This window comes from Leptopilina heterotoma, unplaced genomic scaffold, assembly GCF_015476425.1.
Source record: "Leptopilina heterotoma isolate Lh14 unplaced genomic scaffold, ASM1547642v1 Lhet_430, whole genome shotgun sequence".
Taxonomy (NCBI): Eukaryota; Metazoa; Arthropoda; class Insecta; order Hymenoptera; family Figitidae; genus Leptopilina; species Leptopilina heterotoma.
In genome coordinates, this window is record NW_025111082.1 from 1,209,696 (window position 1) to 1,281,784 (window position 72,089).

At 28.7% G+C, this 72,089-nt stretch overlaps 3 protein-coding genes across 3 annotated transcripts; all 3 read right to left on the reverse strand.

Moving 5' to 3' along the window:
* Nucleotides 1–20,919: 20,919 nt before the first annotated feature.
* LOC122506782 lies at nucleotides 20,920–22,955 on the reverse strand. Its single transcript, XM_043619097.1, has 7 exons — nucleotides 22,784–22,955; nucleotides 22,555–22,677; nucleotides 22,374–22,484; nucleotides 21,981–22,196; nucleotides 21,660–21,870; nucleotides 21,420–21,580; nucleotides 20,920–21,052 (listed from the first exon to the last, which is right to left on the reverse strand). Exons 2-7 carry the CDS (start codon nucleotides 22,611–22,613, stop codon nucleotides 20,920–20,922), a joined length of 891 nt encoding a protein of 296 aa, XP_043475032.1. The 5' UTR covers nucleotides 22,614–22,677; nucleotides 22,784–22,955.
* Nucleotides 22,780–25,845, reverse strand: LOC122506783. Its single transcript, XM_043619098.1, has 3 exons — nucleotides 25,625–25,845; nucleotides 25,164–25,289; nucleotides 22,780–22,909 (listed from the first exon to the last, which is right to left on the reverse strand). Exons 1-3 carry the CDS (start codon nucleotides 25,843–25,845, stop codon nucleotides 22,780–22,782), a joined length of 477 nt encoding a protein of 158 aa, XP_043475033.1.
* A 9,956-nt stretch (nucleotides 25,846–35,801) lies between these two features.
* Nucleotides 35,802–36,764, reverse strand: LOC122506784. Its single transcript, XM_043619100.1, has one exon. The coding sequence runs from the start codon at nucleotides 36,762–36,764 to the stop codon at nucleotides 35,802–35,804; it is 963 nt and encodes a 320-aa protein (XP_043475035.1).
* Nucleotides 36,765–72,089: the final 35,325 nt, after the last annotated feature.

Consider the following 72,089-nt stretch of genomic DNA (forward strand, 5'->3'; position numbering starts at 1 on the left):
GGGACAAGGTTCCTGTGCAGGTTCCGATCCCTATATTAAAGAACCAGTAGAACCGGGTAGAATCAGGAGCCTACTTGCTTTAAGTTGGTTATTGTCACGTAAGTTCCAATTTCAAACCAGTAGATAAGTATTTTTAGCTGGTTTGAATTTGGAATGTCAAGTTCAAAATGAACTGGTCTCAGTTTGAACATTACAGTCAACCGGAAATTCCAAATAGGTTACATTGCACAACATGAACTTGTTTCAATTTGGATATCGATTCACAATTGGAAATCCAAGGTGGTTACAATTGAACAGATAGTTTTGAAAAAAAATATTTGTGGAAAAAATAATAAAAAATTCTTATGACCATTAATAACTTTATATTCTTAGCACGCTCCAAACATACAAACATTTTAATTAAACTGGAAGAATTAAATTAAAACTTGAACCCTATGGGAATCGAACCCCGTACCTATGACCTATCTATCTAAACGCTTAACGACCGCGGCTACCGAATCGACGTGAGAAATATTTTTCGACCTGTCTATATAGACTGCAACTTTAAAAAACGAAAGTTTATGTAAAATATTATAATTTTTGTAAGTACCTATAAAAGTACAAGCAGAAATTAAATTATTTATAGAGATTTGCAAATATATGCTATTATGTAAAAAATATTAAATATTTAATACATTTTTGCTCAAATGTCATTTGACCGCTTTGTAATTTTTTGCAAAAAAATAACATTAAGCGAAATAAAAAACTGAAAATTCGTAAAAATTAAAATTCCCAAAATGACTATACCAGACCAGCTCAACTGTGTTAAAAAAATTTCATTGATTTTCTAAAATGTTAAAACTTTTATGAATACCAAAATTTTTTTTGGGGGGTTTCAAGAAGAGACTACTGAGTATACTTCCTATGAGTTTCATTGCAACAGGAGCGGTCGAACACATAAATAATTAAAATTGTTTATAAAATTCTTATTAAAAATACGGAATTTTTAAATTTACCCTACTAAAAAAATAATGACAAAACATCAGAAAAATAATCAGAATTTCTGGTGTTTTTGAGCAGTTTTTCTTACAATTGCAGCTCAAAAACATAAAAAAGAAATAGAACCCTTCAAAATACTGCCAAGAATCATGAAAACTTTTATGACTGCCACCGAATTTTTTTATAGCACAGCAAAAAATCTTTTTTGGGGATGTATTCTTGTTCCTTTATGTAAAAGGGTCGTCACGCCTTTTAAAACTTAGGTATACCATCGAGAAACCATTATACATTTTTTAATGTTTAAAATCATTTTTGTTTATTTCAACATTATATTTAATGTTTATAAACTCAGATTATTTTGAAGACTGTTTTACGTATACCTTATACTGTCTTGGATTAAATTTCAAAAATGATATCAGTTTTTACATATCAGTTATAGTTCACGAGATAGCTTATAATTTCTTCAAAATGAAGGTTTTGAGAATAAATTTTAGATATTTGGAAACATGAATTATCACAGATTCTAAATTAACTATATTAATCTTCGTATTCCAAAATTCATTCTGTCTGTCAGAGTATGAGAGAGAAAGCACGATACAGAGTAAGAGAGGGAAGTATCGTCTCTTGTTTCAGTTTAGAGTAGGAGCGAGAGAGAGGCGAATAGTTAAGAAAGTAACGCCTACTTTTTTTCGTTTACAGAAGAGCATAATGTTTTCTGCATTTTCCGTGTTAGGTAGAAAGAGAGGAACAGAAATTGGGAGGGGAAGGAAAAGTGGGAAATTTCACTTTCAAGTCATAATACAAAAAGGGCGTCTTATTTCCTTATTGGCTAATTATTTTTCTTTTCTCACTCACAGATAGATTAAGGAGTGAAGGAGAGGAAGATCGAAAACGAGGTAAGAGTGAGGGGTATAACTTTTATCGGTATTCCATATACTAAATGGACATTTTTCACCAATTTCTAGACCCCCCCCCGCCTCTGGTTGTGGACAATCGTGAACATTTGGCAAACACTCTCCCCTTTACACTTATCCACGTGGAAAATGCACATTTGAAAAGTATGTAAGTATTTTTTTTAATATTTACTCCTGCATTTTAAAAAGTAATAAAGCTAATAGTTTATTTAAATTATACAAAAAATCTATTAAGAAATTTGAATTCCTTATAGATTTTTTGTATAATTGTATTTTTTCTATTTTTTAAAAATCCTATTTTTCAAAAATTGCATTAAATTTTTTTTAAAACTAAGTCGTATAATTATTTTATAATGATTATTTAAAACCGACAGATTAGCTCAGTCGGATAGATGCCTCGCTTGACGGTCGTTTAAGGGCCAAGGGTATAAGTACCCTTGGTTCGCGCCCATTTGGCTTGGTATTTTTCCAGCACGTGAGATAATCTGAGCGGGAAGTTTGACGTCGAGGTATAATGATGTGCACTGTCGATTATTGTCCGGTACACACCATTAGAACTCGACTGTCGATAAACGAGTTGTACTCAGGAGAGGTTTTCTACAGTTTCCCACTTCTCTGGCGAGAAAACCCATTGACGGGTGGTCCAGGCGAATGCGAGTACTCCTAATAAAGTCGTCTGTAGACGCAAAATTAGGTTAATATATAGATAAAATTTTCAAAGGTAGAATGGTTATTCTTAAGGAGGAATGGGACAAAGAATGTGACAAAAAGTTAATGACGTTTAGAGAAAATCTCTATTTTGAAATTAACGCTATGTAGAAAAGTTTAAATATTAAGAAACAAAGATGGTAACTAATTATGACTGAAAAACATTAATTACATTAAAATGATATTGTTTTTTAAAAGATATTAACATTTTTTATCAGTACGAAACAAAACTTTTAGAAGTGGTTGTACTAAGATGTAACCTAAGAAAATGAAAAATATTGAAAAATAAGTTCGAATCAATTAGTAAATGTAATGCACATACACTTGAAAAATATTTCATTTGTAAAATTATAGCACATAATGAGGTAGTACATTTTTTTATTAATGTAATTATTTATTTATAAATGGTTTTAATGAGCTAAAAAACGTGACAACGTTGTAAACTAATATCTTTGTTTTTCAAACGTTGGTAGCACTGTCATGACGGAAATAGTTATGGGAGTGAGTGAGAGAGATATATTAAACTGCGTATCTATGAATGGATAAATAGTTATCTTCTTTACCAGCAATAATTTTTTCTTTACAACGTTGCCATGTTTTTATGTGCAAATGTCAAAAATCTTGTGTTTTTCTACTTTTTAAATTATTTTCTTTGTTATTTAGTCTGTAAGTATATAAAAGTTTAATTATTTATTAAAGCTGAGATATTGAACTTCAATATATATTTAAGACAAAAAAAGTTGACTTCTGGAAATATCATTTTTATGTTTGATAAGAACCGAGTATTTGAATTTTCCATAAGAGACAATGTTAAATTAATAAATTTATAACTTTTAAACTATTCAGACAAAAATTTTCAAACTCTGTAAGCTGTTTTATAATATTATTAGAAACTCATCCTCAAAATTTGAAAAGTTTCTGACTTTTTTTAATATGTGTCCCATTCCTCCTTAATCCATTAATAGTATTTCTCGGGGACTCTTGTCGAAGTGCGTAAGGACAATAGGGAAGGAGTATAAACAATGAAAAAAAATAAAAAAAAATAATAATAATGATTATTTAAGATTTAATTATCTTCGAACAATGTAAATAAAAATTTTTGAATACTTACTTTTTGGACTTATTGAAATTTTTAACAAATTATGGTCCTGTTAATAATTAAAATTCTCAAAGAATTTGATCATTTTTATTAATATTTTTTACTAATTCTATTATTGAATTTTGAAAAATTAGAAGCCAATTTTCATTAATTTTTAAATTTAATTTAAACAATTTTCAAAAATTGTAACAAAATACTTAAAATAAATTAATTATTTTTCAATTAAATTTTACAAAATTTGAACTATTCAAAAAGATTTTTATTATAGATATATTTCAAAAATTAAATTATGTCTTAAAAAATGATTCAAAAATAATTTTTGAATGATTTGTTTATAGTTACTTTTCGCATTATCAAAATAACTTGCACGTTTTTACTAAAAATTGTGGTTTTTTATGTATTGTCTCAATTTTCTTAATTTCCATGAAAAAAAATTCTTCCCGACATTTCTCTGACTATGGTGTTAATATAATATTATAATAATTTTAAAAAAATAAAGATTTTAACCAAATTATTGTGTTCATTTATTATGTTAGTGATTAACTCATTAACGCCTGAAAAAAGAAAATTCTTATCAAATTTTATTTTATTTGGAAACTTTTTTCTCTAGCTCGATTCCTAAGAAGACACTCCCAATTACATTCAACAGTCATAGTTCTAATATTAGTCCACCTTACTGACGGAAATTTACTTAAACGATTGTTTTTGAACATTAACATTAAATGATTTCTCATGTTATAATAATAGTAATTGACAGAGTGGGGCATAATATTAAAAAATATCGATGTTGCGAATGCTATTGCATATATTCCACAAGCAAGACTATTGTTTGGTTGTTGATCAACAGTTGTGAAAACTACTGGAGGTTTAAAAGGATATAATCTACTTAAATATTTCCTTTGATCTTCATTTAAACATCCTTCATTAAGACTATCATAAATATAAAGTCTCATTACATCATAATAAGTGCAAATCCAATGACCTTTCTTGATAGGTCCACTAAAAAGTATTTGAATATGCTTTTTCCCTTTTTCAATCGGACTAATAAATTCAAGCGTATAAAAATACAAAGTGCTTTGCATGCTAAAAGCAGAATTTGATTCCCTTCTCAATAATTTTTCGAATTCATCAATATGAGTATCCTTTAACATTCCTCCTTCAGTAAGTATAATATTAAAATCTGTAACACTTAAATTAACAGTTCCTTCTTTGTTCGACATGATTTCTTTCAATTTATTGAAAAGATATCGCTTCTAAAAAATAGTTTTTCAAATTAATTAATTCAGAACACATGTAAATAATAATGTTACTATTGTCACATTTAACAGTAACTGGAATTTTTATCTTATCCTTTCTTATTGAAGATTATTAAGAATGTAAAGAATGTATCTTCATCTATTAATATTATTAATATTATTAAATATAAGTATATTTTTGGTAAATTTTTCTGTTTTGTATCTGTTTTGTATCTGTTAATCTAGTATCTGTTAATTGAGTATCTGTTAATCTAGTACCTCTTGACTAAATCTCTGTTTATCAAGTATCTGGTATCTCGTAATCACATGTTATTTTTAGTACATCTTTAATATTCATAAAGTTTTTTCCAAAATAATAACTAACTACCAAAATGTTAAAAAACAAAATGTTAAAAAATCAATAATTAAGATTTAAAAAAACAAATATTAATCAATATTAAATAATAATTATTACCACTATAATATAATTATGTAGAGGAGAGTCTCCAGTTGTGAGACAGTCAATTTTTTTTAACATGCAATATTAAAAAGCCGATTGGTTTATATAAAAACATTTCTTTTTATATGAGCCAACTTTTTCGTGTACGCCGAAGCGGATATATAAACTGTTTTTGATAAATACCAACACTGTGTGTGATAATCGACTAAAAAGCGTTTTTTCAATAAATGCAAAGTAATTTTTTTCCAAGTTAATTAATTGGAAAAGGTAAATGTAATGCATTTTCTTTTAGTGTTTTCCTTATATTTTGTCATGCAATATTGCATTGTTCCAATCTACGGTTGAAAATAATTTAATTTTCCTTTTTCAAAATAGCGCCAATTTCTGGGTGTGAGACACAGCATATCACCAGTTGTGAGACAGTGTCAACACCCATCTGGGCAGTATAAAAAATACGACTTTGCAGGCATACTATTTAAATGTTGTTTTGATTTCTTTTTCTAGTATTTTTGGGCATGTCAAGTGGAAAAAAGTCAATTGATTCAGAAGAAATCAATTTTAATACTCTTGTTGAAGCTATTAAATTGTGTTTATTTGGTAGTCATATTTTGGCGAATAAATATTATTATTCAGTATATAGTAATATATATTATTAATATATTTATTTATTTCTACTAAACATAACGTTTTATGTCAAACTTATTAAATTTTAGCAATTTTTAATGAGTGTCTCACAACTGGAGACATTTTTTTTTTTGAAAAAAGCGATGTGCTCGGAAAATGTATCGTAAAATTCTTTGAGTTCATCGAAACACTATACTTTCTTTTAATAAAAGTTGCGTATTTCTGTTACCTTTCGAACGGTGTATTTTATTTACAATTTCGTTTACCCGCTTACAATTTACGGGTCAAAAATAAAACCCCGTCTCACAACTGGAGACTCTCCCCTACAAACATCAGAATTTAAAAAAATCAATATTCTACATTTAGAAATCAAAATAACAGGCAAATGTCCTTTATTCCTTTAAACTTTAACTTTAATTAAATTAATGTATCCTTTAAACTTTAACTTTAAAACTTTAACTTTAATTAAATTAATGTATTTAACTTTAACCTTTAACTTTAATTAATAAAATTAATTAAATCCTTTAAATTAATAAATCAAATAATTCACACATTATATTTACAAACTCTTCCTAATAAATTATATATACAAATAATATTAACAAAAAATTTAATTTGTATTTACATGTATTTTAATTTTAATACTTACGTACGTAACGTAGGCAATGTACTTTAACTTTTTTCAAATGTACAAAAAAATTGCAACTTTTTTCAAATGTACAAAAAAACAAAACCACAAAATTCACAATCAACACTTTCAGAAAAAAATCACTCAGCAAATAACAGCCAGTACTTCTTATTGAAACGATACACTTGTCACACTTTGCAAATGGCTGACAGTTGCTGACACTTGTAATATTTTGTAATTTTTCATACCAACCAAAAAAAACTATGCGTTTCACACTGATGTGAGGTTACGTAGCGAACAAACAATTGTTTGGAAAAAAAGATGCGCGCGCAACAATTTTGAAGCGTCTAAAATGAATCATAAAATTAAATATATTTTATTATTAAAAAACTTTTCATTTATTACAAACCAAATCATAAATAAAAATTATTTTTATCTTAAACTACTTTTGGTTAACTTTTAGTTAATAAATAAATTTTAATTAATTTATTTTAATTTTAAAAAAGAGAAAAACGAAAATTTAAAAGTGTGAGGTCACCATCATTATAAAATTCAGCCAATGAGGAACACTCATTATAAAATCAGCCAAAAATCAGCCAATGAGAAAGAAGTTCTACACTTGAAGTTAGCTGCTTTGACATCAGTAAGTAATGTCGTCTCGATTATATCCAATCAAAATAAAGGATTTTGAATTTTATCCAATCAAAATAAAGGAATAAAGGATTTTGAAAAAATAGCCAATCAAGAAAAAGTTCTACACTTGAAGTTAGTCGATCTTACGCACCTCGTTTTTAAGAAAGGATCCAATCAAAATAAAGGATTTTGAATTTTATCCAATCAAAATAAAGGAATAAAGGATTTTGAAAAAATAGCCAATCAAGAAAAAGTTCTACACTTGAAGTTAGTCGATCTTACGCACCTCGTTTTTAAGAAAGGATAATCTTCACTATCAGTTGTAGAATCAAAACTGGTGGAATTTTCTATAGTATTATCAGTATCATTATTCCGATAACGCATTCTACGCAAACGCTTTCTTTTTTGGCTTTCACTAAGGTCAAGAAATCGCTTATTTTTCGTTTTTTCCATAATTTCCTTTATATTGTGTTGTGCAATCTATATTCAGAAAAAAATTTCTGTTAATGTATTTTGAATGATAAAAAATGAGAATGGAAATGGTAAATAGATACTCATAGCACTTAGATATATCCAGTTTCTTAAAAAATTACTCATTTATTTCTAGGTTAATATAATTTGAGGGATTGTAAATAAGAAATTTTAAGGTTGATACATTTATTAAGGTTGAAAAGAGACACAACTACCCAAATATTTGGTACTCTCTTAATTTGAATCAGTTAAAAATCGTGGTTTCAACTGACAATCAGTGACTGACTTTTTGCTTCTGAATTAGTTGAAAATAACTGATTTTCAGTGAAAAAATCAGTCAAACAGTAAAGGATTAAATAAAGTTTTCATAAGAAAAATTTTGCTTCTTATTTTATGCTTATAAATCAACGTTGTTCACACCCCCCATTCCGTAGTTAGTTTATTTTTACTATATAGGGTGAGTTGGAATTTGTTTTTCATCAATAAGAAAATTCTCTAACGTATGATAAAATAATTTTCTTAACAGGGTGGACACTTTTTTCATAAAAAAAAATTCACGGTCATGAATTATTCTTCTGTGTTATAAAGAATATTTTATTTTTCTATGATTTCAAGACAAAACTTTTACTTTGTCCAATACCTTACAAATATTTTACTTTACTCCAAAAATGATTCAAATTTGTAAAAAGTTTTTCAATATCCTTATCTAATTGTGAAATCATTTGGAACTTAAATAGATTTTTTATTTAATATTTAATTATTATCTATCATTTTTCCTCAGGTATTAAAATTCCAATAAATTTCAAAATCCATTAAAATTGAATAATTTGTAAGAATTGATGCTAAAACTTAATAATAATTATTTTCAAGATTTTAATTAAATTATTTTTTTTAGAGATTTTAACTACAATATTTCAAAAAACTATATTATTTATATAATTTTTTATTGTTAAAAAAAGAAGCAAAGGACATCATGGAATTTTCTAGAAAAATTATTTTCTCAAAATTTGAACCTTCCTTAATAAGTGGTTAAATTTTTAAAGAAGTGATTTTTGATGTTTTTGAGAAAAAAATTTTTTGAAGTTTGCGCTACGAGTTTTTGTGCGTTGCGCTAACTAAGCAGCGCCTATATCAGTATATCTTAAAAGATGATGTGACCTTTACTGCTTGCCCCTAATACATTTATTAATTATTAACGTATATATTATTATTACAAACAGTTTAACAATATATTTTTAACTTTCTTATAAACATTATTTTCATTTTTTAACCCATTAATGCCGATGGGCACAAGAACGCAGATATAAAAAGTAACTATTGGGATGCTGGCATATGGGGTCTAATTATAATTTTTGACGTTAAAAATTAAAAAAAAGTTTTTTTTAACAATTTGTTATAAAGAAATAAATAAAATTAGCCTGCATTTATACTGTATGAGGTAGAAGGATTGTTTTTGAAGTTAAAAATTTTTTTAAACAAAATTAGTTTAATTAGGAGAGTTTTCGACGTTAAAAATTTTTTAAACAAAATTTTTACCTCAAAAACTATCTTTAAACCTCATACAGTATAAATGAAGGCTAATTGTTTATAACATTTTTATAAAAATATGTCTTTTTTAAAAATTATGTAATATACGTTCTCGTAGTAGTTTTTTGCGTCGAATCAAATGGCGCTATCAATTTTTTATGAAAATTAATTTTTCTTAATTTGTTTATTACAAATTGTCAAAAAAAAAATTTTTTTTCTAATTTTTAACGTCAAAAATTATCATTAGACCCCATGCCAGCTGCTTAGTTAGCGCAACGCACAAAAACTCGTAGCGCTAACTTCAAAAATTTTGTTCTTAAAAACATCAAAAATCACATCTTTAAAAATTTAACCACTTATTAAAAGGAATGTTCAAATTTTGAGAAAATAATTTTTCTAGAAAATTCTACGATGTCATTTGCTTCTTTTTTTAACAATAAAAAATTATTGTTTAAACAAATTATTGAAAAATTTATTTTTCTTAACTTTTTTTAAATATTATAAAAAATTGAAATTTTCTCTACAATTTTGAATAAATGACTTTTTTTTGTAGAATCAATAGTTTTCTAAATAAAAATTCTTAAAAAAAGTCATTTTTTTCAGTTTCCAATTTTTCAAACCTATATATCTCGCAAACAAAATTTTTTTTGCAAAACTGTTTGACACAATTATTTAGTATCCCAAGTACTACAAAATTACAAACTTTAAGAAAATTCGGTCATCCACCATTTCCTTTTCTTATGGAACTGCCCACTTAAAAATTAATTTTCAGACAATTCGTATCACTTTTGTTCTAATTAGTTAAAAATTTTACTAATTCAAATTTGTTTTGTGTTAATATTATTGTAAAAAAAATTCATTTCATTGATCTTCCACTATTTTATAGGATGAGAACAGGGCTGCAATGATTTAAATCAAAATATGAAATGCATTAGGAATTAAAAGGCAGCAAAATTAGTATTTCTGTTTAAAGTTTTGAATTTAAAAAAAAATCAAAATTATATATTTTATAGAGATAACATAATGAATATCAGAATATAATAATTCTTAGTTTTTGTTTAATTGACAAAACAAAAATGACTTCTTTGATTCAATAGCGATGCTATAAAATAAACTACGTTTCGAATTAAGTTAATGACATCTACTTTTGAACGAATGTGAATATGCGTGCTATAGATTCAATAGCATTTTTTTCTCAGTGTATGTTAGGAAAAAATGGAAATCAAAGAATTTTTTTAGTCAGTAGAAAGTCAGGGAATTTTAATTGAAAACAACTACAAATTAAAAAACTTTGACATTATTTAAAAAAGGGGCATTGGCAAAAAACGTGTATACAACTCCTTGCGGTCGCGTCGTCTTTTTTTAGGTTAGGAAATGGCGTGAAATGGCGCATGCAGCAATTTCTATGCGCAGAATGTGGCATATTTGAATTTGCATTGTATGTGACGTGCCAGGCACGTTTGTTATCTGGGGTAATTGCTTGAATTCGCTTAAAATGGTTACTCGGGATTTTGGGGTCACTGATTACGAATCCGATATTAGTTTTCAAAAATTGAAAATGTCGGAACCAAAATGGCAGATGTAAAAATTAATAATTAGTTGGATTTGCTTGATAATGGTTACTCCGGGGTTTTTGGGGTCGCTGATTACGAATCCGCCATTTTCAATTTTTGAAAACTAATATCGGATTCGTAATCAGCGATCCCAAAATCCCAAGTAACCATTTTAAGCGAATCCAAGCAATTGCAAGAAGTCTATTAAAGCAATCCAAAAACACACATTTTTGGTGTCTTCAATCGCATTTTTTGAAAAAAATGTGAATTTATTTTATTTTATGGATATGGGTCATGTAATGCACATTACAAGCTTTAATTTAAGACCTTGTGGAAGTCTCTAACACGTCAGGTTAAAGAGAAAAAAAATGTTGAAAAACGTTTTTGGGGTCTTTACCCCTTTATTTTCTCAAAATCGGAAACCTTCGTTACATCCGTTAACAAAAATATTTTCCTTAATTATGATATGCATTCAATAAATTCTTTTTTTTACATTCAAACTTTAAAATTTGGTACATTATTATCACAAATGATTTGAGTACGAATATTGAGTGAAGGACGGTGTAAGACATGACATAAGTATATTCTGATTAGATGCTTACACAGTCTTTATCTTAATCGACAAATATCACGTTCGACTTTACGGCTTTTATTGAAGCATTGACGCATGGTATCGAGTATAGTGAACTCTCTATCAATCCGCAATTCATTATAAAATTATATATATAAATATATCATGTAAAATTTAAACCTAAATTCAAAAAAGAAAAAGAAACATATTTCCTTGTTTTATAATATTAAATAGCATGGTTAAAAATACAATTCTATCACATTAATTATTAATTATTATTATTAAATAACACTATTATAAAATTTATATTGATGATTATCATGATAATAAAAGAATTGTATTACAATCCATGTCATTTAATAAAATCTTGTAAGAATGTCAAAATTTCTAAAATTAGTCCAAATATTAGAATTAAATTTTATATTAGGTGAAATGAGAGGCATTGCTAGATGTAAACATTTGTTTTACGTGATCCAAGGGATGCTTCCATCTCCCTATACAAAGATCTTATTGTCCAAGAGGATGCATTTCCGATGAATCTATATGAAGTCTAGGAATTTGTCTTCCTGGCTCTAAAATTATAACTCGGGACAGGACGTGATAATTGATCATTTTATTGCATTTTGGTACTATATAAACCCCGGATCTCTTCAGGGTAGCGTCAGTCAGTCATTTCTTCTCTTGTACGATATTGTGATCACTGTTCACGTCAGTTCAGAATAATCGGAACTTTGCAAAATCTTTGACAAAAAATTATAAGTCTTGCGCGGTTTCTAACAGTACAAGTAAATTCGCGTTCTTAAAGAATAAATTCTCTTGATCGCCTGAATTGTGAGCCAATTTTGAGTAAAAGATAGACGTTTTGTGAATGAGTTAAGTAAATGATTTAATTTCTTATTTGATACCATAAGACTTGCAGTTTCTAACAGTACAAGTAAATTCGTGTTCTTAAAGAATAAATTCTCTTGATCGCCTGAATTGTGAGCGGGATATTTAAAATTTGTTCAAAACCGTCGTATTAGTGTAATTCTAAAACGAATACTAACTTGACGAATTAGTTTTTGAGAATTACGAACTAAAAAACAGTGAATGTGAAACATCGTTTTCTTTAAGGAATTGTATGAGCATAACTGTGTCAATCTACATTTTGTTTCTGCCCTCATCAGAGGTAATTGTGAGTACATTAAAATGTTATTGTAAACATTACACAACATTTCAAATTCCAAAATTTTATAAAATAATAAAAACTGTATTCTCTCATTTCATTTTAAAATAAAGTAAAAAATTAAATTAAAGTTCAAATTATTATTTTATTTCTAAACCCATCAAATAATAATTCAATGTTATTGGAGTAATATTTCTTTAATAATTTAAATAGTAAAAGACAATCCCCATAGGATTGATAGATAACAACGATCTCACATATAAATAAATAATCAGGATTTACCAACCTGATTGTAATCAGCCTACCTTGCCTCTCCTTATAATTCTTTTATTCTATAACAATTACTTAAAATTAAATTAACCTCGCCTTCTGCTCGGTATGTAACACCTTCTTAAAAAAGCATCTTATTAAAATGTCCGTAACTCCGCCATTTTGTATTTTTGTTGTTGTTGAAAATTTATATTTTTTTAGTTCAATATAAAACTAATAACATACTACTACCCTTTTCTAACATCAAAAAAAAAATTCTTGAAAACTGGTGTTTTTTTGGCGTTTACAGTGGCCTTACCCCTTAATAAATCTTAATCAACTACAATTTTTAGTTACTGTGATTATTATTTGCACATTTCAAATATTGAGCTTAGCGACTTTTAATACATTTTTCTAATTGTATGAAACGTCTTTGGCAGCATGTAAACTGCCTAGGCACTTTACTTATTGCCTGTTTTTATAGATTCAAATTTAGGCATTTTATACATACTAACTGCCAGCGATTTACAAACTGCCTAGGTAGTTTGCATACTACCGGATTCTGCTATCTGCTTACGACATATATAATTTGTATTTAAAAAAATATTATTTGTTAATATTATAAACATGAACTGTCGATAGTACTTTCCAACAATTCAAGAATAAAAATAATAAATCTGAAAAATGTTAAATCTTCTGACAAAGAACGAACCCGTATTTAATACATGTTATATTTAACCTTGCACCTTTAGTTGCGGATGAGCCGAGAAGTTTTCGTACGGGAGGGAATTTATGAAACTAATAACGCGATATGATCCGGATAATACAGCCTCGCTAATGTCGTCACGTATTGCGATATTGATGCAGACCGTAAAGTTCAACTATAGAATATCGATATCATATTGAAGCTGATCGTTTCAGATAGCAACATATCGTTCTTTAAAATAACCATTGGATATTATATGTATATATCCCTGGCGGGTTTGGTAAACCGAACTCTGACCAAATTTGGTCGGAGTTTGGTCAAGTTTGGTTTGAGGCAAAATAATGCAAATATTTAGTGAAATATGATGTAAAAATAATAAATAATGTTAAAATAGGCATTATTTAGTTGATTAGGGTGAAAATTATGTTTAATGAAACATTAACTATGGAATAATTAATATTTAAAATATGTGGTGTTAATCTGTCAGTTGAAATAGTGTGCAAAATTCAAAAATTGTCGATCAAGATTAGTTTAAAACGTTAAGAAAAAGAGCGAATATATATTCTTTAATATTTAAAGTAATTGATTTATTATATAGTTTTGTTAATTATTGCATATTAACAAGAAAAACGTAAATTAAAGTAATAATTTTGTATTCTATTATAAAGTGAACGTGTACAGTGTCGATAACAGAGGTGTGTAGAAAAAAAGCCGCGCTCAAAACACGGTAGGTGACACGAGTAACAATTTCTTTGTCTCAATACTTAGAGTAGTTGTAATTTAATTAAATTTCATTAATTAATTAATTAATCAATTATTGATTATTACTTGCCGAGAACATTTAAAAGGTAAGATTCTTTTTTATTTAATATATATTAATATATGTTTATTTAAATTATTTATTAAAGTCATCCTGTAAAGTTGTTTTTTCAGTTTGTCGATTTTTATTTGTTTTGATTTATAGTTTAAAATAATTTATCAATTAGGTACCTATAAGTAATTTTTTTTATACTTTTAAAATCAATAACATTATCATAACAATTAGTTATGATTATTTTTTATAAATTCTAAAATAAAATAATGAGAAATGTGATTAATAATTTTGAGGTTACCCTGCCAGATTTGGATTTACTATATGTCCACTTTTAAAGTGGACAAATGGTAGACATACACTACCGTCGGGAATTATCGGTACGGCTGCACACGCACGGCCCAAAAACATACCAATCTTTAAATTACGATTTTTTTGTAAATACAAATGTCAGAAAATTAACAAATATACCATTCGAAAGATTATTAAATTCTACGATTAATGGTACATAACTGAAAATTTTAATAATTTATACAAAGATTGCAGCAATCGACAAATTTGACAAAAAAATTTTAAAAATACAATTTTTTTGGAAATTTTTTCAACTCCTGCATATTTTTTAAAAATTGTAGAAAAAATTTGAAACTTACATAAGTGTGATCATTTAAATTTCATCTTTAATTTAAGACCAAAAGAGTTTAAAAATCTTATTCGGTTCGTGAGATATCATTATATACCTCCGAGCATGTTTTTTGACAAATGCATTGAATTAGTCGATTTTAAACGGTTTTTGGCTGAAAATGCTCGTCCGTTTATACACTGAAAAAAATACATGAGACATTTTCAACTACATCCCCTTAGTAGAGTAAAAAGTAATAAAACGAACTACTTTTTTAGTTAGTCTGGCTACTTTTGATACTTATTTTAACTGTTTTATGTAGTTAAAAATTATTAATTAAATTAATGTAATTTTACAGTTAACTTTGTTATAGAAATGACTATAGAAAGTAGTAGATTCTACTACTTAAAGTAGTTCGATAGACTAATTTTGTAGTAGTTTTTACTTCTTCTAGGAGTTGAATTATTTTCCATGTAATTTATGTTATAGATTTTTATAGAAGATTATCAACTGTGAAAAGTTGTAAATGCAACTACTTTAAGTAGTAAAATTAACTACAGTTATCAGTTGAACTGTGTCTGGAATGCCTATAAGTATTAAGCAACTCATCGAAGCGGGCGAGCGTGGTTAGGTGGTTAGGTTATCGGTTTACGAATGTTAGGGTCGAGCGTTCAACTCCCGACGTTTAGAGATTTTTCTCCGTTAGGTATATAGACATTAAATAAATAAGGTATAGGTAAACAAAAGTGGGTAGGGGGAAATATAAAAAAATACAACTCGATAATATTTATAATAAATTATAAATAATTTTATTTTACCATTTTCAGTAGTTACTTTATTACTGAGTTATCTTAGTAACTTTAACTACATATCAGCAGTTAATTCTACTGCAAAACTGTCATTGGTTCCTATTTAACTAAGAAAAGTAGTTAATGCAACTGTATTATCACTTCATTCAACTACATATCTGATAATTAATGTAAGTTCAAAATTATCTTTGGGGACTTATTGAACTAAGGAAAGTAGTTAAAAAGTAGTCAAATCTACTAAGAATTTTTTTCAGTGTAATGATATCTCGCTAACCGATTAAGATTTTTGAATTCTTTTGGTCTTAAATTAAAGATGAGACTTAAATGATCACACCTATATAAGTTTCAAATTTTTTCTGCAATTTTAAAAAAATGTGCAGGGGTTGAAAAAATTTCCAAAAAAATTTTATTTTTTAAATTTTTTTGTCAAATTTGTCAATTGCTGCAATCTTTGTATAAATTATTAAAATTTTCAGTTATGTACCATTAATTGTAGAATTTAATAATCTTTCAAATGGTATATTTGTTAATTTTCTGACATTTGTATTTACAAAATAATCGTGATTTAAAGATTGGTATGTTTTTGGGCCGTGCGCGTGCAGCCGTACCGATAATTCCCGACGGTAGTGTATAGACATACGGTAAAAGTGGAAATAAACTATTTAGAAGGTGTTTGATAGCAAAAGGAAGTGTTAAATATGTAAAATTGATGTTTAGAGAATATAGATTTTAGCAAATGTTGCAATAAATAAATCTCTAAATAATTAATAATTACTTGAAATTCCTGACAGATTCGATAAACATAAATGTACATAGGTGGTTAGACTTTAAATACTGGGAAAAAGTTCATAAAAAAAACTAAAAATGTTAGAAAAAGCTCTTATAATTAATAAATTAACTATTCTACAGTCGATTTATCCATTATTTAAGTTGAATTAAATCGTAAATTGTTCAATTATTAATGATAAATATGCGAACTGTGAGACCTGTCAATGTATTGGTAACATGCGTGATACTTGTAGCAGACTACGATTCACTATACGATCATATTCTGAACGGCGGAACGAAAGGAACTGATTTGGATAAACGCGCGAAGTTTCAAAATGATGTGTAAATATAGTAAACATTGAAAAAAATTGCTTTCTTTGATTTAAGAGATATTACTAATAAAACATATCTTTTACCTTTAGAAAACGTTTTTTGTACAACAATGTGATCAAAAATTAGAAATTTCGCAAAACTTTTTCGATTATTAAAATAAATGAATTTATTTAAATAAATATTATTCAAAGCTAAAAATAAGTATTTTACTTAGAAAATTAATTTGAATAAAAATTTTTTAAACAAATTCATGTAAAAAATAAATATCATGAACAATTAATTTTGATTGAAAATTAATTATTATTATATTTAGTAGAATATAAAAAATAAAAAAGCAGAAAACAAATAGAATTAATGCTACAATCAATTATACTAAGAATGATAAAATAGACAATATTTTCCGTTTTTCTAAAATAATTAGAAAATTTACTTTTCAAACCAATTAAAATAAGATTCTAACTCCTTCTACTTTAAGAAAGCAATTTTTTTATTCGTTGGTTCAACAGTACAAAAAGGGAAAAAATATTTAATTTTTAAAAAGTTACATTTAGTCTTAACTCATTAAGAAAAAAAAGACTCCTGCACGGAGAGAAATCTGTTGCGAATAATGCATAGAGTAGAGGTTATGAATATAGCATAAGCACTTACTAGCGAAAAGTATAAGAGGTCCGCCTAATATTCAGGCGGACTCGAGCAATAAATAGGCTCTCTGTTAGGATTTTAGCATTAAAGAATCTATGGAAAAAGTATATGAAAAGTTTCGAGCATTAATCCTAACAGATTTCTCTCCGTGTGGCCAATAAAAACAAGCTCCTCCTATTTTCAAAGTGCAATTTTTTATTTGTTGGTTGAGTTACCAAAGTAATTAATATTTGAAAAATAACCTTATATATTACCAACCCCAAAAGAAAAAAGGGATGATTTAGACCAATAAAAATAATAAACAAACTCCTCCCACTTTCAAAATCAATTTGTTTATTTGTTTTGAGTTAAACAAAATGGAGAAAAAATTAATATTTAAAAATAAATCATATAATTCCAACCCCCGCCCCCCCATAAAAAAGTGCATGATTTAGACCAATTAAAATAAAATTTAAACTCCTCCTTCAAAAAGAAAAATATTTTTTATTTGTGACTTCAATAGAACAAAATGAAGAAAATATTAATATTTAAAAAATTCGTTCTTTTGAACCTACGAAAAAAAAATAGTTTGTATTAAAAGGGAGGAGTTTAAATTTTAATTTAATTGGTCTTAAACATCCATTTTATCTTTTGGGGGTTAAGACTAAATTTTATATTTTTTAAAGTTTAATGTTTTCTCCATTTTGTTCTAATGAACCAACAAATAGAAAAAAGGTTTCTTTAAGAAGGAGGAGTTTAAATTTTATTTTACTTGGTCTAGAACATCCATTTTTTCTTTTGGGGGTTGGAATTATATGTTTTATTTCTTAAATAACAAATTTTTCTTCATTTTGTTTAACTGAACCAATGAATAAAAATATAGGAGGAGTTTAATTTTTTTATTGGCTAATAGCAGTTTTTTTTGTCAGGGGTTGAGACTTATATTTTTTAAAGTTTAATATTTTTTCCATTTCGTTTTTTTGAACCCACGAATGAAAAATAGTTTTTATTAAAAGGGAGGAGTTTAAATTTTAATTCAATTTGTCTCTAACATCCATTTTATCTTCTGGGGGTTAGGACAAAATTTTATATTTTTTAAATATTAATATTTTCTCTATTTTGTTCTATTGAAGCCACAAATAAAGAATTTTTTTCTTTATAAGAAGGAGGAGTTAAAATTTTATTTTAATTGGTCTAAATCATCCACTTTTTTTAGGGGGTTGGAATTATATGTTTTATTTTTTAAATATTAATTTTTTCTCCATTTTGTTTAACTCAAAAGAAATAGAAAAATTGATTTTGAAAATGGGAGGAGTTTGTTTATTATTTTTATTGGTCTAAAGCATCCATTTTTTCTTTGGGGGTTAATAATATATGTTATTTTTCAAATATTAATTACTTTCTCTATTTTCTTTAACTCAACCAGCAAATAAAAAATTGTACTTTGAAAATAGGAGGTGCTTATTTTTATTGGCCAGAAGCCTTTTTTTTAATGAGTTAAGACTAAATGTAACTTTTTAAAAATTAAATATTCACTCCCTTTTTGTACTGTTGAACCAACGAATAAAAAAATTGCTTTCTTAAAGTAGGAGGAGTTATTTTTTATATTCTACTAAAGATAATAATAATAATAATTAATTTTCAATCAAAATTAATTGTTAATGTTATTTATTTTTTACATGAAATTGTTTAAAAAATTGTTATTCAAATTTATTTTTCTAAGTAAAAGACTGATTTTTAGCTTTGAATAATATTTATTTAAAAAAATTTATTTATTTTAATAATTGAAAAAGTTTTGCTAAATTTGTAATTTTTGATCACATTGTTGTAAAAAAACTTTTTTTAAATGTAAAAGATATGATTTATTAGTAATATCTCTTAAATCAAAGAAAGCAATATTTTTCAATGTTTACTATATTACACATCATTTTGAAACTTCTCACGTTTATCCAAATCAGTTCCTTTCGTTCCGCCGTTCAGAATATGATCGTAGTGAATCATAGTCCGCTACAAGTATCACGCATGTTACCAATACATTGACAGGTCTCACAGTTCGCATATTTATCATTAATAATTGAACAATTTACGATTTAACTCAACTTAAATAATGGATAAATCGACTGTAGAATAGTTAATTTATTAATTATAAGAGCTTTTTCTAACATTTTTAGTTTTTTTGATGAACTTTTTTCCACTATTTAAAGTCTAACCACCTACGTACATTTATGTTTATCGATTCTGTCAGGAATTTCAAGTAATTATTAATTATTTAGAGATTTATTTATTGCAATTTTTGATTAAATCGAATCTCTAAATATCCATTTTACATTATCAATACTTCCTTTTGCTATCAAACACCTTCTAAATAGTTTATTTCCACTTTTACCGTATGTCTACCATTTGTCTACCATTTGTCCACTTTAAAAGTGGACATATAGTCAATCCAAATCTGGCCGGATAGTTTTAATATTTATAAATATTTAAATTTTTTAAAATATTTTTCTTGTAACTTTAAAATAGAAAGATGTGAATATTAATTTTGAGGTTAGTTTTAATTTTCTTATTTAAAAATCAAAGTAAATAATTGTTATTTATTTTAATAATTTTTCTCTTTTAATATTTTGAATTTTAAAAAGAATGTTTGGAAATCATTTAATTCTTGTAAAGAATTTATCAACATTTTTCAAAGCAATTAAATGCTTTCAATAAAATATATAAATATTATAAAGTAATTGAATTAAAATAAAAAAATAATTTCCTTAGCATTATATTGTGAAAATAATTGAATTCTTCCAAACATCTTTATTAGTTATAAAAATATTTTACTTCTTCGGAAGAAGAATAAATAAATACCAATAAAATAAAATAAACAATAATGATTATTTATGTACTTAATAGGTTAATTTCTTAAATACTAAATCTGAAATTATTCAATAATAAAATTTCAATTTTAAAATTAAGAATGTTGTAATTTTCATAATTAATTAATAATTTTTTGTTTTAGCTGCCCGTACCCAGATAACAAAATGCCTGCATATAGGCTGGCTATGTTGTGGACCGTGGGCCGATTGATCGGACCATTGTGCCAGCTAGAAAGCAGCTCAATGTGCGTGCTATTGCTGGCTATAATGCCGGACCGTGTGTCCGATACACACGTGCCGGCAAAATGCAGGATAAAAATGCCGAATATTATTGTGGGGTATTAAAATAACTAGAATTTAAAGTTTATAATTAGTGAAATAAGAAGAATAATATTTACAAAGTATAAAAAGATAATTTATTAGTAATGGTTTCTATATATTACTAAAATAAAATACAAAAGAAGCGAAGCAACATTATAAACGAAAATGAATAATTTTCTTGATATTTTATATAACAAACAAATATTTAAATCACGAATTTGACAACATTAATATTAAAAAAGTTCCAATGATTAATCAAAAATTCTCGTCTTCTTCATAATCGAATGAATCCATTTCTTCATCTTCATCTTCCACATCTGCTTCTGAACCATCATTGCTTGCTTCTGGTTCTAATAAAGCACTTATATTCTCTATTGCTTTTTCTACTCTTTTCTCAAGGTCGTGGTTAGGAATTTTTTTTAATTTGTTACGACACCTTTGTTTTGCACTTTTCAGTACTCCTAACATAGCTTCTTTATATGCTGCCTTACTATCCGGTCCAGTAAATAAGGGGCAGTTCACAGCAGCTTCTGTAAAATATTCATTAAATAAAAAATGAGAATTCCGCTAAGATAAAAGGAAGTTTTAAAACTTTGCACATTGATGTTTTTTCACTGACATCTTAATTAAAACTTTATCCAGAATATTAACAAATCTTGTGTAGTATTACAATATAAAGAACTAATTTCAATGAGAAAAAATTTCAGCCAAATAAAAAGAAAATATTGTGTTGAATAAAAAATATAAAAACTTACGAAAAAAAAATATTAGAAATCCTTGTGTCCCCAAACTTTTCAGTGTCTTTCTGCTTCTGCCACGTGAAATTTAAGACCAATTCATCGGTCATTACTTGACGGAGTGCACAACTCAAGAATTCTTTTAAACTTGTACCACCTAATTGTATTAAATGGTCATGCTAAAAATTGTATAAGACAAATCAGCAAATGAAACTTTTAATTTTCGATAAATGGAAGTTTCTGTATTTATTGACTTACCACTTTTTGTCGTTCGGGTTTACTTGTTATTTCCTCTAAATTAGAGAACTGCTCTACAGTGCTAAGAGGAAAACCGTCTAAGTGCTGATATAATTTATTAGCCAGCTGTTCAGTACTAAAGCGTGACCTCAATAGTTGAAGGATTTCTTTATTTTGATTAAAAATCTCATCGCTCTTTTGACGAATTTCATCTACACTCGATTGCAGGACCCTTTTAAAAAATATTTTAATACAAAACAGTTAAAAATCAATAAAAATGTAAGGAAATTAAATGTTTACAAAATTTTATGTTTTAAAACAAGTTATAAAATTTATACTAACTGCAAATGTCTGGAAATTTCACCAAAACCTTCAAATGTTCCTGACGGAATGCTTAAAATAGGCAAATCCACGAAAGTTTCAGTTCTATTGCTGGTTTCAGAGAAGTTGGAAGCAAACATTAAAGGTTTCCTCAAATTATTATTAAACGATTCTTCAGACCCTTCCGAATTTGTTGTTCCATTCGGTGGAAACTGTGGTGCCTTAGAAGAACCAGCTCTAAGTTTTGAATCAAAAATTTCAGAATTCTTTACTTGCGACCTTATAATATTAAATTTATTGATAGCCTTAGGAAAAGAAAGTTCCAAAAACTATTTTATTTGTAGTTTATTTCAAAATAAAATATCAGTTCTTTCGGATTTAAAATAATTTAAAAAGATTTAAAGATTAACTTACATATTATGGGAATTTTTCTTATTCAATTTGTCAGGTATTTTACCAGAGTTGGAATTAACAGAATTGGGTATTATTAATTCAGCATTAGCAGAAGAATTCTCACCGGAAGTCCTAAAAAATATCGAATTGTAATTAGTTTAAATTAACTATTTACGAAAATGAAAAAAGTAAATTCACTCACAAATTATCAGTCTTTGTCTCATTTAATTTTGATATTTCATTTCCTGAGTAGCCAACCATTTGTGAATTATCTGAACTTGTAGCTGTTAAGTCATCAACAATACCAAAATCTTTTCCTTGAGACCTTACAAATAAATAATATTGAGTTATATAATTATAGTTCACTTTATAAGAGTTTATAGTAAATTATAACGTAAAATGCAAAAATGAAATAAGATAAGTCCACTTACAAATTATCAATTTCTTTTTGGTTTGACTGATTTGATTTTCCTTTAGAGACATGAAGCAATGATGAATTGTTGGAACCAGTTGTAATTACAGGATTAACAAGAGCAGGAGAATTTTTTTCACCAGATCTGGAAAAAGAATCAACATATATTTTGAAATCTACAGTTTAATGTATCTAAAACAATTCTGAGTATACATTTTGGGGTATACATATAAATATTCTTCTTTTTGGTTGATAAAAATTTTTCAATAATAAAGCAGAAAGTATAAAAAAGAAATAAAAGGTAAATTGAGGAAACTCAGAATAATATTTTGAAAAGATCAATTATTTTTTCACGGTTTAACAGCTAAGGAAAGCAAAAAAAACATTTCTTTGAATCTGCAGATCAATAATTATATAAAACATTTTGTATTATATACCTAACACTACAAGTAATATTGAGTTATATAATTATACATCACTTTCAGCGTGGTTACAAGATTGAGTTTATAAAGGGCTTATCGGGTTAAGTGTGCAAAAACTGCCCCTGCATCTATTTTTCTCAAATTTGGCCCATATATTACTATCCATATGACTATAACTTTCTGTAATTTTGAACTTGAAATTCGCTTTTTTGGGGGAGTTATGGAGGGGGAACGAAAAAACAAAAAACTTATATTTCTCGAAAACTACTGAATCGATTTTAATGAAATTTAAATATGTTTTAAATGTGGACAAGATAATTCTAGAAAAAAAAATCAAAATTTTTCTTTCAAAAAAAATTTTTTGAGGGTTAGTTTTGAAGTTATCACTGTAATTTTTATAGAAAATAGTACCGTATAATGTCCCCTTTGACACATATGTACCCTACCCGGTACATTTTTATGTTTTATGTAAATGGTTAATTAATTATTCATTTATTTAATTACAAATTAATACTCAGTGATTTGCTGAATACAAGTCTGAAATCGATGTAAAAAAAAATTATTTCCAAAAAGAAAACCAAAAATTTTTATTTTTGCATTTAAAATTTTTTTCTTTTTGGATCATTGAAGCGGTGCATCAAACTTTTTTTATTTAACTTGTTTAACAGTCTTACTTTTTAAAAAATAATGGCCTAGATGATTTTAGAGTGCGACACGGTATGATAACTAAAAAAATCCTAAAATTTGATTTTAAAATTTTTTTATTTGTCTGAAAAATATTGTTTTATATCAACTTCAGATTTGTATTTAGCAACCTCAATAACCCCACTATTAATAAGTTGCAAAAAACTTTGAAGGATTTTTTAAAATTAACCATTTACATACCACATAAAAATGTACCGGGTAGGGTTTTTGAGTTATTTATCGTGACACACTTTGAAATCATGTCGGGAAAAATTTTTTATTAAGTAGATCACATAAGAGAATGAAATGAGAAAATACATAACAAATATCACATATTTAAATTTCATTAAAATCGATTTAGTAGTTTTCGAGAAAAATAAGTTTTTTGTTTTTTTGTTCCCCCTTCATAACTGCCCCAAAAAAGCGAATTTCGAGTTCCAAATTGCAGAAAGTTATAGTCATATGGATAGTAATATATGGGCCAAATTTGAGAAAAATAGATGCAGGGGCAGTTTTTGCACAATTAACCCCCTAAGCTCTATCCCTAACAATTTACTGACATTAAAATTATTTTCTCTGACAAAATTCTGACTAATGAAACTTAATAATTTCTAAAAATTACAAATATTACCCTTCCTGGATTCAATTATTTCGAATTTAAATTTAATTTAATCTAAATTTCATCTCCAAATAAATTATTTTAAATAATTTTAATTTCATAATTCAATTAATTTTTAAAGTTTCCAATTAAAATTCTTGAAAAGTTGATTTTTAAAAATTCTACCAAAATACTTTAAGTTATTAAGATGATGAAAAAAATCGATCACTTCGAGTCAGGATCGAGTCAGAATTTTTTTCATCATCTTAATAATTTGTAGACCGAGTGATAGAATCATTACTATATATAAAATACTTTAAAAAAAATAATTCTTTTCAATTAAATTTTACAAAATCGTTTCAATTGTATATTTCGAAAAATTTAAGTAGAAATATGATTCAAAAATAATGTTTGAGATATTTCTTTAGTTATTTTTCGCACTATAAAAATCGAAATGAGTTGTAACTCATTTAGTACTAAAAATATGATATTTTGTTGCAATATTTGGAGGAAAGATCAAGAAAGTCACAATTTTTAATAGTAAGTCGAAAAAATCTCAATTTTCTAAATTTCCCAGCAAAAAATTTTGTTGTATTAACATTTTTCGGATTTTACTGACATGTGGTTACTCTGACTTTTTAAGGGTTTATAGCAAATAGTGTAGCATAAAAATAAAATAAGTTCAGTCCACTTACGAATGATCAATTTTTTTTTGTTTCGACTGGTTTGATTTTCCTTTAGAAACATGAAGCAATGATGAATTGTTGGAACCAGTTGTAATTCCAGGATTAACAAGAGCAGGAGAATTTTTTTCACCGGATCTGGAAAAAGAATCAACATATATTTTGAAATCTACAGTTTAATGTATCTAAAATAATTCTGGGTATACATTATGGGGTATACATATAAATATTCTTCTTTTTGGTTGATAAAAATTTTTCAATAATAAAGCAGAAAGCATAAAAAAGAAATAAAAGGTAAATTGAGGAAACTCAGAATAATATTTTGAAAAGATCAATTATTTTTTCACGGTTTAACAGCTAAGGAAAACAAAGCATAACCCAAAGAAGAGAAATAGATAAGTTAGGAAGGAATTTTTAATATTAACTTATTTTGCTTTGTGAGATATAATAAAATGAATGTCAAAATAACTTACATATTTGTAGTATCTCTTAACTGAAATTGTACTGCAAGATTCTTTAAAACCTTCATTTTTTCATCTAATGAAGATGATTTCTTAGACTTTTTTATGGTTAATTTATCCTCGGAAGTGCTCAAAATATTTTTTGGAGTTGTTATGTTTCTTCCTTTACTTGATACTCTCGATTGATTTTTTGAAAACATTTTACGCTTCTTCGCTTCCTTGGCATTTTCCATGATCTGTACAATTATAAAAACTTAAATAAAATGGATTATTTTTTAATAAAATCGTAATTGCAGAACAAAAATTCCAACACTTTAATGTTAAATGCTAGCGAAAATATAAATATTAAAACTAAAAATAGAAAACCATGTACAGGGCTCGAACCAGTGAAAGTATTTAAAAATACGGACTTTACGGACCAAAAATGACAAAATTACGGACCATTTACGGAACAATTACTGACAAAAATATATAAGAGAACATTTAACTTAAAACTATAAATTAGATTTTTTCATAATTAAAAAACATGAAGATATCGAAAACTCCGAGTCTTCAACTCGGAGCGATCGATTACTTCATGTTTTATAATACTTAAACAGCATGTGCCTGTTACAGAAATCAATGTTAATTTTTTCGACCACTTTTCTCTTAAAATATTAAATAAATTAAGCTAGTTTTTTGTGAATAACTCTGAAATATAATAAAGAAGAGCAGCGATGTGCAAAAGTTTTAATAATTCTAAAATAAATTATAAAAAAATACTTTGAAATCGGAAAAGACGAGAAATTGATTAAAAGTGATTTTGAGAACTGATAATTTTAAAGTTATTTTTTAATAAATAATTTTAAAAATATTAAAACTTTTTCACATCACTGCCCTTCTTTATGATATTTTAGAGTTATTCACAAAAAACTAGCTTAATTTATTTAATATTTTAAGAGAAAAGTGGTCGAAAAAATTAACATTGAATTCTGTAACAATCACATGCTGTTAAACATAGTGATAAAATCATTATCAAATTCAATTATTATTTTCAAGAATTTTTAACTAAAATTTTTCTTAAAATCGATTATTTTTAATAATTTTCGAAGAAGTTCTTTGACAATTTTTAAATTCATTTCTTTACAATATTCAATTTTACGAAATTTAAATTCTTTGTAAATTCTTCAATTAAAAATATGTATTAGAAAATAAATACTAATACTTTTAATATTCAATTCTAATCTACAATTTTAACTGAAATGCATTTTTAAATCAATTTTTATGAGAAAATTCTACAAGAATTTCATTATTTAAATACAAAAAAAACAATTTCTTGAAAATTTATTGAATAATTACATATGTTTCTTAAAATTGAATTCTTTTAAAGAATTGTATCAATCAATTTTCAAATAATTTGAATTCTTTTGCAAAATTTTATTAAAATAGTAGATATTAAAAATAATAAAATTAGGGAAAATTTTTGAAAATAATTGCAATTTTGCCAAGAAATTTATTAAATTTTTTGAAAATAATTCAATTTTAGAGAAGAATTTTATTATTTATAAAGATAATTGATAATTTTCGCAAAGAATTGCATTAAAAGTTTTGAATGGAATAATTTTATTCTTTAAAGAAATTTAATTGAAAATTTATTAAAAATAATATTTAAATTCTAATAAATAAATTGTAGCAAATGTTATTAGAATAATTAAATTTCTTTGATAAATTTTAATACAATTTTTAAGAATAATTACATTTTTCGAGGAATTCGATTAAAATTGTATTAAAAATAATTGAAATTCTGCATTTAGCTTTATTATTTATAATTGAATTCCTAATAAGAATTTTATTATTTGACAAAAAAATTAAATAATTGTAAAAATTTTATTATTTATGAAAATAATTGAATATTGAATATTTATTGAAGAAATTTGTAAATAATGAAATTCCTGTAAAATTTTTATTATTTTTTGAAAATAATTCAAGGTTTGTGTAGAATTTTATTAGATTTTTTTTTAAATAATTGAATTATTTTAGAAAAATTTATTAGAATAGTATAGATACCTATTAAAAATCATTGAATTGATGAAAAATGTTGAAAATAATTAAAATTTTCCCAAGAATTTTATTAAATTTTTTGAAAATAATTGATATTTCGGAGAAGAATTTAATTATTTCTAAAGATAATTGAAATTTTGACGAGAATTTTTCAAAATTTTTGAACATAATTGAATTTTTGCGAAGAATTTTATTACTTTTTAAAATAATTGAATTCCTTCAATCATTTGTAATTTCTCTAAAATTATCCAAATTATATCGTATAATTTACGTACTTTACGGACCTTTTTTCAAAAAAACAGACTTTTACTAACTTCAAGCAAAGTTACGGACTTTTACGGGATTTACGGACTTAGTTCGAGCCCTGCATGTAATAAAGTACATGAATTGTTAAGGTTTAACATATTTTTTCAAATTATTTAATTAAAAATATTTGATATTAGAATTAAAATGTAAATTGTGTTATTAAATGCGGTTGTTGCTTAAAATCAATCGTATGACTATTACTCAACTGCTAAATACTAATTTAAATCGTTTTTTGAATACTATGATTTTAAAAAAACAAAGCTACACAAGCCCGAAATTAATTTTTAATCAAAAACTTACATGTGACTTATAAAATATCCATCTTTAAAAGATAAATTTTGATGAATTTAATTTCGGTTTAACAATGAGCAACATATCCATTCATTTTCAAGTGCTTGCTCTTCCTGACCTTCAACCTCGCTCCAATAAGGCATTCTATAACACTTGTCTTTGACGTTGTTTAAGGATACACATTCAACTATATTTGATAAAAACGAACAATGGTAAACCCCTACAACATCTGAAGTGACTCCAACATCGTATAATGAATTTTTTCTACGAAATGCTTCAAACATTAAGAAAAATTCTTCATCTACTTTTAAAATGTTTCTTATCATTCCTACTCTTGTGTCTTGAAGAATGCAGCAACTATCACGTTCGTTTGTGGCAAATGTGAGTTCTCCAATTTCCAACTTTTGAAATTGTTGACATCCATTGGCAGGAATGTTTTCAGGAATTGGGCCTTCTGCATGAGGCAATGATGGTCTTACGTGGATATTAATAACCGGAGCAGTTAAATTTAAATCGTTTAATTCTTTCGATCTTTTATAGTACTGTTCAAGTGGAAGACCTGGTTTTCGAATTAGCTTACGAAACTCAGGCATACTATTTTCGTACGCGAATGCACTGAACGACTCTAAATCCCCAAGATTTTCCACGTCAGAGACAAGATGAAGTAAACAATGTATATTATAGGATAAGAATTGTAATCCATAGATTTCTTCACACAATGTGACGTAAGTTTCCAATGCCTTCTGACAAAACGATAGCTTCTCAGGGGACGTTGCCTTAGAAACTAGTAGGCGTGAGACGACGTGAAGCAACAGGAAATGTTGATAAGGATCATCCTCGAAAACATTCTTGAATATAGATGGAGCAATATAAAGAGCTATTTGTCTAAATTCTGTTGCTTTAAAAGCAGAAAAAGCACTCATTTTTTGAGGTCTGCGGTTGAAGTCAGAAGGACAAAACATTGCAAGGTTCAACATTCTGGAATTAACAATTTCCATCTTCCTAACACTCATTCTTCGGAGTTTGAATTTTCCATATATATTCGCTGATATCGCTTTCTTTACATTTCCAAGCCAAAGGGAATGCATTGCTTCGAACGGTACTCGTGTTACTAAGTCTAATAATTCATGCAGAGGACTTCTTCCTACATGATGATCTTCGTCTATCATATTTCTGTATTCATCGTTGCTCCGTAATTGATGCGTTGTTCCTTCAAAAATTTCCCTGTCCATATAACGTCGACCTTCAACTTTGCATTTAGAACAAGGTTTGCTTGAATTATGTCCAGCATGACTCAAAGCAAACGCTCTAGCAGGGGCATCGGCAATGAAACAATGAATCGTCAAAAAAATTCTTCTGCCTTCAATAAGAATACCATTATTTCGCACTTCAGAAACTTCACGAACAAACTGTTCAAAAAATTCAAACACGTTAGATGGCTTATGATCACCAAGAAAAATTCCTGCTATCATAGGTCTTTTATCTTCAATATTCAGAACTCTGTACTGAATGGGCCAAAACTGCTTCGAACCTTTATTAACTTTAGCACCATCAGTACTAAAATCAATTATTATGCTATCTGGTAACATATTTGCAGGAATTTGTTTTAGTTTTTTCATTAGAGTCAATTTGAATCCAACGTGTAAATATTCTCCACCTGATATGTTCTGAATAACTCCATTAGCAATAGTTGTAGGAGTCCCTAAGATGGTTCTTGCATCTTGAGGAAGACAATTTAAATGAAAAGGGAATTCTCTTAAAGTTCTTAGAATTGTTTTAATTTGAGTATGTTTCAAATTAGTAACTAAAAAAGCATTCTTAAGAGCCTTTTTTTTAATCTCATCTATATGAATAGGGGGAGGAAGAGGTGGTTGATCTGCGTCATCGTTATCTTCGGAATTTGTTTCGAAGTCCAAATTTTCTTCCATTTGTTCTGCAGGTTCCAGCAAAAATGCCTCTTCTTCTTCTTCTCCTTCAGCAGCACTACTTCCTTCGCTAGATGAAATCATCTCTACATCGGACACTTCTATGTCATCAGAATCAGTATAATGAGTTTCGATGTCTTCGTGTGGAATATTCGCTTGGTCATGAAATGCTTCGTTTTCTGAAGACGAATTAGATTGATCTGCATTCTGCTGAGAGTCCAAATCATTTATACAGGATCGAGCCATGTTTAAACGCCTTCTCTTTTGACTCTGGCTTAGAGCCACAAATAGTTTGTGTTTCCCTTTGTCCATGGTCTCTATTATCCTGCAGTTATATGATTACAAAGTTATTTTTGTGAATAAAATAAGACAAAAAAAATTTTTTTGCAACACTAACCTGTAAAATTGAATTTTACACACAGAAAACTGTGTGTAAAGTACTTCTTTTTATAGCGGTGTGTAAAGTGTTACTTTACACACCGCTAGCAGTGTGTAAAGTGAATTCCAGTGTGTAAAGTGATTTTCAGTGCGTAAAAAGGTTACTTTACGCATTCTTGTGACTGTTTGATGAGAAACAATGAAATAATGCTTTTAATTAACAATTTACAATCACATTTTTTTATTTTAGCTTCTAGAATACTTCATTTAACAGTTCCCCACTACACCTAAAGTTACAGTAATATTAGCAATATTGCTGCAAGTATAGTTGTTTTAGTGTTGCAAAAAATTTTGTATGGCACTCGTGCGTAAATCAGATTATACTTGTGTGACTTGCAGCACTCGCCTTCGGCTCGAGCTGCAAACGTCACACTCATATAATCAACGATTTTACGCACTTGTATCATAAATAACTATTTTTAAATACTCAGACAATGATATAAACGAAAAATCAGTAAGGAAACTATAAAATAAAATTTAGGTGGTAGTTAAACACAATCGAACTTGACATGCACAATTTTTTCCACAAGACTAAACTTCGTCAAAAAAGAGAAAGATAAATAGAAGCCTCATAACATCCTTTTGATAGTAAGAGAAAAAACATTTTCAAAGAATATGAAAAAACAAAAAAAACGTTAAACTTTCTGAATTAAATTCAAAAGTCTTCCAGATGAGATCTACGATTTTAAATAAAACTCAACCCTAAAGCACTGCAAAAACTCAAAAATATTCTTAAAACTTTATTGTATATACATACACATTTTTTTGCATTTTTACATATTCATTGACGTTTTCTCATTAGGAAAACTTAATGTGCAGTATTTTCAGCGATTTTCAGCAGAAAAAAGATAATTATGTCGATTTTAAATGAATTTTAAAAAGGGCTTAACTTTGTAAAAATATTTCGATTTAGGGTGTTTCTACGTTCACGCTGTCAGTGGTTTGAAAATTACAAAAGTGGATGGTTGGTGAGTTAAATGGTGAATTTTTATTGGCTAAACTCTAAATTGATGTGCTCTCATTTGATCTTTATATATTTTAATTAGTCTAAATTTAAATCAATTTCAATTAGTGACCGAATTTTTGCTTTCGAAATAGTAAAATTCTACTAATTTATTAGTAAAATGTATTAATTCGAAAGCAAAATGTCAGTCACAAACAAAATAGAATGGCTAAAATAGTGATATCGTATCAGTAACAAATCCAACAATACAATATGGCTGTTTTAGCCAGAACTCACACAGTAATCAAGAATAATTTCTTTCAGTGTATGCAGCATGTAAAAACCAGAGTGGGACCTTGGAAATTTGTCAAGAAAATAATAATTTAGCACTATTTTATAAGGAAAATGATGATAAATTGTTATATTCTTGAAAAATTTCCAAGGTCCCACTCTGGTTTTTACATGGTGCATACGAAAAAAGGTAAGCTTTCGATTGGGATAGGTTAGAAAAAAATTTTTAAAATATATTTTGAGCTCGTGAAAAAACCTTTCAAAATCACTATTCACACTTGTAATTTGATTAATTTTACTTATCAATTTAATAAATCAAAAAAAATATATTTTCAAAAAAGTCAAAATTTTGAAACTCTGTAACTCAAAAAATATTTTATTAAATTCAATAATTTTTTATATCTACACTTCTACTAATAATAGTAACATTTTAGCAAAGTTTCAAAAAAATTCATTTTTTGACCTGGGCAGTTGAGAAATTTTGCCCCATATATCAAATTTCTAAAGGACAAATATTTAAACGTTTTCTTATGTAAAATAATACCTATTTCTCATGAAAAACAACTAGACTCAAAATAATTTTTTCAGAAAATTTTACAAGTATTATACTTTTCAAACTTTGATAAAACAATTTTCAAATAAAGTTTTATAAATTTGTTGTTAGAAACAATAATGGATTAAGGTTATATTAATAGGTGGATCCATGGAAACAAGAGTAATTGAAAATTTTGGCTGTTGACTAAATTTTTAAACTTTCAATATTGTTAGGATATATATGTAATAACATGCAGAGATTTTATTTAGTAAACTAAAACTTCTTTTTTGAACTTTTTGTTATTAGGGTATAACGCAATATATTTGATCAAATATAATGAAAAATAATAATAAAATAAATAATTATATAATAAAATAAAAATTTCAATTGAAAGCGAATCCCCTTTTAAACAGGTGACATTGTAAAGCTATTTTTAAATAATTATTTCTCGTATTTAATAAACAAAAATTAAATTACTATTAGTGATTTTTATAGGCTCCTGAAATTTACATCGATACTCAGAATCGAAATATAATTTTTCTTATCTTTATTGATAAAATTTTAACTAATTTAACTTCTTTTAATCCCCTAGAAAGTAAAAAAATTTTAAAGAACTTTTTTATCTTTAAACTGTAGGAAAATCACGTAATGTTTTTCGGTTTAGCGCAAAACATGTTTTTCGATGCTGAGCAACTTCAGGGACTTATTTTGATAAAAAATTTTCTGAACTTTACAAAATCAACATGAATTTTTAAAAACTAACAAAAATCATGTAAAAATTAAGTATAAAATTATTTTGAATCAGAAAAATATGTTTTTTTAAGTATGATGTTTGTATAAATTTATTAACCAAAATATAAAAAATTGTTTTTTATACGAAAACATAAATATTTAAAACCTTGAAGAGACATTTAAAAAAATTTTAATTTTTAAATTTCAAAATCATAAAATTTACAAGTTTTACGCACTTAAACCTCTGACATGCCTGTGAAATTAATTAATTTCTTAAATTCCCCTAAATTGTCCATTATAATTAATAATATTTTCACTAAATACAAATGGAATATTTAAGCTTTTATTTTAAAAAGAAGTATAAAAAACGGTAGTTTTATTATAAATAAGATAAAAAATTATTTAAAAACAACCTCACAGTAACAATTGTTGATGAGGAGTGTTGTTTTCAATTAAAATTAATTGCCTAGTATGTAATTTATTCTTAGATTGATAGATGGAAAAATAAACACATAAATACCGAAACAATAGCTTTTTTAAATACCAATTTTACTTAAAAAATATTTTATAAACAGAGCGATATTAAAAACATTTAAAAATTGTTAATATTATAAAATTTCCAAAGGGAAAGTGTCAACAACAAAAATGTTACAAATTATCAAAATAGGTTAAGTGTCAATGCGCAAAGAAAGTAATTAAAAATATTAAACAGTAAAATCATAAATCAGTATCAAATGTACTTACCGAAGTTTTAAAAAATTCTTATCTGTTTTTCCACAAATCAAGTAAAAATAATTGTGGATATAACCAAGAATAAAACTTCTGATGCAAACGATGCGAAAGATTAAAACACATGTAACTATGTAAGTATGTACAATGAAGCGCATTGGCCACCGCCGCCGCCGCTGTTGAGAGTCGATTTCGATGGATCGACTCGATATATCGATATTTTGCGATTCGAGATACCGGTTTTTTAAACTAAAAAAAACTCTAAACACTGTAATAATTAACGTTGTCAATTTTTACAAACTTTTACATTTATGCTAAATATTTTATACACTAGTTTTTATTATTAATATAATTTAATTAAAATATAAAAATTAAATTAGGAATTATTTTTAATAAAAGCTGAATTATTTATTGTATCTTATATTATTTACATATACACATAATTATGTGTATATGTAAATAATATAAGATACAATAAGTAATACACATTATTATGGGTATATGTAAATAATATAAGATACAATAAATAATTCAGCTTTCATTAAAAATAATTCCTAATTTAATTTTTATATTTTAATTAAATTATATTAATAATAAAAACTGGTGTATAAAATATTTAGCATAAATTTAAAAGTTTGTAAAAATTAGTTAACTAATAATTTATAATAAAAATAATATATACTGCTTATTTAATTATAAAATATTATTATTTTTATTTAATTATAAATATAAAAATTACATTATTTTTAATAATATAATTACGGTATTTATTGTATATAATATACTTACATATAGCTAATAATGTATTTATTTATAATTAAAAAGATATTGTTTATTTATTAAAAAGTTGGAAGCAATGAATTCTATCAAATTGCCCGACTAGATCGGGCACACGATCTGTATAATGAAGAAACGTATATTCCAGCAGATTGTAAGCCTGCTTGGTCCTCTAACATTCGGCTGGCAAAAGTGCTGCGTTATAGCAGGCACACGGTCCGGCGCCCGCTACGTGCCGGGCGTGCCAGACACAATTGTTATCTGGGGTAGTATAGTCAATTAGTACTAGAGAAAATTGTTATGGAAAGAAATGTCATTATATTTATTTATTTATATTCTATTTACTTATTGTTTTATCCTAGCATGTAAGAAAGGAAGTAATTGTTGAAAGTGTTTTTAAGTTTACATAAAAAGTTTATTTTTAAAACATATTAAAATTACAAGACTGCACGATTAATTTTTGGGCCAGCGATGTTAGTATTTCGGCGGTAATTTCTAGACTGACTAAAGCTTGAAGTACGTGTCCTCAGGTAATCGGTTTTCACCAACTTACATTTGGCAATGTCGCATTTTGAAATTATCATTTTGAAAAAATACAAACTTGGCAACGTAGCATACAAAAATGAGTTTTTGTAAGAGAAAAAAAGGGTCTAACAAACTATTGGACGGAGTGGTAGGTAATAAACGAAGTACAAATTGTAAAAAGCAATTAAGACTAATCCTCAATAGATCTCAACCTTCGCAATAAAAGGCCAGATGTAAAAATCCTGATCAGTCTGTTTCGGATTATAGTAATAAATGAATGGTTTGACAAAAATAATAAAATAGGTATACATTTATAATATTTATTTAGGTATCTTTAGAATTTAAGTTTTTAAGAAGGTATATTTTACCCTTGAAGTGAAAGTTATTTTACAATAAACATGAATTTAATAAACGTGAAGATTTTTATAAAACAAAAATATAATATTAATATTAATTTATTTTCTAAAAGATAACGACATAACATACCGGCCCCCTTGAACGACTTACGTTCGAAACGAATTATTAAATTTAATTACATTAATATATAATAATAATTTAACCTGATAAGCACATTAATTATAGTTCTTTTATCAAGTTTAATAAATTGTCTGTAGTAATAACACTAATCATTGTCCTTGATAATACACTTTATGATCTTTAATCAATTGGAAGAGGATACAAATTTCGCAACGCGCGTTTGTAAACTCCGGATGCACTTTTTATTGTTACTGTTCTCACAATCCCATCGTCTCCAGGATGAAGTTCGATAATACGCGCTAATTTCCATTTCATTGGCGGAAGGTCGTCATCCTTGACCATTACCATAGTACCTAATTTTATGTTGGTTTGATCAGTTTGCGATTGCCACTTACTACGAGACAACAGTTCATTGATATACTCCTTATGCCACCTGCTCCAAAAATGTTGCCTCATTTGTTGCGCTAATTCCCAGCAACTATGACGATTGGTTAGAATGTTGCGTAGATCATGTTGAGGTAAGCTCGTCAAAGAGTTTCCAATTGAAAAATGACCAGGTGTTAAAGGAAGTAAATCATTTGGATCTGAGGAAAGTGGAGTCAATGGTCTGGAATTAAGGATTGCTTCGATTTCAACGACATATGTATGAAGTTGCTCATAAGTTAATAACGAGTTTCCTGCAATACGTGTAAAATGTGATTTAAATGACTTTACCGCTGCTTCCCATAACCCACCGAAATGTGGAGCTCTCGGTGGAATAAAATGCCAGCTGATTCCTTTTTCAGAAAGATAAGCTTGTATATTGCTGTTTCTCGTAACTGAATCAATTTCTTTAAATAGTTCTTTTAATGTCGAGTTAGCACCAACAAAATTAGTTCCATTATCGGAATGAATTGACCTTGATAAACATCGACGTGAGAAAAAACGTTTAAGACAAGCGAGGAATGCTTCTGTACTCAAATCATTAGCTAATTCTAAATTAACAGCTCTGGTCGCAAGACATACGAAAACACAAACGTAGGTTTTAATTTTAGTTCTATTACTGTGGCGGTGCTCTTTTGTAAAAAAGGGACCGCAAAAATCAACTCCCACCTGAAGAAAAGGACGGGAAAATGAAGTTCTTTCTTTTGGCAAATTTCCCATAAGATATGTAATTTCACGTGGCTTTACACATTGTCGAATAATATTTCTAACCGTGCTACGACTATTTATCAGCCAATATTGTTAACGAATTCCATATAATGTACTTGTAATACCAGCATGCATTCGGTTTTTGTGCTCGTCTCTAATTATTAAATTAGTCACGTGATTATTTTTTGGTAAAATTGCCGGAAATTTTTGTGATTCAGGTATGTCTGCATGTACCAATCTTCCCCCCACCTTAATGATACCATTTTCTAAAAAAGGGTTTAGATTAAAAAGACAACTTGTTTTTGATACAAGTCGATTGTTACTTAAATCATGAAATTCACGAGGGAAAGAATTTAATTGAATCAATTTTAAAATCGTTTCAAGAGCAGAATCCTTTTCTTCTTGAGAAATTGATCCTGTCCATCTTGATTTTTTGTTTTTTATTTTGAGATTGGAAATAAACCGTTGACAATATGCAACAACATTTTTAAGCGTTTTCATATTGTCAAATTTTGTTAACAATGGAAGATCTGCTTGAGTGATTTTTAAAGATAAAATAGGTTTTATTTCGCGATTTTCAATTATAGTTTGCGATCGGAATTCATAATAAGGCCAAGTCTCTTTGTTCTCAGATAACCAAGAGGGACCTTGGACCCATAGAGAAGTTTTTGCAAAATCAGTAACATTTTGACCTCGAGAAATGAAGTCAGCTGGGTTGTTTAGCTACGAACATGTCGCCATGAAGAAATCTGAGTTTTGGATTGAATCTGTGAAACTTTATTGGCCACAAACGTTTTTAAAGTATGGGGAGGAGTTTGAATCCAGTTTAAAACAATGGTTGAATCCAACCATAAAATTGTTTTAGAAAATTCGAGTTTTAAAGCGCGAGCGGTGGTATCACATAGTTTAGATAATAAATCAGCACCACGAAGTTCTAGTCGAGGAAGAGTAGTGGTTTTAAGAGGAGCGACGCGAGATTTAGAGCAAATAAGTGATGAATAATGTTTATTTTCATCGTCAGTTCCGCGAAGATAGAGGCATGCTCCATATGCTTTTTCACTAGCATCACAAAACCCATGCAATTGCAATTCTTTTGATTTTTCAAGTGTAATACACCTGTTAAATTCAATACCTTGAAGTGATATTAATTGATTTTTATAATCTAACCACACCCTTTCTGCTTCTACAGGAATTGGATCGTCCCAATTTAATTGATATTTCCATAACTGTTGAATTAGAATTTTACCTACAACAACAACTGGGCCTAAAAACCTAAAGGATCAAACAGTTTTGAACATTCAGAAAGAATTAATCGTTTCGTTTCTGGTTTGTTAGAGTTTGACAAATTTACAGAATAAAAGATTGAATCTTTTTTATGATTCCAATCGAGTCCGAGTGCCTTGACAGTGTCTGATTGATCAAGAGACATAAACTCGTCATTGCAATTAGAAGAAAAATTTTCACACAATTCTGGACAATTAGAGACCCATTTTCGCAAATTAAACCCCCCTCTCGCGAGAAGTTGAATTAAATCATCTCGAAGTTGACGTGTCTTTTAAAAACTTTCACCTCCGGTCATTACATCATCGACATAGAAATCTTCTTTTACTACTTCTGCTGCGAGTGGAAATGATTCTTTTTCGTCATCAGCCAATTGATGTATCGAGAAAAAATCATTTTGAATCGTTGGACCTAATAATAAACAATCATTTAGAGAGACTCCGGTCGAACTTTTTGCAAAACCATCGGAAACAACTCTAGTTTTAGTGGTGAGACTCGTTTCCTTTTTTACTGCATGGTGAGAAAGATAGAAACCAGACTTTGAATCGTCCCGACCTTTAATTGGGGACATATGACCTTTGTCAATATAATCTTGCATACAATTAGAATATTGGATTTTAAGATCAGGATCTTTCAAAAACCTTCTTTCTAAAGCGTGAAAGCGTTGAGACGCGGTATTACGAGTATCTCCTAACGAATCTATTTTATCATTGAACGCGAGCCGAACAGCAAATCTACCTGTAGTATCCCTAGAAAAGTTTTCTTTATAATGACATTCTGCAGCCTTTTCTTTCTCGGACCGAGGCTTAACAATAGGTTCTTCTCCTAATTCCCATAAAATAGGTAGTTGTTCGTACTTAATTAAATTGCAAATGATTGAATTCGATCGAGGTGAAACACAACTACCAGCAAAGATCCAACCCAATTCGGTTTCTTGAAAGAGAGCTGACTGACCTTCGACGCGAATTTGACTTGCACATAACAGGTCATAGAAATATTCAGGACCTATCAATATATCAATTTCAGCTGGTTCATAGAATAAAGGATCGGCTAAAAAGATTTTATTAGGGACCTTTATCGAATTTCTGTTAATTGATAATGACGGCATTTTTCTGAGATTTCGTTAAAGATTAAAAAAGACATATCAAACTCACGATTTTCGTATCTTGATTTTATTTTTGTTGAAGTACTAAATTTAATCTCGGAGCGAAGATTTTCTACACCTTTCAATTTAATATCAGTCTTTCTTTTTGATAAGCCTAATAAATTTGCAAATCTTTCAGTTATCGAATTGCATTGAGAACAAGAATCTAACAATGCACGACAGGGTCGATATTTTCCTTTACTGTCTAATATATTGACCAATGCAGTACCTAAAACAATTTGGGACCGATTTTTCCCCTGATAACTAATTAATGAAGTGGTAGTGGTAGAAGGAGAAGATTCTTCCTTTGATTCCGATTGACTTGCATTTTCCCTTGTGAAATACAAGAGAATATTGTAAGGTTTTTGACAAAGATTTCGTCGATGTTCCTTGGTTTTATGATTTGCGAGAAAACAGTTGTGACATATTGACGCATTTTTTACAACCTTGTAACGTTCTTTTTCAGACAATTGTAGAAATTTATCACATTTTGAAAGAGAATGTGAATTTGATCACATCGGACAAAGAGCTTGTCCATTCGAGGATTTAGTTTCTACCGTGTTAGATAAACAAGTTTGATTATGCGAATTATTTGAACGCGAATTAATCCCCTTTTTTGTGGTTGAAAATGTTGTTTATTTTCGGATTTGTGAAATGACTGTGTAGCTTCTATAAGAACCCGACGTTCTAGAAATGAAATCATTTCAGCTAATGTGGGAAGTTTGGTACTTTTAATTGTCTCTTCCCATTTTTCCCGATTGTAATTATTTAATTTGTCACTAATAATATAAATGAGCACTAAATCCCAATGCTCGACAGGTACTTCTAGAGCTTTAAGTGCTCGGACATGTTTTTGAAAATTATATAACAATGTGCGAATGGAATATTCTTTCGAAATACTTTTCATTTTAAACAAAGCTTCAATGTGACATTCTACGATAAATCTCCGATTATAAAAACGTGTTTTTAATAATTCCCAAGCGATTTCGTAATTGTCGCTTGTGGTTTCGATAGAAGCGATCACTTCTGATGCATCGCCCTTTAAACAAGATTTTAAATAATGAAATTTATGTATAGTTGGTATTGTAGGATTATCATGACATAAGGATTTAAAAGTGTCATGAAAAGCTAACCATGTGTCAAATCCACCGTAAAAAGTGGGAGCTTCAAGTTTTGGGAGTTGGAATCCCGAATAAAAGAGATTTGAGGACGATGAATTCGAATTTATTTCATTGTTCCGTCCTGTTGTTCCAGATGGGGAGTCTGTCGATAAAGTTTCAGTTAAAGGAACTGTTTGAGGAGTATTTGATAGAACTTGATTGTTTCCTGTGAAAGTATTAATATATTTTTTAAATAATCCATGAATCGCGTGAAATCTTTCTTCAAAATAAGTTCTTTCACATTCAGGATTTTCAAAGTCTTCCTCGCTAGTTAAAACGCTATCTAGTTGAGTTTGAATCAAATCGAACTTGTCCCATAATTCTAGATGCTTTTTTAAACGAAAATCTAAATTAAGAGCAGAAAGATCAGATTGATCCTTAATAGAAGCAAAAAATTTTTCTGAAACCGTCAGCTGACGTTTTAAACTACCGCGTTGTAACTTTAAGCTTGCTTCGTCGACCATTTTGTCTAATTGTTATTATATTAATGTTATATTAAAATTTATACATTAATCATTGAAATCGTGGGATAAATTAAAGGATTAAGAAATTCAGGAAAGTTGGATCACTCCAGACTTACTCAATGTTGATTTCGATGATTCGCCTCGATAATATCCTTATTGCAACCAAAGAGCTCCGCCATTGATACCGGAAAAGAGCAGGTCTTCTGGATGTAGTAAAATTGTCGTTTCGTATAATTAGCGTTGACAATTTTTAAATTCAATATAAAAAGTTCAAAATTTGAGTCTAGAATACACTTAAAGCGAGTCTTGATTTAATTTAATGCTAGTTAGTCTTTTCTCATTTTATGACCAAATTGCTGTTAATTGATTTATCACTTTGATCTTATTGAAATTGTCGAATGTATTATAAAGGACCACATCCGAACTATCAAGATATACAGTTCAAAGTCTTGTGATTTATCAAAAATGCGTTAAAGGTCGGAAGAATAAAACTTCACTTGCACGAATATAACTGCCCTTCATTCAACTGTGTTTGATGATAAACGTCGTAGTAATTGATTGTGAGTTTTGTTCGAAGAATTAAACTTCACACTGAACAGTATCATTAATAATGATGTAAATTACTTCACGCGACACTATCGTAAATTGTTTCCTTCAATTCTGTAAAATTCCAAATTCTGGAAACAATTTCAGATGAACACTTGCTGTGAGATAAAGACAACTGCTTTTAAAATCAACACTTTATAGGATTGATTTAAAACAATCCGGCTCGAAGGACCATGTTTTATCCTAGCATGTAATAAAGGAAGTAATTGTTGAAGGTGTTTTTAAGTTTACATAAAAAGTTTATTTTTAAAACATATTAAAACTACAAGACACACTTATATTTTTTTATTTAGGACAGGGAAAAATCATACAACGATTTTTTCGAAAAATTCTAAATTTCGTCGAACTAAGAAAACTAAAAATCATGAAAATTCTAACTTTTTCAGAACAGGCAATTTTTTTTAAAACAAAATTTATTTTTCCAGCCTACTGGAGGGAAAAAACACTTTTTAAAAGTTGCAAGGATGGAGGAAAGAAATTTGACCATCTTCTGAAGCAAATTTTTATATTCCTTGAACTTAGTTAGCAAAAGGAAAAAAATACGAAAATTTTTTATCCCATCAACAAACGTTTTTCTAGTTTCGTAAACAGTAGAGAAAGACTTTGTAAAAGGTTAAAGAAAGATGCAACGCAATCAAAAAAATTACTAAAAAAATTTTTAAATTCGATGAACTTATAGCCAAAAACAAATACGAAAATTACAAATTCTTAAGGATAAGAAATTTTTTTCTCTATCAGCAAAGGTTTTTCTAGTTTTGTAGCAAGTTGCAAAAGATTTTTCAAAAGGTTTGAGAAGGGAGCAAAGAAATCGGAAGATTTTCTAAAAAAATTTTGACATTCGATGAAGTTAGCCAATAAAATACAAAATTCCAAATTTTTAAAGACAGGAAATTTTTGTTTCGATCAACTAAGGATTTTCTAGATTCGTATTAAGTAATATAAGATTTTTCAAAAGGTTTGAGGAGGGAGCAAAGAAATCCGAAGATTTTCTAAAGCAGTTTTGACATTTGATGAACTTAGGCAACAAAAATACGAAAATTCAAATTTTTTAAAGACAGGAAATACATAGGTATTTGCTTTCTATTTGCAGAATACCTGTTTTCTACAGTAATATACGCAACAAAAACAATGAGTATTGGGGATGCAGGTCTTTTTCCCAGATTGAAAAGAGCATAACGACTATTAATTCACAACTAAAGAATTGCAAGTTTCACTAATTTCATTTGAAACGAATTGTAAATTGAACGAAATTCGTTGCTTCTGAAATGACATTTAACCTAATGTGAATGTAAACAAATCATATTTATAATGAATTATAATAATCAATACTTTTAAATTACTGTGATTCGTGTCAGTTTTATTATTTACACTAGGGTCAAAAAGTTTCAGTACATTTGTACTGATTACTGTTAAGTGCTAGCTTCACTTAAAATTCAAATATTTCTGTAAAAATATGGATGTAAGAGCTATCAAAGTAGGATCATTTTGAAGTTCAATAAATTTAGAGTCAAATAGGCTAAGATAAAACCAATTTAATAGTGTAAATTTAAAAAATAAAATTCTTTAAAGTTAGAGATTTTTTGTGAAAATTGTGATTTTGAAATCTGGAATTCAAGCGTACGCCAATTGAAGAAAATTTTTTTTTAAGTTTTGATAGTTGCACAATAGAAAGTACAAATTTCATTCTTTAATTCTAGACCAAAATCATTCTCATATATTAAGTATTTTCTTCAAATGCTATAAAAATAATGGTGTATTCCACGTCAGTTCAACACAAAAAATTTTATTAGGTTTTGGGATTCGGTTGAAATTGGGTAGATTATATCCTCTGGTGGTAATAAATAAAATCCCTAAGCGATTTTAAAAAATTCCAAAAATTGGCGGACATATTGGATTTTTAATTTTTTTGTACTTTTTTTTGAAAAATATATATCTCTGCTTGTTCTTAACGGATTTTAGTTTATGACCTCTTAAATTGTTCGTATTGAAATATACTTTTATTTAAAAAATTAAAATTAAAAAAATTATTTAAATTTTTTGTTTAAAAAATTAATTTAATTTTTTGAAAAGCCATAGAAAAAATATGCTACCTTCAATTTTGATCATTTTTTTACCATTTGTAGCCATAAATGTGTTGAACTTGTCCTAAAATTTTCATCGTGGGACAGCCAGTAGTTTTTGAGAAAAAAAATAAAACGTAAATCCTCGCATAGCGCTGTAGCGCTCAGTTTTAATGCCGCACGATTGTAAATGGAATTTTAATGAAAGTACGAGTTTTTATTAACCCTAGAACTAAAATATGATTTTTTATAGACTAACGAAAAACTGGGGTGGTTTGGTACCCCAGATTTGAAACAATTGTAAAAGTTTTCCTTTTTTGTAATTTTTTTAATTTGTCAACAATGTGGCTAATTTAAAAAAAATTAAACGGATTTTAAAAGGTAAATAGAGACAATTTTATTTTGATTAAGGCAACTTGAAAATTTAAATATTATTTACAATATATACAAATGTTAAATGATTTTAAAATAGAATCAAAATCATTTATTACAAAGGAGGTTTCTATTTTTTACGGGGGAGTTTCCGAGGTCTTACAGTTTTTCTTTATTTACCTTTTAAAATCCGTTTAATTTTTTCAAATTAGCCACATTGTTGACAAATTAAAAAAATTACAAAAAAGGAAAACTTTTACAATTGTTTCAAATCTGGGGTACCAAACCACCCCAGTTTTTCGTTAGTCTATAAAAAAATCATATTTTAGTTCTAGGGTTAATAAAAACTCGTACTTTCATTAAAATTCCATTTACCATCGTGCGGCATTAAAACTGAGCGCTACAGCGCTATGCGAGGATTTACGTTTTATTTTTTTTCTCAAAAACTACTGGCTGTCCCACGATGAAAATTTCAGGACAAGTTCAACACATTTATGGCTACAAATGGTAAAAAAATGATCAAAATTGAAGGTAGCATATTTTTTCTATGGCTTTTCAAAAAATTAAATTAATTTTTTAAACAAAAAATTTAAATAATTTTTTTAATTTTAATTTTTGAAATAAAAGTATATTTCAATACGAACAATTTAAGAGGTCATAAACTAAAATCCGTTAAGAACAAGCAGAGATATATATTTTTCAAAAAAAAGTACAAAAAAATTAAAAATCCAATATGTCCGCCAATTTTTGAAATTTTTTAAAATCGCTTGGGGATTTTATTTATTACCACCAGAGGATATAATCTACCCAATTTTAACCGAATCCCAAAACCTAATAAAATTTTTTGTGTTGAACTGACGTGGAATACACCTTTACATTATTCAAATTTAATAAAAATTATTCTTAATCAATTGCAAAATATTTTTAAAAAAATTGAAATATTTTAACAACTAAGAAATAAATTGTACAGAATTTGGAAAAACGATACAAATAGTTTACAAGGACAAATAAAAAACATAAATTTTAAAGAAATTACCAGTATAATTCAATGGTTTAAATTTTATTGCTCTTCTACATGATTGTCGGCTTACATGGAATTTTCTAAATTTTAGAACTTATTTCATGATTAAATTCAGGGTGGTCGCAAGTCAAGAATACACTGGGGTCAAAAAGTTTCAGTACATTTGTACTGATTACTGTTAAGTGCTCGCTTCACTTAAGATTCAAATATTTCTGTGAAAATAGATGTAAGAGCTATCAAAGTAGGATCATTTTAAAGGTCAGTAAATTTAGAGTCAAGTAGGCTAAGATATAACCAATTTAATAGTGTAAATATTAAAAATAAAATTCTTTAAAGTTAGAGATTTTTTGTGAAAATTGCGATTTTTAAATCTGGAATTCAAGCGTACGCCAATTGAAGAAATTTTTTTTTAAGTTTTGATAGTTGCACAATAGAAAGTACAAATTTCATTCTTTAATTCTAGACCAAAATCATTCACATATATTAAGTATTTTCTTCAAATTCTACAAAAATAATATCTCTTGCTCTAAATTTTTTGAAGAATATAAATTGCAAATTCGTCGTTTTCATTCACTTGTTCTATCAAATAACCACACTTTTGAAAAATATAGAACCTCTTCATCATAGGAAATTTTTAAGTTATTTACATGAAATTTTACACATTTTAAATTTATTATTATTCTTTATTTTCATTCTAGGTGTCAATTTTTTTATTTTTCAATAAAAAAAGGTGCATATTTTTCAAATGTGTGGTTAATAGAAAAAACAAGTGAACGAAAACGACGAATTAGCAATTAATATTCTTTGAAAAATTTCGAGAGAAAGGGAAATTATTTTTATAGAATTTCAAGAAAATACTTAATATATGTGAATTATTTTGGTCTAGAATTAAAGAATGGAATTTGTACTTGATATTGTGCAACTATCAAATCTTAAAAAATATTTCCTTTAATTGGCGTGCGCTTGAATTCTAGATTTCAAAATCGCATTGTTCACGAAAAATCTCTAACTTTAAAGAATTATATTTTCAATATTTACAGTATTGAATTGGTTATATCTTAGCCTGTTTGACTCAAAATTTATTGAACTTTAAAATGATCCTAGTTTGATAGCTCTAACATCTACTTTTGCAGAAATATTTGAATTTGAAGTGAAGTGAGCATTTAAAAGTAATCAGTACAAATGTACTGAAACTTTTTGACCCCAGTGTATGTAACAAAATTTTTTAATCTTATAAATTTCTAGTTTTATAAAGTAGATTAAATATAAGTGTAGTTTTAAATAAATTAGTTTCTTTAGAATACATATTTAAAATAATAATTTTGTAAACGAATCAATAATAAATATTATTTTCGAATATTTAAATGTTTATTATTGCGAATTTTCTTAATGGAGTAATATTTATTGATACAATTTCAATTTTTGTTAGGTAACCCTGCTAAAAATAAAATCAGGAATAAAGAGAAAACGTCGGAAATTTGGATGTTTTGTGACTACTTTGACGTTTCCTGAAGCTTTTGGTTAATTCTGACTAAAGGATTTTTTATGCTCCTGTTAAATCCTGATGTTTATGGATTGCGATTATTGAGCATTGAAATCTTTTTTTTTTATTTACAGCCCCTCACCAAAATATAGTATAACTTGAAATTTGTGCGTAGCCCTTTTTTCACAATAGAATCACGGGTCTATTGTTACGAGGTTCGGGTCTCCAACCAAATTTTTATTGCTCAAAAGTTTTGCAATTTTAAAGTTTCAAGTAAAATGAATATAAATTCAAAATCTAGAAATCTCCACAATTACAAATATCTAGAATTTATTATAAAAAACATTTTTTAAGAATACTGTGACGTATCTAGAAAACCGTAATTGATAAATAAAAAAGGATATCATTTTTGAATTTAAGTTCTAAAGGATATATTGCATACATAATAAGAGCATATTGTTAGATGAATTCTAAGTCAATGAAAAACAAGTATAATGTTTAAATAAATATGAATATAAACAAATAAAAAGATTTCCCTTCAATTCTATGACGGTCAGTTGACCTTTTTCCAGGTAAAAAGGGTGTCGACTTTGTATAAAAAACCTGACTACTTTTGAAGCTTTCTGATTAAACATGACTCAAGTCTGACGTTCTGTGGCTGCAATCGTAACAAATGCAGCCTAAAATCATCAGAGATTCTGACTAAATTTCTGTCGTTTTGGGATTTTATTTTTAGTAGGGAATAATGAAAGTAATTTTAAAATGCTGAATTAAATAAAGATTTCAAATTTAATTTTAAAGAAATTTGAATTAACTTAATTATAGTTGACACTGTTTTCCTTGTAACGTAATATTATTTTTGACAAAATCTAATGATTTGTAATTCACAATAAATCGAATTCTCTCCAAACCTAAAAAGCAATGTTTTATCTACTGAATTAGTTATGACTTCATTTTAGAGAATAAATTTTTACAGTAATAATTATATTAATGAAATAGAAATGAACTCAATTTTTAAATGCAGAAATGACACTCGGTATGAATCTTTTTAGATCATATATAAAAGTTGGAATAATACCTGTTTGCAACAATTAATCATTGAGATAATTTATGTCGAAAATAATATGTGAATGTGGCAACAGCCCTTTTCCTTTTTCATATTCTGGCAACATCAAAATAAACACACGACTGTACTTCTTTCGATTTAGATGAGTCAGTTAGGTCACAGACCATTGAAATATAAACGTGCTTTATATATAATTAAAAATACCAGTATACTTTTATTCTAAAGTTCCCACTTCCTCATCCCAATTATCAAGAGGTTATGGGACCAGGTCGCGTTTTTGTAATGCGTGGGTGTAATTATTAAAGTATCAAAAAAATACTCTGTGTATAGTGTTCTAAAATCTCGTTACTACGTGTGACAGTGAAAAAGAACAAAAACTAAAGATGAGTGGACAAGGTTTATATAGTATCGATAAACTTGATGGTGAAAATTACGCAATATGGTCAGTGCAAATGAAGAGCGTCTTAGTGCATGTCGATCTATGGCCTGTAACCTGCGGAAAAACCATCAAGAGAGAAGATTCTACTCCCCAACAAATTCTAGAATTTGATCGAAAGGATTAAAAAGCACTAGCCACCATAATGCTAAGTGTGAAATTATCGGGAATAAACCTGATAAAAAATTTCGATACTTCCGAGGAAGCGTGGGACAAACTTAAGAAAGTCTACAAACCGAAAGGCCCCGCAAGAAAAATTATGCTGTTTAAAAAACTACTTCGTCTGAGTGTCACCGAAAGTGCAGATATACAAAAATATATCAATGATTTTTCTGATATAGTGGAAAAATTAAAAGAAATCGATATGAACATTGATGAGGATTTTTTAACTATTCTTCTACTTTCGGGTCTCGGAAAATCATTCGAGGGTTTTGTCATCGCGATCGAAACACGCGATAATTTACCAAGTCTCAACGATTTGAAAATAAAACTTATTGAAGAAGGAGAAAGACAGAAAGAAAACAGTGACTCAACTTCAGAAATACAACAAGTGTTTGTGTCTCGCAATCAAAAGAGTGACCAAAAGCAAGATTCGTACAAGAATTCAAAAGGAAATAAACACAGAAAATGTTATAAATGCGGTAAACTCGGACATATAGCTACTAATTGTAAGTGTAGTGAAAATAAAAGTGAAACTAAGAAAGAAAAAGAGAAAGATAAAGATAAAAATAAAATTTATACTATTCTTGCCTCAACTCTGAAAAATAATAAACTGACTAAAAGTATGTGGTGTATTGATAGCGGTGCTACTAGTCACATGTGTTGTGATAAATCGTTATTTATTAAATACAAAGACCATAAAGAGAAAATCTTACTCGCGAGTGAAAAATACATATTCTCCGATGGTATCGGAACCGTGTGCTTAATTGCAGAAAATTATCGTCATGAATTACAAAATGTTTTGTACGTGAAAGATTTACAAACTAATTTTATTTCAGTGTCGAAAGCTCTTGAGAAAGGCTCCAAAGTAAATTTCGAGAAAAAATACGCGTTTTTAAAGGACGAAAATAACTCGATAATCATGAAAGCAAAAGAATGTGATAATTTGTTTATTGCCGACATTACAACGAATCAATGTTTGTATTCTGATGCGAAAAATAGTGAGATGATAAAATGGCACAATCGGTTAGGACATTTAAACTTTTTCAGTTTAAAAGAAATGTCGTCTAAGAATATCGTGCATGGATTAAAATTATCCGAAAAAATTACGAACGCGGAAAACGCTGTGTGTATAACTTGCGCGAAATGTAAAATTAGTGTAAAACCTTTCCCCAAAAAATCGCAAAATCGAGCAAACGAAGTTTTAAGTTTGGTGCACACTGACATTTGTGGTCCGGTTAACAAAGCATCAGCAGGTGGTGCACGTTATTTTGCAACTTTTATTGACGATTATTCGCGTTACACATTCGTATATTTTTTGAAAACAAGAGATCAAATCTTTGACGCTTTCAAAGATTTTGTTAATTTTGCCGAAAAACAGTGCGGAAAAAAGTTAAAAGCTATTCGAAGTGATAATGGTAAAGAATATCTTAGTCGAAACTTCGAGGATTTCTTAAAAACAAACGGCATCAAAAGACAACTAAGTGTTGCATACACCCCACAACAAAACGGCGTGGCGGAACGAGCCAATAGGACCCTTGTAGAGATGGTAAGGAGTATGTTGATACATTCCGGTATGGATGAATCTTCTTGGGCAGAAGCCATTCGGACAGCAACATATTTGAGGAATCGATGCGCAACTAGGACATTGGTTTAAAAAACATCATATGAAGTATGGACAAATAAAAAGCCTACGGTTTCCCATCTTAGAATTTTCGGAGCAGGAGCAATTGTTTTAAATAAAAAACAAAACAAGAAATTTAGAGCAAAAGGCGAAGAACATATCCTGGTTGGTTATTCGTCGACAGCTAAGGCTTATCGTTTATTTAATCCGGAGACGAAGAAAATTATCGAAAGTAGAGAGGTTATCTTCCTTGAGGATCAACTTATAAAGAAAAGAAATCACACATCTGAAAAAGAACTCCGTGATGAAACATAAATTTTTGAATTCGAAAATGTTGTTAGTGAAAGTGAAAGTGCTTCAAAAAATATTGACTTTGTGCTAATTGAAAATGAAGACCCTTCTGAAGAAGAAAACAAGACGGAAATATCTAAGGAAATGAATTCCGAAAATGATTTCGAAAGTGCAAAAGAAGAAGATTCTGAAACTTATGCGGAAGCTGTTGTGTATGGTCCAGGACGTCGAAAAAAAATCAAAACCGGAAAACCAGGACGACCAAGGTTGGAGAAAGTCCCCATTCAATTAAAAAAACAAAAGAAACATAATACGCTGAATGTATTAAGAGCAGAAGATATAACAGTTCCTGAAAATTTGAAGGATGTTAAATCTTCACAAATGAGTGAAGAATGGCTAACATCTATGGAGAAAGAAATGTCAGCATTAGAGCATAATAAAACTTGGGAGTTAGTCGACTTACCTGAAAATAAAAAGCCCATAGGCTGTAAATGGGTTTTTACAGTAAAATCTGATAAGGATGGATGTGTAGAACGACTTCGTGCCCGCTTAGTTGCAAAAGGATATGCCCAAAAATACGGCATAGATTATCTGGAAACATTCTCCCCTGTTATCAGATATTCATCGGTAAGAATGCTGATAGCGCTTGCAGCGGAACATCAATTATTTTTACACCAAATGGATGTGTCATCTGCGTACCTGAATGGAGAGCTGACAGAAGATGTTTATATGAGACAACCGGAAGGATTTATTAGTGAGGAATATCCGTATCGAGTGTTAAAATTAAAAAAATCTTTATACGGATTAAAACAAAGTGGACGCGAGTGAAATACAAAGTTGGATGCAGTGTTAAAAAAGCTCGGGTTTTCTCCGTGTATCAGTGAACCGTGTCTTTATAAATGCAACACAAATGGCAAATTAAATTTCATTGCAGTCTAACGTCGATGATTTTATTTTTGCGAGTTCATGCAAAGATGATTTGCTAAAAATAAAAAATGCTATTGCGAAGGAATTCGAGATAGTCGATGGTGAAAAATTAAAGTACTTCCTGGGGATAGAGGTGGAACGTGAAGGAGAAACTGGCAGTATCACCTTGGGACATAAACAGTATATTGAAAATCTTCTTCGACAATGGAACATGTCAACGTGTAAAAGTATTTCTACACCTTTAGAAGCAGGTTATCAAGTCCATTGTGATGCTGAAAATTGTAAGAAAGTTGATGAGAAAAATTATCAATCTTTGATTGGATCTTAAATGTATCTGGCAATTACAACAAGGCCAGATATTCTTCACTCGGTTGCAAAACTCGCTCAGCGCAACGTAAATCCTCATAGAGAACATGAAGTAGCAGCTAAACGAATACTGAGGTATCTACGAGGAACAGCTGATATGAAATTACACTACAGAGCAACTGGAAAACCTATATACGCTTATGTGGATGCAGATTGGGCCAATGATGCCGTCGACAGAAAATCTTATAGTGGTAATGTCTTTATCTGTGCCGGGGGTGCTATATCATGGGAATCTAAAAAACAAAGTGTAGTGGCCTTGAGTAGTACGGAAGCTGAATATAATTCGCTTTCCATGGCAGCAAAAGAGGCAAGTTACATAAAACAATTACTTAACGAAATGGGTTTCAAAAATGTAAAAAGTTTGTTATTATATTGTGACAACCAAAGTGCTCACAGTCTTGTGAAAAATCCGATCCTGCATGGTCGTAGTAAACATATTAATATCAAATATCATCACATTAGAGACTTATATAAAAAGGAACTCATTAAAATCGAATATGTATCAACTAGTGAAATGGTACCGATGTATTAACAAAAAACTAACATCGAAATAAACATGTAAAATGTGTGAATAAAATGAGTTGCTATTAGTCACATATTTTTTTTATTGATGCTGTTGAGGAGGAGTGTCGAAAATAATTTGTGAATGTGCCAACAGCCCTTTTCCTTTTTCATATTCTGGCAACATCGAAATAAACACACGACTGTACTTCTTTCGATTTAGATGAGTCAGTTAGGTCACAGACCATTGAAATATAAACGTGCTTTATATATAATTAAAAATACCAGTATACTTTTATTCTAAAGTTCCCACTTCCTCATCCCAATTATCAAGAATTTATAAATGTCCAATTTGTTACAAATTCTATTTAAAACTTGTTTGAATATTGATTAAACCTTTTTTTCATTTTGTCAAATTATTTTTTCATACAATGTGAACTTTTACGAAATTTAATACTGCATATTTCTTTAGGAATCGAAAGTTTGTATAACCTAAAAACAATGTTTATGAATCTGTGTTTTTAATAAATTTAATATTTTTTAATTAATTTATGACAAAATTATAATATTAAAAATTAAATTTTAATGTAATGTTTAGGTGTACATTATGTAAATTAATATAAACTAATTTGTAAGCAATATTTCGTATTTTTAATTGTTTTTAAATTCGGCGCGATAAGAGACACGGACCTCTCCTTTTCGGAAGCGACATCTATATCTTCATTATATGCAGATCGTGCAGATCTGATTGTAAAACGATTCAGTCTTAAAGGAGCCATCCTTGAATAAAGAACTCTCTTTTATAATTCAACCACGAGCTTTTATTTCTCTAGTCCCTAATCCCAACGCTTACAGCTTCAGAAGTGGGATAGCGAGGGGACTAGAGCCGGGAAGTAGAGAAAAGTGTGCTATTGCCGAGAGTACGAGATTTACGCGTTTAACGAGACGAGAAATAGGTTCGCGAAGCAACGAGTGCCGCTTTGTGGGAGAGCCTAATCGTTTTTCGCAAAATCACGAAATCGAGTCGAGTTTTTAGCAAAGGAGTGCTAACGTGTGAACTAAAGTGTAAAGTAAAGAGTCACGGGACTCTGAGAAATCTAATTAATCGGGAAATACAATTCTATCGTACGAGAACGCGATAAAACGGGTAGAACAAAGAAAACCATTGCGCATAGCGTGTGCGCAGCTTGGGTTAGCGGCGCGAGTGCAAAAAATTCAAAAATTCCTAGTGTAGTGTTACCAATCGAACTAGTGAAGCCAGACCGTGAGAGTTGGCAATCGTGTTACGAGTGAAGTTGCTTCATTGTTTATAATTTGGTGTGTAAAGCTGGCAGACGAAGCGAATTGTAATCTGTGCAGCGAAACGCCAACTAAAGTGAAACAAAGTGAGGAAAGTTTGTTGAAATCGAGACGCAACTTGTTGAACTCATTCGAAGTGGAAATGTCGGATCAAGGAGAAAATAACGATGAAACTAATTCGCAAGCGGGCGAAAATAACTAGTCCGATGGAGAAGGGTCTGCAAATGGCCACGATCGAAATGCATTGCAGCCTGCATTGCTTAACGTACAAGACATCGTGACGGCGACCACACGAGCTGTCATAGAAGCGTTGAGGATAGCTGACCGCATCACACCCGAAAGAGAAGTCCAAAATGGTCGAGTTGATACACACAATACACCAAAACATAGCGAGATAGGAGATTTGATTCCTTGTTATGGTGAGGAAAAAGATGACGACGTCGAGAAGTGGATCCGCAGAGTCGATGAGGTCCAGGCAGCATATAATATGACAGATGGGATAATAAAGCTTCAAGCTTCAAGACGTTTGAGGAAACGAGCACTCGAGTGGTATAATAACACTCCGGGAATAGTTGCCAAAACATGGCCGGAGTTAAAAGAAGAATTAATTAAAGTGTTTAGAAGCAGGGAAGATCCATTGACCCGTACCAAAAAGATGGAAGCGCGAATGTGGAAGGTGGGCGAGAAATTCTCCTCCTACTTTCAGGACAAGCTGAAACTCCTGAATCGTTTGGACTTGTCACAAGAAATTTCAATAGAATACATGATAGAAGGGATACCCGATTTCTTGTTAAAATGTCACGCACGGGCTGGGAATTATCGCACGTTGGTTGATTTGCTGGATGGGATGCAGCGCATAACCAGGAACGAGGCAAGAAGGGATACGAAAAAACCTAGTGGTCCCAGACAAGGTGCATTCGCTTTGAGTTCGAAATATGTCAGAAATGATAAATTGGATGAGACAAAATCTACACCAAGTACCAGAGTGAGATGTTACAGGTGTCACGAATTTCGACATCTTTCGACGGAATGCACAAACCCTGAGAAAGACCGAGGAGCTTGTTTCAAGTGTTCGAAAACAGGCCACCAGGCGCGGAACTGCCCAACGAAGTCAACGAGAGCAACAGGAGGTGTTTCAACTTCAAGTGGAACAAATTTTAACGAGGATACAGTGGCTTTTATTAACACGACATCGAGAGGAAATTCAACAGAGGACATCGTCAACATACCGACTCTACCCATGGAGAAGAGGACGCCGTTGGTCGAGCCGAGTTCGACAGATACTGTTCTGCTGTGTAACGAGATAGACGATAAGTATTACTTCGAAGCATTGGTTGATAATGGTAGCCCTATTTCATTGTTGAGAGAGAATGTTTTTAATCGACATTTTCATAATTGTGAATATGTGAATGAATGTGAAAAAATAAATACGTATGCCGGAATTAATTCTTCCCCTTGGAAAATACTCGGATTTATTGATGCGAATATAAAAATTCAACAATTGGGCGATAAAGTTATAACTATGTTTTTTGCAGTGGTACCAGACTCGACGATGAGTCATGACGCGATTTTAGGGCGCGATTTTCTAAATAAAAAGGGAATTACTTTCATTAGAAAAGAACGAGTAGATTTGAGATACGAAATTCCGGAAAACGACGTCACGTCAATTAATTTAGTCGAGGAAATAAGCGAGAAATGTGATTTAACGTCAAGTATAATTGGGGACGAAATGTCAAGTGAACATAAAGATTTGTTGCAAAATTTAATTGATAATTATCTCGAAAAATTAGAAAATCCGGAACCGATGGATTTTGAGATGGAAATAAAATTGAATTCAGACGAACCGTTTTATTTTAAACCGCGACGATTATCATGGGAAGAAAAAAATTAAATTACGCGAAATCATTGAGAAACTTTTGAAACTTGGGTATATTCGAGTAAGCAAATCTAACTATAGCAGTCCGATTGTTTTGACACGAAAAAAGAATGGCGAGTTGCGCCTCTGTATTGACTATAGAGTACTTAACAAATTAATAATTCTAGAGCATTTTCCGTTACCACTCATTGACGATTTAATCGATTTACTTCAAGGTAAAACTTATTTTACAAAACTTGATCTTAGGGACGGGTTTCACCACATCAAGTTAAGCGAAAATTCGATAAAATACACCGCATTCAGTACTCCGGAAGGACAATACGAGTACTTGAGAATGCCATTCGGGCTTGTAAACGCACCGTCTTATTTCCAGAGATACCTGAGTATGATTTTCCACGACTTAATTTCCAAAGGTTTACTTCTTATGTATTTAGATGATTTTTTAATCGCTACGAAAACGTTGAATGAAAACTTCGAGATTTTGAGTGACGTGTTAAATTTAATGTCAAAAAATGGATTACGGTTAAGAATTGATAAATGTGTCTTCGGTGTAACTAAAATAGAATATCTTGGTTATGTAATCAGTGAAAATAAGGTCGAGCCGAGTCACGACCATGTGAAAGCTTTGTCAACATATCCAATTCCGCGAAGTGTGACACAAGTGCAAAAATTCTTAGGTTTAGTGGGATTTATCAGAAGGTTTATTCCGAACTTTTCAATTGTCGCCAAACCGTTGTACGACTTACTCCGAAAAAATGCTGAGTTTGTTTTTGGTGAATCTCAGATGCATGCGTTTGAAACTTTAATCGAGAGAATGATTACGAAACCAGTGTTAGCAATTTATAATCGAGACGCGTATACCGAGTTACACACCGACGCTAGTAGTCTAGGTTTCGGCGCGATTCTCCTTCAAAAACAATGTGACAATCAGCTACACCCGATTTATTATTATAGCAAGCGAACGACGAAGCAGGAGGAAAACTATCATAGTTACGAATTGGAACTCCTCGCGATTGTGTACGCGATAAGAAAATTCCGTGTTTATCTTTTAGGGACAGATTTTGTAATCAAGACTGACTGTAGCGCTGTTAAGTTAGCTTTAGAAAAGAAAGAAATAAATTCACGAATTCAACGATGGGCTTACGAGCTACAAATTTATAAATATAAAATCGAGCACCGACCGTCAGAACGAATGCGTCATGTAGACGCCCTGAGCAGAGAAATATATGTTATTAATCCGCTTACATTCGAACAGGAATTAACGTACAAACAATTATCTGATCCTGCGTTAAAAGATCTACGAGATTCTCTAGAAATTTGTGAAAGCGAAAAATACGAAACTCGCAATGGATTATTGTTTCGGAAGTGGAAGGGTGATGTATTATTTTACGTTCCAGAACGAATGATCAGTCAAGTGATTCGAACATGTCACGACGACATTGGGCACGTAGGGGTCGACAAAACCGTGGAGTTAATTCTTAGAGTCTATTGGTTTCCCGATTTACGTAAAAAAGTAAAAGAATATGTGGGAAATTGCTTAAAGTGCATTACTTATTCAGTTCAAACAGGGAAAAGTAAGGGCGAATTGCATTTGTGGGACAGGACAAAACGTCCTTTTGAAGCCAGTTTTGTTGACCACTACGGTCCCCTGAAAAATGCGCCTCTAGGGTACAAACATGTTTTATTGATTATTGACGGATATACGAAATTTGTTGTATTTTATCCCGTTAAGTCGACCGAGTCCAGAGAATCTATTAACAAATTAAAAGAATATTTTCACCATTATGGTAAATCGAGATTTCTAGTTTCTGACCGAGGGACGTGTTTTACCTCAGAAGAATTCTCTGAATTCGTACGATCTTATGGTGTGAAACATGTAAAAATAGCAGTAGGAACTCCGAGGGCCAATGGCCAAGCAGAAAGGGTTTTTCGTTTCTTGAGATCGACATTGGCGAAAATAGGTGGAATGTCCAATTGGCTTGGAAAATTGAATGATGCGCAGTTCACGATAAATAATACGCTTAACCGTTCAATTGGATGCTCCCCCGCGAGAATGTTGTTTGAAGCGGACCAATCGGGTCTCCCAGACGAAGAATTTCGAGAATTGTTAAAGGAAATTGAAAATAATGTCGAACCAACCGAATTGCGAGAAGAATTGCGAAAAAATGCCGACGATATTTTTGATAAACAAAGACAACGAAATAAAATATTGTTCGATCAAAAGCGTAAAAAACCAACGAAATTTGTATGCGGCGATTATGTCATGATACCAAACATTGTTACCGAAGCCGGTGTTAATCAGAAATTACTTCCAAAAAAACGAGGACCATACGAAATCAAAAGGGTTCTTAGAAACGATCGCTATTTGATAGGAGACGTCGACGGGTTCCAGATCACTCAAAAACCTTTCTCTAGTATTTATAGTTCTGATCGCATGAAACATTGGGAGGGAAAAACATCAAAAATGTTAACCGACGACCAAATGGTTGAGGGCAACCATTAGTCAGGATGGGCCGAACTGTAAGCAATATTTCGTATTTTTAATTGTTTTTAAATTCGGCGCGATAAGAGACACGGACCTCTCCTTTTCGGAAGCGACATCTATATCTTCATTATATGCAGATCGTGCAGATCTGATTGTAAAACGATTCAGTCTTAAAGGAGCCATCCTTGAATAAAGAACTCTCTTTTATAATTCAACCACGAGCTTTTATTTCTCTAGTCCCTAATCCCAACGCTTACAAATTCTTATTATTAATAAATGTAATTCAATGTATAATAAACTGAATCGTTGTATAGTGTAATTGTTATTTGTTTTATTTTATATTTTCTATATATCTAATTATATCAAATAGTTTTTTATTCAAGCACTACCTATCAGAATGTCTTTCTGCCATAACTTTAGTATAACAAAATTTTCTTTTGAAAAATTTTTTTTTGATAGATTTTGAAAGTTTTACAATATTAATTCAACTAAAGTACACTTTGAAATAAAATCAGTTTTTTAGAATTATTGCTTAGAGTAATTTCAATATTGATGAAATGAAAACTAACCTATTTTTAAAATGTATTAATGATATCTGAAACCAATTCTTTTTCTTTAAAATTGTAGTTTAACAAATTTCTTGTTTAATGTAAATTAAAAATAGCATAACCTTAAAATATTTGATTTATGATTTATGAGATTTTTAATTTTGACATTATTTAATTTTACTTAATATTTAATTTATCTTATCAAATTTTAATCTAATGTTAATATACATAAAATCTAATCTTATATATTTAGTAATTAATTCATCTGTTAAATAATCAATAAATAATGTTTCAGAATTTTTATATACCATAAATTGGATAGTACTAAATTAATATACACAAGTATTTTATTAATCCAAAATAAATTTTACACTAAAGTTTAATATAACAAATTATAAATTTATTTACATTATTTTTTACTGAAATTTAACGAAAAATAATTTCCCATATACCGAATTGTAATTTGGCATTATTTTTAATTGTCTTATTTTACATTTTCTATAATTTGCTTTATATCAAACTTTTATTTATTTGAATTCTCCCGCGTTAGAAATCTCATCTCTTCTAAATTGAAAATATAAGATTTCTTATTTAGTCTAAAATCAATAATTTAATGAAATTTCTCATCCCTGGTATTTACATATTATAATGTTTCCGTATTTACCGATTATACGGAAACATTATTTGTAAATACCAGGGATGAGAAATTTCATTAAATTATTGATTTTAGACTAAATAAGAATTCTTATATTTTCAATTTAGAAGAGATGAGATTTCTAACGCGGGAGAATTCAAATAAATAAAAGTTTGATATAAAGCAAATTATAGAAAATGTAAAATAAGACAATTAAAAATAATGCCAAATTACAATTCAGTATATGGGAAATTATTTTTCCTTAAATTTCAGTAAAAAATAATGTAAATAAATTTATAATTTGTTATATTAAACTTTAGTGTAAAATTTATTTTGTATTAATAAAATACTTGTGTATATTAATTTAGTACTATCCAATTTATGGTATATAAAAATTCTGAAACATTATTTTATGATTATTTAACAAATGAATTAATTACTAAATATATAAGATTAGATTTTATGTATATTAACATTAGATTAAAAGTTGATAAGATAAATTAAATATTAAGTAAAATTAAATAATTTCAAAATTAAAAATCTCATAAATCATAAATCAAATATTTTAAGGTTATGCTATTTTTAATTTACATTAAACAAGAAATTTGTTAAACTACAATTTTAAAGAAAAAGAATTGGTTTCAGATATCATTAATACATTTTAAAAATAGGTTAGTTTTCATTTCATCAATATTGAAATTACTCTAAACAATAATTCTAAAAAACTGATTTTATTTCAAAGTGTACTTTAGTTGAATTAATATTGTAAAACTTACAAAATCTATCAAAAAAAAATTTTTCAAAAGAAAATTTTTTTATACTAAAGTTATGGCAGAAAGACATTCTGATAGGTAGTGCTTGAATAAAAAACTATTTGATATAATTAGATATATAGAAAATATAAAATAAAACAAATAAAATTTACACTATACAACGATTTAGTTTATTATACATTGAATTACATTTGTTAATAATAAGAATTAGTTTATATTAATTTACATAATGTATACTTAAACATTACATTAAAATTTAATTTTTAATATTATAATTTTGTTATAAATTAATTAAAAAATATTAAATTTATTAAAAACACAGATTCATAAACATTGTTTTTAGGTTATACAAACTTTCGATTCCTAAAGAAATATGCAGTATTAAATTTCGTAAAAGTTCACATTGTATTAAAAAATAATTTGACAAAATGAAAAAAAGGTTTAATCAATATTCAAACAAGTTTTAAATAGAATTTGTAACAAATTGGACATTTATAAATTATCTCAATGATTAATTGTTGCAAACAGGTATTATTCCAACTTTTATATATGATCTAAAAAGATTCATACCGAGTGTAATTTCTGCATTTAAAAATTAAATTCATTTCTATTTCATTAATATAATTATTACTGTAAAAATGTATTCTCTAAAATGAAGTCATAACTAATTCAGTAGATAAAACATTGCTTTTTAGGTTTGGAGAGAATTCGATTTATTGTGAATTACAAATCATTAGATTTTGTCAAAAATAATATTACGTTACAAGGAAAACAGTGACAACTATAATTAAGTTAATTTAAATTTCTTTAAAATTAAATTTAAAATCTTTATTAAATTCAGCATTTAAAAATTACTTTCATTATTACCTAACAAAAATTGAAATTATATCAATAAATATTACTCCATTAAGAAAATTCGCAATAATAAACATTTAAATATTCGAAAATAATATTTATTATTGATTCGTTTACAAAATTATTATTTTAAATATTTATTCTAAAGAAACTAATTTATTTAAAACTACACTTATATTTAATCTACTTTATAAAACTAGAAATTTATAAGATTTAAAAATTTTGTTACATAAATAATAAAACTGACACGAATCACAGTAATTTAAAAGTATTGATTATTATAATTCATTATAAATATGATTTGTTTACATTCACATTAGGTTAAATGTCATTTCAGAAGCAACGAATTTCGTTCAATTTACAATTCGTTTCAAATGAAATTAGTGAAACTTGCAATTTTTTTTGTGAATTAGACTTAATAGTCGTTATGCTCTTTTCTATCTGGGAAGAAGACCTGCATCCCATGTATTGCGTGCGGTAACATACGTTCCAAACCCTGTTAAACAGTACGTATATGTTGGCGTCAAGGCCAACGCAGAATAGATCTGTAACCGGAACCGCAATCGTAAGCGTACCCGTAAGAATAAGTTAAAGAAGGATAGATATATTGTTTATCCTTCTCTAACTCATTCTTACGCTTACGGTTACGATTGCGGTTCCGGTTACAGATCTATTCTGCGTTGGCCTTCAACTAGCGTTTCCAAACAGCTTCTTTTACAGATTTACGAATTTTTTTTGCTCCCTCCTCAAACATTAAAAAAATCTTTTTATACTTACTACAAAACTAGAAAAACTTTAGTTTATGAAGAAAAAAATTTCCTGTTTTTGAAAATTTGAATTTTTTGTAATTTTTTTTGCCTTAGTTCATCAAATGTCAAAATTTTTTCAGGAAATCTTCGTATTTCTTTGCTCCCTCCTCAAACCTTTAAAAAATCTTATATTACTTAATACGAATCTAGAAAATCCTTAGTTGATCGAGACAAAAATTTCCTGTCTTTAATAATTAGGAATTTTTTATTTTTTTTTTTGCTAACTTCATCGAATGTCAAAATTTCTTCTGAAAATCTTCGGATTTCTTTGCTTCCTCCTTAAACCTTTTTAAAATTTCTTTTAATACTTGATACAAAACTAGAAAATCTTTAGTTGATGGAGAAAAAATTACTTGTCTTTAAAAATTTGGAATTTTCGTAATTTTTTTGGCTAAGATTATCAAATGTCAAAATTTTTCAGAAAATCTTCCAATTTCTTTGCTCCCTCCTCAAACCTTTTGAAAAATCTTTTAATTCTTGATTCGAAACTATAAAGTCTTTAGTTGATCGAGAAAAAAATTTCCTGCCTTTAAAAATTTGGAATGTTTGTAATTTTTTTTGGCTATGTTCATCGAATGTCAAAATTTCTTTAGAAAATCTTCGGATTTCTTCGCTCCCTCCTCAAACCTTTTGAAAAATCTTTTATTGCCTAATACGAATCTAAAATATTCATAGTTGATGGAGACAAAAATTTCCTGTCTTTAAAAATTTGGAATTTTGTATTTTTTTTTTGGTAACTTCATCGAATGTTAAAATTTTTTCAGAAAATCTTCGGATTTCATTCATCAACTTTTGAAAATTCTTTTAATACTTAATACGAAACTAGAAAAACTTAAGTTGATAAAGGAAAAATTTTCTTTATTTAAAAATTTGGAATTTTGTATTTTTTTTGATAACTTCATCAAATGTCAAAATTTCTTGAGAAAATCTTCGGATTTCTTTGCTCCCTCCTTAAACCTTTTAAAATTTCTTTTAATACTTGATACAAATCTAGAAAATCTTTAGTTAATGGAGAAAAAATTTCTTGTCTTTAAAAATTTGGAATTTTCGGAATTTTTTTGGCTAAGATTATCGAATGTCAAAATTTTTTCAGAAAATCTTCCGATTTCTTTGCTTCCTCCTCAAACCTTTTGAATAGTATATTACATTATAAGGGCAGAAAGTTCGACATTCCTGCATCGCGTGAAATGATGCCCGAGGCGAAGCCGAGGACATCATCGCGATGCAGGAATTTCGAACTTTTTGCCCGTGTAATGTATACTATTTTTCTTTATATCCGGCCGAAAGTACGCTTAATAATTTATTAATTACAAATCTTGCAATCGCGTTCGATTTGACAGCCGGCCATCTTTTACTTTTGCTCCCCGCTTCAGCGCCGCCATCGGAATCGAAAAGACAAGCAAAATCCAAATATAACTACAATTTTAACAACTAAATAAATAATTAAGTGCAATAAATTACCAAAGGGATAAATGAAAGTAATAAAAAACAACCTTCTAATATAAAATATCAGTTTTTGTCACAACTAAAAAAAATTAATTAATTTATCAAAATTAATAAATGTCGGAAGCAGGTATCAAAAAACCATGTAAATAGACAAATATATAGCTAAAAATTTTTTTTAAAGAAATAGTCAATTTTTAAAACCTTTTCTTTATTTCTTATACTATAAATAACAAATGTAATTAAGTTTTTTTATTTATTAATTGTATTAACTATTTTTCAAATCTGATAGAGTACAAAAATTATTTATAATTTTTTTATGAAATATACAATTTATGTATTTGATACATAAATTTTTGCTTACATCAAAATTGAGATCATATTGAATGTTCTCTACGATATTCAAAGATTCTAAAGTTTTACATTTTGATTCATTTTTTCTTAAAGTAAAGCACCAGAAAAAAAACATTAAGCTTTTAGGTTAACTGCCAATCCCTATACGTCTGGATCAAGGCCAACGCAGAATAGATCTGTAACCGGAACCGCAATCGTAACCGTAAGCGTGAGAATGAGTTAGAGAAGGATAAACAATATACCTATCTTTCTTTAACTCATTCTTACGGTTACGCTTACGATTGCGGTTCCGGTTAAAGATTCTATTCTGCGTTGGCCTTCACTCGCGCTTTAAATTCTCTGCCGGTAATGCAGAACAGCTAACAGCTTTTGCTCCCGCTGTATCAGAGGGCGAGCTTGTGCATCGACCAATGCACAAATCTTCGACTTTCTGCTGCGAAATCGAAGCAGAAAATACGTACTTTCGACCGAGGTATGAAGAAAAAATCTTTTAATACTTGATTAGAAACTAGAAAATCTTTAGTTTATGGAGAAAAAAATTTCCTGCCTTTAAAAATTTAGAATATTTGTAATTTTTTTGGCTATGTTCATCGAATGTCAAAATTTCTTTAGAAAATCTTCGGATTTCTTCGCTCCCTCCTCAAACCTTTTAAAATTTATTTTAATACTTGATACAAAACTAGAAAATCTTTAGTTAATGGAGAAAAAATTTCTTGTCTTTAAAAATTTGGAATTTTCGTAATTTTTTTGGCTAAGATTATCAAATGTCAAAATTTTTTCAGAAAATCTTTGGATTTCATTGCTCCCTCCTTAAACCTTTTAAAATGTCTTTTATTGCTTAATACGAATCTAAAATATCCTTAGTTAAAGGAAAAAAAAGTTTCCTGTCTTTAAAAATTTGGAATGTTTGTAATTTTTTTTGGCTATGTTCATCGAATGTCAAAATTTCTTTAGAAAATCTTCGGATTTCTTCGCTCCCTCCTCAAACCTTTTGAAAAATCTTTTATTGCTTAATACGAATCTAAAATATCCTTAGTTGATGGAGACAAAAATTTCCTGCCTTTAAAAATTTGGAATTTTGTATTTTTTTTTGGCTAATATCATCGAATGTCAAAATTTCTTCATAAAATCTTCGGATTTCATTGCTCCCTCCTTAAACCTTTTAAAATGTCTTTTATTGCTTAATACGAATCTAAAATATCCTTAGTTAAAGGAAAAAAAAGTTTCCTGTCTTTAAAAATTTGGAATTTTCGTAATTTTTTTTGGCTAAGATTATCGAATGTCAAAATTTTTATAGAAAATCTTCCGATTTCTTTGCTCCCTCCTCAAACCTTTTGAAAAAAACTTTCCTCCAACACTTGCTCTGAAAGGAGTACTTTTCTTGGTAGAAAAGTGTGGCGAAAGTAGAACTTTTCTCAACTGCTCTGAAGAGCGTGGCGAAAGTAAAATTTGGCGTGGCGAAAGTAAATTCAGCGTGGCGAAAGTAATTTTTAGCATGGCGAAAGTAAATTTGGCGTGGCGAAAGTAAATCATGAATTTATTTTTTTTTCTTGTTCTTTGACCGAGATTTATTTTGTATCTAACTTCTTCCCTACTCAAAACATTCGTCTTTTATTGTATTAAACATAAGCACACGATAAATTAAAATTATACGAAACTCACGAAGAAACCTTTCCTCTCAAGGCGTTAGAGAAAACGTAGTGCACAACTCGTGGTGAAAGAATGATTTTTCTCGAGTGATTGCTGCTCTCGCTACGATCGAGCCGCAAACTTCACTCTCGAAAAGTCACACTTTCGCCACTAGTTGTACAATTTACTATTAATACTTCATTTGAAACTAGAAAATCTTTCGTTGATGGAGAAAAAAATTTCCTGTCTTTAAAAATTGGGAATGTTTGTAATTTTTTTGGCTATGTTCATCGAATGTCAAAATTTCTTTAGAAAATCTTCGGATTTCTTAGCTCCCTCCTCAAACCTTTTGAAAAATCTTTTATTGCTTAATACGAATCTAAAATATTCTTAGTTGATGGAGAAAAAAATTTTCTGTCTTTAAAAATTTTCGAATTTTTTTTGGCTAAGTTCATTAATTATAAAAATTTTTTTAGAAAATTTTCCGATTTTTTTGCTTTCTTTTTAAACCTTCTGAAAAATCTTTTAATACTTGATTCGAAACTAGAAAATCTTTAGTTGATAAAAAAAAAAATTTTCTGTCTTTAAAAATTTGGAATGTTTGTAAATTTTTTTGGCTAAGTTCATCGAATGTCAAAATTTTTTCAGAAAGTCTTCGGATTTCTTTTCTTTCCTCCTCAAACCTTTTGAAAAATCTTATATTACTTAATACGAATCTAGAAAATCCTTAGTTGATCGAGACAAAAATTTCCTGTCTTTAAAAATTTGGAATTTTGTTTTTTTTTTGGCTAACTTCATCGAATGTCAAAAATTCTTCAAAAAATCTTCGGATTTCTTTGCTCCCTCCTCAAACCTTTTAAAATTTCTTTTCATACTTGATACAAAACTAGAAAATCTTTAGTTAATTGAGAAAAAAATTTCTCGTCTTTAAAAATGTGGAATTTTCGTAATTTTTTTTGGCTAACTTCATCGAATGTCAAAATTTTTTCAGAAAATCTTCCGATATCTTTGCTCCCTCCTCAAACCTTTTGAAAAATCTTTTAATACTTGATTCAAAACTAGAAAATCTTTAGTTGATGAAGAAAAAAATTTCCTGTCTTTAAAAATTTGGAATGTTTGTAATTTTTTTTGGCTATGTTCATCGAATGTCAAAATTTCTTTAGAAAATCTTCGGATTTCTTTGCTCCCTCCTCAAACTTTTTGAAAAATCTTTTATTGCTTAATACGAATCTAAAATATTCTTATTTGATGGAGAAAAAAATTTCCTGTCTTTAAAAATTTTCGAATTTTTATATTCTCATCAAAAATAAGAAAGTCTTGGATTTGTGCGATTTTGAGAAATTTCTAATTTTGATAAATCTTTACACGCTAAAAAAAGTTCTACTAAAGTAGAGATAACATTCACTATAATAGCTATAAGTTTCACTGATTTGGCTCCATCGATAATCCATTTTCGCTGATCCAGCGAAAATGATATTTCTTGCGTTACCTTTTGACAACAACACAACCTCAAAATAACACTTGAATGAAAACATTTTTAAATTAATGTTCAAAGCGTATATTTAAATTTTATTAATTATATTTTTTTATGTTATAACTAATAAAATGTAAAATTAGTAAATTAATACGTATTTAGAGGTAAGAAATGTAAATTTGACATTTGTGATTTTCGAGAAATTTCTATGAGAATGGTAAACTGTCAAATATTTCCAATATGGCTGACCAGTTATATTCATTTTCTCTATATCAGAATCAGAGAAACAGTTTGACTACTGCATTGGAAATCATTCACTGAATTAGTTGCATAGATTCTTTATATTATTTATTTTCGAAATTAGCTGTATCCCACAGTAAAAATTTTTTTCCGTGAACGTTTCATGACCTCCTGATTCCAAAAAAATTGGTTTATAGAGAAGTGTCTGTCTGTCGACCTGTCTGTCTGTCTGTAGAAAATTTTGTCTCGACGATAACTCAAATAAATTTAAATGAATCGACTTGCAATTTGGGGTTCTTTTTTAGTACAGTAAAATGAAGCCTGAGTTCGTTGGACAGCTCATTTCGTCAAAAAAGGACAAAAATACAAAACTTTTAAATTTTCATAATTTTGTATTTTTTACAATTTTTAAAAAATGATTCTTTTCTAATTTTTTCCTTAAAATTTGTACAAAAACAAACAAGTTTCCCTTTAGACACTTTTTTGTTTAACAAAAAACAAAAAAGTTATGAATTTTTTTGAAATTTTGAAATTTTCAAAAAAAAATTTTTTTTTATTTTTTTCCTTAAACTTTCAGCAAAAACAAACAATTTTTCCTGTAGATACTTTCTTGTACAACAAAAAATGAAAAAGTTATGAATTTTTTTTTCAAAAAAGTGCAAGAAATTGAGATTTATAGTGAGTGAAGCATTAGCCGAAACATTACAAAACATTAAAAACATGTCAAAACTTTCATTTTTTTCTTTTAGATGCCAAATTTAGGTAAATATACAAAATTAGGAACAAAAAAGAACTCAAAATATCCGAAAATTTTGCTTTTTTTTAATTATTTCGTAAAATTTGTTTTTTACATTCTCATCAAAAATGAGAAAGTCTTGGATTTGTGCGATTTTAAGAAATTTCTAATTTTGATAAATCTTCACGTTTCATGACCTCCTGATTCCAAAAAAATGGTTTTTAGAGAAGTGTCTGTCTGTCGATCTGTCTGTCTGTCTGTCTGTAGAAAATTTTGTCTCGACGATAACTCGAATAAATTTTAATGAATCGACTTGCAATTTGGGGTGCTTTTTTAGTCTATTAAAATGAAGCCTGAGTTCGTTGGACAGCTCATTTTGTCAAAAAACGACAAAAATACAAAACTTTTAAATTTTCATAATTTTCTATTTTTTACAATTTTCAAAAAAATATTTTTTTTCTAATTTTTTCCTTAAAATTTGTACAAAAACAAACAACTTTTCCTCTAGACACTTTTTTGGGCCAGGTTTATTTTTGAAGTTTTTGGGTCAGGTATAGCCAAACGGTTTATCTAGAACTAAAAAATTTTATTTTTATGTCAAAATATTTTTACATTCTCATTACATGAGAAAGTATTAGTTTTAGTCGAAAATTGATTTTTGCTAATTTTATTAAATCTCTGAAATTAACACAGTTGGGCTGGTCTGACCCCGTTTTTACATTTCAATCTCAGTGGAGGTAATTTATTTTTTCTTGTTGAAACGACGTGTAAATTTTGGAGGATTGTTTTTATTTTCTTAGTTCCAAATTTTTTTTTGAAATTCTGTGCTATTTTTTATTTTTTTGTTCTAATTTGGGTATCCTACCGGCCTTTGCTTTGCTTTCAATTTTTTAAGCAAAGAATACACGTTAATACCTGAGATAATTTTCATTCTTTTAAAAATGACCTTTAAAATAATAAGAGAAGCATTAGAAAAAGTTTACTATTTTATAAATTATTCAAATATTTGTATAGCATTAAAAATGGCGATTTTTTTAAAATCTCTAAGTGAATTTCTTATTTAAGCTCAAAATAACATACAATAACAATATTTGTTAATATATTTAATAAATTATGTATAAAATAATATATTATAATATTCTATAAAATTTAAATATTTCTTTACAAAAATAAATTTCGTCCTTTCTGAAGGACGGTTGCCGTTCTGCCAACAAGACGCCGTAACCCAGTGAGAAATTTCTTACCGGTCCAATATTGGGAGCCAAGAGACCAATCATCGGTCCAATAAAGGCTCCCAATATTGGACCAATATGGGCTGATGCTTGGGATGTAACGGGTTCGCCAAGCATCGGTTGTTAATATTGGTCCAATATTGGCAACCAAGAGAAAAATTTTTTTTTAAATACATTTTTTTAATTAAATAATAATAATAAAAAATTAATGTTTATAATTTTTGTTTAATATATTTATTTGTTTAATTATTTATTTTTAATAATTCATGTAAATTATAAATAATTTATTATTTATAAATTATAATTATTTAAAAATGCAGCAACTATTAGGAAATAATGGAAATAGCATTCTGCAAAAAATTTCTATCATTGAAAAATCAATGATAGGCGAGAGATATCCGCGTCATTAAATAGATTCGCAGATACTTATACTCTGGTCTCGCGACGAATCTCTCGATACTTATATACACTGGAGTCGCCGTGTCAGTTGCGAGAACGATTACAGCGTCCCTCTTTCGGCAGAGATAAGAATTGTCACGTAAACTGCGGGTATAATAAGGCCGTCGGTAAAGCGATTTAGCAGTTTACGTGACAATTCTTATCTCTCCCGCCAGAGGGACGTTGTAACCGTTCTCGCAACTGACACGGCGACTCCAGTGTATATAAGTATCGAGAGATTCGTCGCGAGACCAGAGTATATCTGCGAATCTGTTTAATGACGCAGATATCTCTCGCCTATCATTGATTTTTCAATGATAGAATTTTTTTGCAGAATGCTATTTCCTAATAGCTGCTGCATTTTTAAATAATTATAATTTATAAATAATAAATTATTTATTATTTACATGAATTATTAAAAATAAATAATTAAACAAATAAATATATTAAACAAAAATTATAAACATTAATTTTTTATTATTATTATTTAAGTAAAAAAATTTATTTAAAAACATTTTTTCTCTTGGTTGCCAATATTCGGCCAATATTGGACCAATATTAACAACCGATGCTTGGCGAACCCGTTACATCCCAAGCATCAGCCCATATTGGTCCAATATTGGGAGTCAATCGGCGCCCAGCACGGCAACCAATATTGGACCGATATTGGACCGATTAAAGTCTATTGGCAATTTCTCACTGGGAATGTGCAGGGGCGCGTCCTGCCGGAAGGCACATAATGGCTAAGGGGCGTAATAAATAATTGTAATTTATTTAAAAATCGTAAATCGAAATGATTTCGCTCCAAAAACAACTTGATGTACTGCAAGTTTCTACAAAGTTTGATTATTTATTATTGAATCACTATTGTAATTCACGGAAAAAAATTTCCTGTGAAAATTACAAGATTTTCTGTGCCATCTATGAACGGCGGTTGAAGTATCCACAAACGGCTGAGTTTGGGAAATACACAAACCAGAATGAGTCTTGTCACAAACTTCAGTTTCCCAGTAAAAAAAGAAGTATTGAGTGGAGCGTTTAGGAATTGAGTGAAGCTCTGAGCCAATACGGATTCGAGTAAAAACCGTATTGGGACGTCTGACTCAATCTTTTTTTCATCCGCCGAATACGGTCTTATTTTAGCATTAAAATTAAAATCACAAGACCAGAGTACACATTATAAATTGAAAGCACAATTGTCCTGGAATGTAAACATGCCGATTTCGATAAGAAGCAGTGAATATTTGTTAAAAATTGGTAAAAGCAAAGTTTGATAAGCGCGACTGAATTTACCATGTGAATAAATGAACTGGTAAGTTTAAATGGACGAAATGGACTGAAAGAAATCTATTGTTACCGACAGAAAGTTCCTAGAGAATTGTGAACAGAACAATGAAATTTCATTGTTTAACAATTCTCTAGGAACTTTCTGTCGGTAACAGTAGATTTCTTTTCGTCCATTTAAACTTACCAATTCATTTATTCACATGGTAAATTCAGTCGCGCTTGTCAAACTTTGCTTTTACCAATTTTTAACAAATATTCACTGTTTCTTATCCAAATCGGCATTTTTACATTCCAGGACAATTGTGCTTTCAATTTATAATGTGTACTCTGGTCATGTGATTTTAATTTTAATGCTAAAATAAGACAGTATTCGGCGGATGAAAAAAAGATTGAGTCAAACGTCCCAATACGGTTTTTACTCGAATCCGTATTGGCTCAGAGCTTCACTCAATTCCTAAACGCTCCACTCAATACTTCTTTTTTTACTGGGTTATGATTCAACAGCTTAAACAGTCACGCAGCAGACGACAAGCAGACGTTCACTTAAATTTTCTTGCGCATGCGTGGATTTCTTGGTGTTATAACAGATTGGTTTGTGGTACACACAAACCAGCTTGTTGGAAACACAAAACTCGCCTGCATAAAGCTCAACTTAACCTATTTGTATATTTTACGAAAAAGTTTGTGTTTTTCTATAAGAAATTTTTTTCCGTGAAGAAATATAGTAGAAAAACTGTATTTCACATATGAAAGTAACTTTTCAAAATTTTCATTTGTTCGTTCTAATTTTTTAAAAATAGCTTTAAAAAAGAAACTAAAATCGCGTTTTAAGCTTGATACATTTTTTGAGGGTCAATTTGAGATTTTTGATTCACACTTACTGTATTGATAGAAATTACAAAATATTTCGCAAGTACCCCTAGGGCGTGTTGGCTAACCCTGCCGAAAGAATAGACTGAAATTGTACTGGGGAATTAGTACTGAGAGCTCAGTGCTATTTCAGTGATTTGCTGCGTTTCAGCACTGAAATTGTACTGGGAAAAATTACCTGCAAAAGGGTCGCTATCGGTGATGTTTATGGCCTGACCGTCATTAAGTTGAAGGACGAATATTTCTTTGTTAATGTTAAAATTATTTTTTATTAATATTTCAACATTATATTTATTTTTCATGAACTCAGATTCTTTACAAGTAATTATTATGTATGCTAAATATTCATGTTAATCTAAATTCAAAAATAATATCCGTTTTTACGTAACAATTAGAGTTTGCGAGATAGTTTATAACTTTTTCAATTAAACATTTTTTACAATGAATTTTAGATATTTGTAATCATAAAACATCACAGATTAAAATTTTTTTGTTTTGAAAATTGAATTATTCAAATTGTAAACTTTTTAAGCCATAAAATTATAATCCCTTACAACAATAGGCTTTCGGGTCTATTGTTAAAGCAGGGGTTGCAATATAAGTTTAAAATTTAACGGGAATTTCGTTGAAAATTTTGTTAACCTTTTTTATTTTCACTTCCAGACTGTTAACAATGGTTTGTTGACATAACCTACATTTGAAACTATTGTTAAAGGACTTTAAAAATGTCTACCGAAACATTTAAAAAAAACAGACTGAAATTGTACTGGAGGCCAGTACAATTTCAGTACTTTTTCAGTCCATTCTTCCGGCAGGGAATGCAACACGCTATGCATAAAGAGCAACCTACGATACTGACGAAGTGTCTGTTCATTGTAGAAACAAATGTAAGAGTAATATAGGGACGTTCCTTTTTTTTAAAGAAAGCTGAGATACCAGAGTAACTTTTGTAGGAAATGTCCGAGTAAATCAACAAAGAGTGAAAAGTTTGCCATTACGCTCCGGTCACAATTTTAATCATCAAGACCAAAAATATACATTTAAATCCACTTAATCTCGCAATCATCAGCAAACAAAAACATGTGATGAGAATGTAATCCTTAAAGTCGTAGTAACTTTAAGAAAAAAAATGTTTTTAAACCTTCTGAAAAGTCTTTTAATACTTGATACAAAACTAGAAAATCTTTAGTTTATAGAGAAAAAAATTTCCTGTTTTTCAAAATTTGTATTTTTCGTAATTTTTTTTGCCTAAGTTCATCAAATGTCAAAATTTCTTCAGAAAATCTTCGGATTTTTTTGCTTCCTCCTCAAACCTTTTGAAAAATCTTATATTACTTAATACGAATCTAGAAAATCCTTAGTTGATCGAGACAAAAATTTCCTGTCTTTAAAAA

Coding starts and splice junctions, on each gene's coding strand:
- LOC122506783 (XM_043619098.1), bottom strand. CDS start 25,845: ATGGAAAATGCCAAGGAAGCGAAGAAGCGTAAAATGTTTTCAAAAAAT. Junction 25,290..25,624: donor TTAAGAGATACTACAAATAT/GTAAGTTATTTT, acceptor TTCTTTTTCCAG/ATCCGGTGAAAAAAATTCTC. Junction 22,910..25,163: donor CAAAAAAAAATTGATCATTC/GTAAGTGGACTG, acceptor TTCTTTTTCCAG/ATCTGGTGAAAAAAATTCTC.
- LOC122506784 (XM_043619100.1), bottom strand. CDS start 36,764: ATGGGAAATTTGCCAAAAGAAAGAACTTCATTTTCCCGTCCTTTTCTT.
- LOC122506782 (XM_043619097.1), bottom strand. CDS start 22,613: ATGGTTGGCTACTCAGGAAATGAAATATCAAAATTAAATGAGACAAAG. Junction 22,197..22,373: donor AAGAAAAATTCCCATAATAT/GTAAGTTAATCT, acceptor TTCAAAACTTAG/AGCTGGTTCTTCTAAGGCAC. Junction 21,581..21,659: donor AACCCGAACGACAAAAAGTG/GTAAGTCAATAA, acceptor TACAATTTTTAG/CATGACCATTTAATACAATT.